We start from the raw sequence: 72,089 nt of genomic DNA, 5'->3' as shown, positions 1-72,089 counted from the left end.
AAGGTGACCTATTTGGAATGTAATTCGGGGGTCTTCACAAACCCTAACTTCCTCAGATCATGTCTCCGAGAATATAGCAAGACAATATCTTAAATTCAGACCGCAGGTTCAGTGCAATTTATTCTCAAATGGGTTTTTTGTTTTAGCTTTTGAAACGTCGCAGAACAAAAGGTATAGCGAAAATGCCACAATGACCTGTTTGGAGCAGCGAAACCCTAGAATCCAAAGCTCTCAAACCAAATGTTATGAAACCAACTCACAAAAGGACAGAAAAGATAGATCAACGCCTTATAAATAGGCCTCTTCGAGGAGGAAATCTCCTTTACATTACACAAATGAACAATTCTTAGATGATACAAATGACAAGACCTCCTTTTTATTTATAGGAGTCGTAAGGGATCATAATATAATAAGAGCCGACATAACATTAATAATGTAAGGGCACAATAATAACAATAGTGGGCCTCTATGGGGCACAATAATAAGAATATGGGGACTGCATGGGCACAAAAATGTAATAAGGGGGTTGTATTAATAACAATAAGGGTTTACACTAGTAATATAGGGACTTAACAACATCCTTAGTCATCAACAGATTACAGAAATGAAGATTATGAGATTCCTGCCAAATATGTTTATCCTATAGACCAAATAGAGTTTCATAAACAACCAGGAGAAATGCTATACTCAACTATGATCGACAAAGCCATGAGTGTACAAAAACTACAAAATTCTCTAGAGAATATCAAAGCACAGTTAAAACTAGAGAAGGTATCCTTACAAGCTAAAGATAACAGAATTAAATCCATTGAAGATTTGGTTATTGAAGTGGGATATGATCCAAATAATGTCAAAGGTGCAGAAGAACTCATTAAGAAAAAGAATGCAAACATTGCTGCATTGAAGAAGCAACTAAAATTTCCTCCTATTGAACATCCACAGACCAAGGAAGTTCTAGAGAATCAAAACCAAAAATATGAGATGATGAACCTCATTCTTCAGTTAACTGCTCAATTAACAGAAATGGAAAATGAGATGGATAAGTTATTGAAGGAGAAAAATGCCATCATGGAAGCAGTTACTGTCGCTACTATTCCTACAGTTACTACAACAACTCCTTCTACTTTAGTAGCTTTAGCAACCACAACAGTTCTAGTAGCTACAACACTTCCCTCTACATCAACAACTACATCAGTTACAAAATCATCTACAATAGCATCTCATCCTAGTGATGAAGAAGGTAAATTAATAAAAGTTATGCAGGATATGTCCATCCAAACAAATGAAATAGTAGACTTAAAGATCAAATAAAAATTCTAGACTATGAAAAGAATTTGGCACAAATCATGCATAAAAATGAAACACGGAAGTCAAATAGATTGACTGAGAAAATACAAAAGTTAGAGAAAGAATTGACATTGAAAGAACCACTTTCCTAAGCAAAGCAGCAGTTGTGGGCCAATATCATTAACTCTGTTAATGATATTTGGCCATCCATCTAAGTCGTCTTTGAGCAAAAGGATTTAATCAAGGAAGCAACTGAAGCTATTCAAAAAGTTATGGAAGAACTTGGCAAGAAGCCAGAGTAGGCCAATGAAATCATTAAGTTTCTTAATTCCAAGAACAAACAGGAATTGGAAGAGATTGGCTTAAGTGACAGGACTGAAACAATTCTAGAAGTGAAAAAGGTAATTTCTAAGACGAACTTGATGGTACAACTTGAACAAAAGTGTCAAAACATGGAGGTGATTAATGACAGGTTGATGAGGCATGAAGACTATGATAAGAAAATCAGAGAAGTGGAAAAGAAACAAGCGAACAATTCATCCATGAAAGGGATTCCAACAGGAAAAGTGCTCTATCAGACTTTTGAGAATCTCTTTTAACTCCAGCATGAGGTAAAATATATCTTTATCAAAAAAAACTACTTTTGCAAAATACACAGAGGCTGATGAAATCTTCAAAAGAATGGTAAAGATTAAATTACCAGATGCAGAGTCTTGGTAAAAGTTGAATGATTTGCTATGAAAATGAAAGGTAAAACAGTGAAAACAGAGTAGTCAAAGAGTAGTCAAGGTAAAACAGTAAAGAGTAACAGATTGGTTAAGTTAAAGAGTATCAGATGAAAGATGGAGTTTAAAAGTCAAAAACAGAGTTTAAAGATAAAGTTAGCATAGAGCAACATCAAAAGAGAGAAAGCAACAAAGATCAAAACAACAAACATCAAAATCAATAGAATTAGGGACAACTAGCCTTTAGTCTCCTAGGTGTCTCTATCTTCTTGCATGAAGATATTTCTTTTTCCTTGAATAATTCCTAAATCAGTTTAGGATATTTTGTAATAGTTTTTTGTATAAATACTTCATAATTTGAAGTATTGTGGGGTGGATTGTTGAACCTTTCTATGTTTGTATTGTTCTGAAACCTAAGGGTTTATTGTAACAATTTCAATTCAGAAGACTGGATTGAGTAATAAAAGCATTGCATTATAGGATTCATGTGTTGGGCCACTTCAGTGAAGTATCTTTAATTTGTTAAATTGTTATTTTCTTAAGTATTTCACATACTTACATGTTTTCCAAATTTGGATGTAATAATTGGAATATTATTACAGAATTTTTTTAAGTACACTCTGTCTTGAACAGTTATTCATTTTGATGTTTTCTTCTGATATCTAGAGTAGGGAATTCTTCATTGCTCCCTATTTTCAATTAACCTCTTTCGTTTCCCTCATTATCTGGTTTGAGGAATCCTTAACTACTCCTTGAACCCGATTAAAAACCACTTCACCATCCAGCCTAAAAAGATTCGAAATTACTCAGCTACCTTGCGTTGTGGACACTATCTTTAGAACTTGATTCAATCCTGTTTTCTTGACATTTTGAGTCCATATCCCAATGGTAAAAAGACATTCATCTATCCATCTAAATTAGTGATTCCACCACAAAATCAAATCAAAACCAAATCAATCTTACATAACTAGCCTAAAATCAATTAACTCAACAAAGTTAAATCATTAAGAGAGAGCCCTCTCTATGCGTTAGGAAGGCTAGATCTTGATCTCAAAAGTAGGTTTGTGGTTACCTCTATTATTTCTTTAAACACAACATAGCAACCGTAGAGGAAATTTTGGAGTGATAACATAGTGGCAACCATACTAGGGAATCATTCCTCAATTTAATAAACCTTAAAGGAAATCCTAAATCTCATCTTTTCACCTTAAGGCCATTTTAGGGTTGTCAAAAAGTTTAATTAAAAAATAAAAATAAAAATTATGGTTTCTAAAAGAACATACTATACCAGGGCACATCCAGATCCAAACTCTGCTATAATTGTTGATAATCCAGACATAATCTTAAGAAAAAACAATAAAATAGAAAGTCAAGAAAGCATCAGTGAGCTAATCAAAGCAAATTCACTTCTTAAAGAGTTATCAAACTCAGAGGATTTTCAATTTGATTTGTCATTTGAGCATTCTTTGTTTCATACCAAATCTGAAAATTCAGTCCATGATACTGTAATAGACCCTACTTTTATTCAATTTATTGAATCAAAGAACAATACTATACATCCTCATTTAGATCAGCATGTTCTAGACACTTTTGACAAAGTTGATGCTTTAACCTCAAATTTGATAAGGCACATAGGCGAAGCCTATTTTCAACAGTCAGTTGAATTAGCTGCCCTAATTGATGTTACTCCTAAGCATTTTACCATTCCTTCAGAGTTTGTAAATTCATCTTTATTTAGTACCACCTCATCTATTATTTCCACTACACTTCATTCCACAGAATCATTCATCCCCAAGCTTCCTCTTCAACCCAGAGTTTTATTTCCATCTCCAAATACTTCAAGTTCATCTTCTAGCACTTCTGCTACATTTTCTAGCACTTCAAGCTCATCTGCAAGCACTTCAAGTTCATCTTCAAGCACTACCACTTTACCTCCTAGCCAAGCTAGAATCTTAGCCATGGCTACCAGATATGCTCCTTTGACCTTACCAGCTCAAGTACATGCCATGCCCCAAGACTACCAGAGTAAAATCTTTCAGTTTGATGGTACTGGTCAATATACTGCACAACAACATGTAAATAAAATGAATGATTATTTTGAATTACATGAAATTGATGAATAAGATGTACATATGAGATTATTTGCATAAACACTAGCGGGAGATGTCAAGAAACGGTTTAAAGCTTTACCAGCTGGTCATATTGTTGAAAGAAAGAAAAATCCTTTACAAATATTGTCTGAATATGAAAACATTAGAAGAGCTCCTAATGAATCTGTTTAGGACTATTGTACTAGGTTTAATAGTATTTATAATGCAATCCCTACAAATATCAAACCTCCACCAGACTTGGCACTAATCAAATTTCTTGATGGTTTTGACACTGATATGTCGTACCAATTGAGAGAAAGAAACCCTCCAACTTTAGAATAGATGCAGAGTGATGCAGTTAGTGTAGAAGCTAGCTTGTTGGCTAAAAGAGGTAGAATGAGGAATGATAGGAGAGTTACCATTAAGGAAGAACCATCCACTTTAGATGTTAAGATAGATAGTTTGGCTAAGAGATTAGAAAAGCTAATGGATAGATTAGAGAATATGGAAAGAAAACCACAGTGGGAAAATCAACAAGGACCTCAAATTAGAAACCCTAACTTTAGGAAAAATCCTAATACTGGAAAATAAAAAGAAGGTACACCCGATCAACAAATTAGGCCACCTTTCCAGGAAAATTATGCTGAAGGTTCACAACAGCTTGAAGAATACCAGGACACCCAGATAAACTTGATGGGAGTAAACAATGAAGATGCCATTTTTCTTACCCAGGAAGAACAGGAATTGTACATGTTACAACAATTACAATTAGAATCTGGAGAGTCCTTTGACTACAAACAAGGCTATGAATCTGCTATCTATGAAGTTCACAAACAATATAGCCTTAGAAGAAAAAAGAACACAGAAGTTCCTACTAAGAAATCAGTCCAAACCCAAACTAAGAAAATAGTAGAAGCTCTTGTGACCAAAGTTCTACAAATTCTACCTAGAGGAACTCAGGAGGCTTCCAGCCTAAAAATTATAAACATAACTTCAACTGAAACTCAAAATTCAACTGCTACTCAAACTATTCCAAAAAAGAAAATTGAAAGCAAAACTATTGATACACAAACTGAATTACCAAGTGTTGGTAAAGAAGACAAAAACACACAAACCCAAATTGCTAAAGATGAAATCATTCAACTAGGCAAAACTCAAATGCCATTCAATATCAAAATTGAGATAGCCAAATTGAAAATACCAGTTCCTTTAACAGAGCTGGTGAAAAATGAATCATACAAAGCACAAATTACTGAAACACTTGACATAGGTGAAGGCGAAGATGTTGTAAACCTTAATGATGATCAACCTGAGTTATTATTTGGTCCATAAGTGAATGGAAAACATCAACAAGGGGGTATTCCTCCATTCTACATTAGCTTAAACATTCATGATAAAATCCTACATAATGTTATGTTAGATTCAGGAGCATCTCATAACCTAATGCTTAAAGCAGTCATGGAAAGATTAAACTTAGACATCACTAGACCCTACAAGGACATTTTTTCCTTTGATTCTAGTCAAGTCAAATGCCTAGGCTTGATAAAATATCTGTGTGTAACTCTAGTCCAATGCCCAACAAAAAGTATTGTTATGGACATAGTAGTTGCTGATATTCCACCTAAATATGGTATGTTGTTATCTTGCTCATGGGGAGCAAAATTACAAGGATCTTTGCAATTAGACATGTCATATGCTACCATTTATGTATTTGGACAGCAAAGAAAGCTTTACAGAGAAACCTTGATGAAATACATGGTAAATAGTTAACAAAGATCACAAAATTATCCTATTTATTCCATGCATTCTGATATGGACTCATTTATCTTGTATAATTCAGACAATGGCAAAGATGAAATCACAACTTTCGAAGAAAAACGTAATGAACCTGATAGCGATAATATATTTCATGAAGCTAGGTGGCACATAGATTTTGATGGTTCCGTGAACATATTAGGAACAGGTGTAGGAGTTTTGATTCGTAACATGGAAAATAATCATTCTGAAGGCCATGCCTTTAGATTAAACTTCAAATGCACTAACAACATGGCAGAGTATGAAGCTTTAATCTTAGGATTGCAAATTGTAAGAAACCATGGAGCCAAGAGAGTTTCTATCATGGGAGACTTGGAATTGATCATAAAGAAAATTAAAGGAGAGTATTATGTGAATAATCCTAGACTTAGCCAATACAGAGAAACTGTTATAGATCTGATTAAAGAACTTCTTGAAATTGATTTTGCTGCTATTCCTAGGAAACGGAACATGCAAGATCACAATTTGGCTACTTTTTCTAGCACTTGTAGCTTACCTTTTCAGCCCAATCACCAATACACTACAGAGGTAAGACACATGCCTGTTATACTCGATAATCTGAAATATTAGCAGATTTTTTCACAACATTCTCAAATCTATAATTTTATGAATTGAGGGAGAATTCCAAAACTGTAACATAGATATCAGTTGTACAATAGATGACATCATAAATAGTGAGATAGATATAATTGTTGTAGATGTAAATACACCCACTAAATTCACTAACGCGGAAATAGATAACTTAGAAAAAGTAGAAATATAAGAAATAGTTAATGATGATTCTGATATTTTAAACCTTAAAAATAACTTTTTTCCTAAGGGATTAGCCTCATTAGAAGATTTGTTTGATTTAAATGATGTAGCTAGAAAACCAATAATGGAGCCTTTAAGATCAGACATAGAAGAATGTAATATAGGAACAAAAGAAAAACCTAAGCTTAATAAGGAGTCTAAGACAGGAGCTAGGGTATGAAGGCTCTTCTTCCTGCACTTACATAGGGAAAGAAAGGCTCCGTAGCTGAGCACATGGAGGCATAAGAAGAGTCCGCAACTAAGTGTGCAGACCCCTACAACTGTGTGCGCAAGGTAGTTTGAGTCTGTAACCTTGAAGTGAAGATCAATAAAGCCAGTTTTTCCAAAGAATTCCTGAGTATTCTGTTTATCTCTGTTAATTCTATATACTGTTGATAAATGGTCTTTTTATGAAATATTGATTGAATGTTACATGATTCTCTTGAATAAGTCTTAATTATGTATACAGTGCATGTTTAAATACTTTCGCGAAGACTCTGGTAATTTCTCTTATGTTTACTAATGACTTAAGTAAATCTGCGCGAACACTAATTTAGAACTTCTCTCTGAATTGACTGTTAGAAGTCCACAAGGACTTATTGTAGAACTTTGTGAAGGTCTAAAGGTTGCCTTAACAGAGTTGCAACAACAAGCCCTAAGAGTTTATCTATCTGCGCGAAGGCAAATTTGAGGCACTGGAAGACATCACACTAATCTCTGGATGCAGAAACTTGGTTCTTGCATCCCCCCATACTGCTTTAGGTGAGACTGCGGCCTACGCTACGTGAGTTGTTTCTGAAAGGGCCAGTAGTGTAAAGTTTTGTTGGTTGGCGCAACTAACTCTAAACCTAGGTTAGGACCCCCTCAGACAGCAGTGGGGTTGGATTTTTTTTTTTAATTCAATGGACCTTGAAGCTACTACAAGTTTTTCAAAGGATTCTCCTAAACAAATGACACCACCTGTATCTCCAACCTCTCATCTTGATTGCATCACCACTATTATTTTGGAGCCTTTAAGAGAGCCTGGAAATAATAAAGAATGCTTGTTGACTCCATCAGAACCATTAGGGAACCATCCCCTTCTGAAGAGGTATAGTCTCCTCAGGAAAATATGGAGAAAAAATACAATGGAGATTCTCCCAAGGAACCCCAAGATGGAAGAAACCTTGTTGAGTCCATAAATGAGGATATAATTGAGCCTGTTGAGGAACTGGTGACTGAAAAACCAACAACCATTGTTGTTGTTCCCTCTCCTCCAACTTAGCTAGAAATTTTACACAAAGGATTAATAGTGGATTAAGAAACAAATGAGAAGACAAGAATAGTAAAGAGATGGAGTGGTTAAAGAAAGAAAATAAGAAATTACAGAGAAAGGTCCAACAACTCAAAATATGGTTGCAAAATAGTAAATTTAGAGGCAGTCTGAGAAAAGGAAAGAAATAAAGCAGGAAGTTCAAGAAAATGGGACCCAAACTGAGATTGAAAATCTTGTTGTTTCTTCTATTGTAGGGACTCAGACTGAGTTAGAAAAGTCTACTATTGAAGTTGGAACTCATATAGATATGCCAAATTCTACTACAAGAGGAATATAGACTGAACCTGTCCCTCCATATACTCCTCTAATTGTGGAGGCTACAATCTAAGTCTTGAATAGGAATATGGAAGAACAAAGAGAAACCATAATACGATATCAAAGGGAGGTAGTTCTCCAGAAAGAAAATCACGAGTTATTGAAAAAATTTAAGGCATTAACAGTCACAGAAGATGAAACATATAACAAGTTGTGAGCAACAAAGGGGAAGATTAAAACTTTGGAAAAAAGTCTTGAAAAGTTGTAGAAAAAATAAAAGAGGTATGTTCTTTATACTCAGATGCCTTGGCATGTAGGTCCGCAGATAGGAACTATGCTTTATTTTTGTTGGATCAATACTTATTTCTCAAGGTCAAGGTTATCTGGTTTGGGCAACCTTATGAATTTAGTAATGTTTCTGAGTTTATTAACTCCTTTCATAAACAAGATGATAACACATGGTATTTCCTCTGTGAGCTATACATGCATAATTTATTTCTGGAAGATCAAAGAGATGAGAACCCTACCCATTTCATAAGGAATGTACAATTTCAAGCTTTCATATCCTTTTCTAAAAAATAGATTAAATGGGAAAAATCTTATAGCGTATTACAAAGACGAGACATTTGCCTCGACCTCTAGGTCAGAGGAGAACCACAAAGTCCTTTACGCACGCTCATCCGCCACAAGAGATTCATGGAGTAGTCTCGGGTTGTAAAATGTTTAGCACCCATTCATAATTATGTGTTGAAGTCAGGGTTAGAATATTTATTAGATATTAAGTTTGAGGCTCTGCAAGGAGCCAAACAGAGGTGGAAGGCCTCAACCATGGAAATAAAAAGAATAGAGCCCTTCAATCATCAAAATTTTGAAGCTGCAATGGATAAAGCAGAGGATTACACCCACATGGTATTATAAGAGGGCCCTAAATGGATAAGATGTAGATACAGGTACCCAATAATTTGGTGTCCTCAAAATTATTATAAGGTCGAGTATGAATTAACTGAAGAAAATAATTATGTCACTCTCCAGGAAGTTTGAACCAGGAATGGTTTCCGACATTATGGAGAAGATTCTCACCTAGCTTACTCTTTAACTACTCTCCATGTTAATCATTTGTTTGCATGAGGTCATGAAAACATGTAAGAAAGGGGGAGATGTTTGGCTCCATAATTGACACATTTTCTTACTCTGTTTCCTTATCCTTTCATTAGTTTTTTTAGTCTTTTATGTATATAATATGGTAATTTGTGTGTTGTGAACTTTAGAAAGGAGTTAATAAATAGTTTCATCATTTTATTCTCTAAACAAATTGATTTAATGATGAAAATATGAGTTATGCTTACAATTTAGAATGATAACTGATGGGGATTCCGATAAGCAGATGATGTTCCCTGGATAGCTGGACAAGAGCAAGTTACACAGAGCTTCTAGGGTTAGTTGTGACCTGGATAAGCAATATTAACAATCATCATGGAAAGACAAGTTGTTAATGATATTTTTTCCATCTATTTCGAGGGAACTTAAGAGATTGTGCATCTAGAATTGAGCATACTAAGAATCTTTAGATTCTCAAGATCGCTCCTTTATTTTTAATTATAGACTTGGTTGTAATTATAAAAGGGAGGAATAATGCCTTGGTGAAAAATATTTTTACTGTTATTTCCATGCTTATGGTCTGAGTTTTTACAAAAATTGTAATATTGTTGTTGATTAATATAATGGAGACTTACATGGTTTAGCTTTAATTCTTGCACTGATTTCGATCTAAGGCAGTTGAATTCCAGTGATTGTGGGCCCAATCCTGGAGTGACCACTGCTCTTTTTGTATTATTAAATTTACATTTCAGCGTTTTCATTTATGTTCTGCAATTATTTAATTTCCTTCCAGAATTGATCATTGATTACTGAATCGTTCATTACAACGATAGTTGCTACAATAGTCTTTGTAGATATCGTTAGAATTAGATTTTTGATAAATTGATTTTCTGAAGCGTTATTCATTCTGTCACTTCTTATGATTAATACAAAAATTTTGAGAGCGAGGTGTGATATTTCCTTCAACATATTTCTTTCTAGTCAAGTGTGTTGTTTCTCTCCTTTAGCTGTAGTTTCCTAGGAAACAACTTGTGCTTAACATAATTGTTTTTAGAAGGTTTAATGTTTCGATTACCTTAGATAAGCTCTTGATTGTTTGAATTCATGAAGTTGTGCATAAATTTGTTCTTTTAATAAATCCTATTTGTTTCTTGTGTTTTCGTGCATTTACCTTTCAATAGGACTAGGCAGACTAGGTTACATAAACATTATTCTTTACACATATAGTGTGGACAACCTTGAAATAACTAGACGAGTTTCGGGTTGAAAAAATAATGTTTAAAGGTTTGTTGGTCTTTTTTAAAGAACAAATAAATAACCCAATAGAAAGATAGTGCCATAAGTTGTGCAAACCAAGTGGGAGGTGTTAATGGTATATATAGGCTCGAGTTAGAGACGAAAATTTTACTAATAAAGTGTTGCTTATAGAATTAGGTTGATTATAGTGTGAATTGTATTAGAATTTGGTGAAATGAGAACAATAAGAAAGGATATCATCCTGTGGATTCATATCTCTCATTACAATATATAAATAAACTTGATCCCTCTATTAGCAACCATGTTGAGTCTCAATAATTCTTTGTCTGCTCTCAAGCTCCTTCTAGGAAATCCAAATTGTTTTTTGTTGCTTATTATGGCCCCTCACTCCTCACACTAGGGAAAATCCCATGTTCAAAGGACCAAAGTAGAGAGTGTTGTCACTATTATTGCTACCATCGTTTAATAGTTGACTCCATTCGTCATTTAGAATTCAATTAACAACATGGAAGAAGATGTGAAATTTGAAAGGGCCTATAGAGAGGATAGGATGTTGGTCAACTCAGAAAGGATTTTGTCCTTGGTTTGGGCACTAACTACACACAAGATACCAAATTCGACTAAATTGTTGTACTTTTCCATCATATGAAAACCTTTTTAGTTCATGTTTTTCTTGCTAAGGATTTGGGTATAATTCATGTAGAGCTTGGAGACATTGGAGAAGAAAAATTATCATTTTATCACTTTCTATTACTTGTTATTGAGGCCAAATAGAGGTGTACTCCAAACTTAGCTACTAGGATGCTCAAACGACTCCCCTATTATGTTGTATCATGCTAAGGGTGCAGTGGATGGATGTTGTAACAAACCCAATCCCCTTGGTCACCTTAAGGAAATGGAGGTTAAAGTTTTTCTTTCTTTAATCACTTCAAACCTCATTTCTTGGGTCTCCATTATTTGTGCTCATCAAGAGCTTCTTAATGATATGCAATTTGTACCATTTTAAGAGTGGGACACTAAGATATGGCTCTTAGAAGATTTTCACACTAGCGCTACATCAACATGTTTATATATATGGAACATGGAAGATGAATTGGAAACCAGTGCCACATGTCACCTCAAGGGTGTGGCTTGCTAGCACTAGGGCCACCTAGCCATGTCATTCCTTACCTTCTTCATGAATTACTTTATTTTTATTTATTTAGGCCCTTTTACCTTTCTTCCCTTAACATTTATTATTTTATTACTTCATGTCCACTTAAAATAATCAACACAAATTCCAAAGTAAATAAATGGTAACTTATTATCAACTTCTTGGCTTTCTTCATCGTGAATTTGATTATTTGTTGTTGTCTACCCATTGTATGTTTTGGAGTTTTCTAGGCATATTTTCCAATCAAATTTTCTTAGAATCCTGCAAGGATTGATTTGAATCACAAGTTTGAGTTGTAAACTCTCCACAATATGAGTGTTCCAAGGGTTTTTCAAGATGTTGAATCCATAGATGTAGTCAAAAACTCATTTTAAATAACAAAATATCATGATTTAATCAAAAACATTTTGTGGGATTCCATCCAAAAACTCCAAAAAAGTATAATAGTTAGACACTCGCTTTTTATTTACTATTTATGTCCAAAACAATATATTTGGACCACCTTTCCCAAACAAATATTATTTTAATATTTCTTTCATTCCCACTTCCAAACTATATAATATTTTAATATCTACCTTATGCTAGTGGAAATATTTTTTTCACAACACTTTTCACTGCCATTACTTACACTTCGACAATTTTCCAGTGATACCGAATTTGCATCAACATTTTTGCATTGTGCAAAACACATAGTCCATAATTAGTCTATTTTCTAACTATGCAATTTGAGGGTGTAGGTTTTGAATAACTTTCCCACAAAGATGCACTCCGTCATGGATCATCCAACAAAGACTTACTTTTACATGGATCATTCTACAAAGACATACTTAGTATAATTTCTTAGGTGGAGAAGACTTATCAGAGTGTTAAAACAATAATATGAATATATTTATGTTAATGAAGTAAGTAATTCTTATTGCCATGAAAGGATAAGGTAGGAGCTTATCTCATAAGCATAAATTCCACAAAAACTCTTACATGACAAAACAATAAATTTATATCTAAACATAATGCCTTATTTCACGCAATGGATAACTCTTGCCCACCAAAAATATAGGAGAAAGAATAAGATTTCTATCAAATGAGGGAGAATGTCTCAACAAATACCTATTAAAATATTTCTGTGCGAAATACATCAAATTTCATCAACTCTTCCAATTAGTCAATTGATGAGAAATTAAGGCTAATACTTTACTTTACATTTTATATTCATCTAAGTAACTTTACTTCTATCTAGGTGAAATAGAATACACATTACACCACAAAGAATTCTAGAGACATTTAAGCATCATGTTACATCTAGTGCCTTCATACATGACAATTTCGAGATTCAAGAATCCAAAAACAGGCTTTTGCACTTTGTGACAACTAAAAGCTCTTTAAGTTTTCCAACTTAAACATGTATTATGTTCCATGGTTGTACCAACAACTACTTACTATACATTAATTTTATAACAGATTCACGGGCTTCATGAGTTCATTGATTAATTCTTTAATTAGTTATTCAGATGTTCTATCAAGACTTTTCCAATCGAATCTTCAATATGACACATTGATATTTCTCGGATTTCTCCTGTTTTAAGAATAAATTACATTCAAATATTTATATTCAATTTCCTTCCAAATTCAATATTCAACTATTCACCTAAGATCAAATTCGAACTCAGCACTAGTTATAAAACACTAAATAACAATATCATTTCATTAATAGAAAAAAGTTTATACACTTATTTGAACAAAAGTAGCTTGTTGAAAACTAAAGAAGTTAGGGCCACTATCTATACAACTGTAGGCACAACTACACTACAAATTTCTTTCCACTAGCCACTGTTATCACCCCAAGAAACTCTCCTAGGTTGTATCTCAGAGATGCTTGGGAACATTACAAACTCAACAAAAATGTTGGAAATGGGTGGATGAATGGAAGGAGTGATGCTTGTTCAAGCCAGATAACCACTTCTACTATGCTTAACTCCAGACATGGGTGAATACCCCCAGACTACAAGGCTTTAGACCACCAATTACTCACAGTTTAAGGAATAGGTGAACATGGAGAATACTGACCACACCAGCAGATGCACAAGACCATGTGATGGCTGGCTGCAACCAGTAAAGAGGTTTGCAAATCTATTTCTTAATACACAGACAGGATGACAGCTCTCTGGCATTAAGATAACAGAAACCTGCATAACATATTCAATGATACATACTAGATTCCAACACAGAGGTGGGATGACAGCCCCTCAAATGCTAAATATCAAGAGCACAATGAAAAAATGCATAACAGGCACAGCCTAGAACAGAGCAGAAATGGAAAGTGAGCAATTAACATTAGCTAAAATAAAGACCAGACGCTGCAAGTATCAAAGTAGTTACAATCTCCAGAAGTTCAACCTTACATCAAAACAACAACCATCAACCCTGATCACATCTGTTTTCTGGGTAGATATGAAGTTTCTTTACAAAAATGCTCTGCTATTCTATGCGTGGATGGGTCATAATGGACCACCAACTGCTTTTTACTCTCTGATGGAGTCTCTGTTACAATTTGTTGCCTTCAGTGAACAAAAATGATCTTCTCAGATGCTCTGCTATCCTCTCAGGTATTTGGAGTGTCGTATGGGATGAGATCCCATAACTATTAAATGCATTTTTCTGATCACACTTTGTACTTTTACTTCTTGGCCATCCTTCCTTGTTAAATGCAGTTGTTGCGGAATAACTGCTCAAGGTACTAGTAAATGATCGCCTTCATCCTTTGGTAGCACAGAACAATCAAGGGTGGCATACAGCATGGCGGGTGGAAGATATGATTAGAGGAATAGGATTGGCCCTCGGATGAAACAGATGGAGTCACGGCGGATATGACTCAGCGGGGGAAATCGAGAGGAGACGGGAGCGAAGCAATCGCGAGCCGTTGGATCTCGGGCGGGTAGATCCAACGGCTACCGGGCGAAAAAGGTGCATGGGGAGTTAACGCGTGGGGAAAGTGGTTTCGGCGGTGGGCGGTATTTATCGCACCGCTTTCGGAGGTGAGCGGTAACTATACGCAGGCTAGCGATACAAGTCACCGGGCGACACGTGGCGGATGTGACGGGATTAAAACCACCTTGCTCGCGAGTTAACGGGTGGTTGGGTTATGGCAGTGGGGAAAGCGGATACCGTCCGATCACGGCGGGAACGATCAGACGGTGGAAGAAATAAATGCGCAGATGGTTCGTTGAATGAGGCGAGGACCGTTAGATCGCGATGCACAATCAACGGCTGCGATCAAAAGGTGGCTATGACTACGGAGGCGCAGGGTCATGTGGTGACGGGGCTATGGAGCTTCAGGCTTAGCTCTTCGGGGCTTAATGAAACAAGGCTCATGTCGAATTTTGGGAGGAAAAGCAAAGGTGGTGGGGTTAAGGGAGAGTAAGGGGAATGAAAGAGAAAGAAGGAAAATGACTGCTGTAGGCTCTTTCTTGAGCAAAATCACATGGCCAAGCTGGTATTTGGGCCTCCAGATTTTGAAGAATGTAGCAGAGCTAACACTGGCTCCTTCTGGGGATGAGATCCTCCCTGTGAGGTCTCAAGAACTTGCAGATCAATGCCTTTCCTGCGAAAAACAAATTAGCAGAACTTCCTAGTGTTCCATTGGGCATGGAGTCTGACTGAAACTACACTAAAACTGATAAAAAAGAATATTTACAACTTTAAGGCCCAAAGACCTTAAATAACATAAATTTTCAGAAAACGCCCATTAACTGGGCCATCAAAAACTGCTTCTCCTCCCATGCTTTTCAGCATGAAGGTATTGTTCCCTTGAATCTGAGAAATGATAAAAGGCCCTGTCCAGAAAGCATCAAACTTCCCATGGTTTCCTTTCTTTTCTTTCAGCGCATCCCACTTCAGAACCAAGTCCCCAACCTGAAAATTATCTGATTTTGACTTCTTGTCAAAAGCTTCCTTGATCTTTTTCTGATGTGCTGTGGCCTTTTCAAACAGTTGTTCTCTGGTTTGATGTACCTCTGCTAAATCAGTGATCCTTTTTGCCATGTCTTCTTCATCGTTCTGTTCTTCCTGCAGGAACTTTTCCACCGGGAGAATTAACTGAATTGGGAACACGGCCTCAGTGCCATATACCAGCCTAAATGGAGAATTACCTGTGGATCTCTTAACGGTCACTCTGTCAGCCCACAGTGCATACTTGAGCTTAGAATCCCAATTCTTTTTGTTGTCTTCCAGTAGCTTTTTAATTATCCTAATCAGGCTTTTGTTAGAGGATTCTGATAAACCATTGCCTTGAGGATAATATGAGGTGGAATGAACCAGTTTAATGCCCATTGAATCGCACATATCCACCAATTCTTTCGCCCTGAAGGCTGCTGCATTATCTGTGACTAATTTATGTGGACAACCAAATCGGGTAGAGATATGCTCTATCAAAAACTTCATGACCACATTATGATCAGCCTTTCTGGAAGGGATTGCTTCAATCCACTTAGTAAAATAATCAGTGGCTACTAATATCCATCTATGTTGGCCACTAGAATGTGGATTGATTTCTCCAATGAAATCCAAGCCCCACTGTTGAAAAGGTCCTTTTGCATATATTGGTTTTAAGGGCAGGGACTTCAACTGATGTTTCCATTCAAATCTTTGGCACCTTTCATAAGATTTAACAAATGAAAAGACATTAGAAAATAAGGTGGGCCAATAGTACCCAGCTCTGAGGATCTTGTGGGCTGTAGTTTTCCAATAATGGTGTCCTCCACACATGCTGGAATGAAACTGCTGCATAACTTCCATTGATTGTTCTTTGTCCAGACACCTCAAAAACATTCATGCTAGGTCTGTTCAATAGAGCAGATTATTATTAATGCAATATTTAGCTGCCCTAAGCTTAATAGTTCTAGCTTGACTTGTGCTTGAGCCTGGAGGGATTTCTAGCTTCAGCAAGAAATTAGCTATTATAGAGTACCAATCACAAGAGGCTAGATTTTCTGCCACTGACTGCTTTCTCTCTGGTTTAGCTGCCTCCTCTTCTTTTGTTTGACCCTTTTCTGCATCTGTGCTTATGAGATTTATGTCCAATGTTCTGCAATTTTCTTCAGCTAACAATCTGGCAAGACCCTGACCTCTGACAAGTTTGGTGGGCTTCAGTTCTATATTAAATTCAATCATCTTTGCAATCCATTTAGCCCTTCTTCCATCAGCATCAGGTTGTGTTAAGACATCTTTTATTGCAGCAGAGGGTACTATGAAATTATCTTGGAATGCAGAATGTAAACTCTGAAAGCTTTCAAAGATTTGATAAGAGCATATGCTTGTTTTTCAATAATATCATATCTCAGCTCAGCATCCCTTAAGGTTTTGCTGAAGAATGCCACTGGATGCTCTGAGCCTTCTTCATCTTCTTGCAATAAAACTGCTGCAAGGGTGTCATTAGAGGCAAAAGAAAATATATGGAACTCCTTGCTGTAATCTGGACTGATTAAAGTGGGAGCCTCCATAATAGCTTGTTTAATGGACTCAAAGGATTTTCTTGCTACATCAGTCCATTTGATTTCTGACCCCTTCTTCAACATGGAGGTAATATGCTTCACTAATTCTGCAAAATTTGGTATAAACCTCCTCACAAAATTAATCTTGCCCAGAAAGGACTGGATGTCCTTCTTTGATCTTGGGACAGACAAGGTCTGTATTGCACTTACTCTTTCTGGGTCAATTTTTACACCCGCAGCTGAAACAATGTGTCCTAACAACTTGCCTTCTTCTAAAGCAAACTGCGATTTTTTAGGATTGACTGAAATCCCAAACCTTCTGCACTTCAGGAACACTTTCCTCAAATGTTGCAAATGGTCTTGATGGCTGCTGGAGTATACTGTTATATCATCAAGGTAGATAAGGACAAATTTATCCTTCTCTCCCACAAATGCTATGTCCATAGCTCTCTGAAAGGTGGCTCCAGCGTTCATCAACCCAAAAGGCATCTTGGAATACATAAAAGTGCTCCAAGGAGTGGTAAATGCAGTCTTTTCTTGATCATCTGGATGCACAACAACCTGATTAAATCCAAAAAATCCATCTAGGAAAGACATCACTTTGGCTCCTGAGACCTTTTTGCAGCAAATGCTCCATCTTGGGTAGAGGATAATTGTCTTTCCTGGTGCATTTGTTTAAGTTTCTGAAATCAACACAAAGTCTGATTTCTCTACTTTTCTTCCTCACCACGACCAAATTGGCTACCCATTTTGAATATCTGAGAGGAACTATGATCTTGGCAGCCAGTAACTTCTTGATTTCTTTTTCAATGAGAGGAAGGAGCATAGGGTTTATTGGTCTCAGCTTCTGCTTGAAAGGGATAGTGTCTTTCTCTAAAGGGATTTTATGCTGAATGATCTTTTTGTCATATGTTTTCAGGTCACTATATTCCCAAGCAAAAACATCAGCAAATTTCTTCATTAAATTGCAGTATTCAACACTTTGGCCAGCGGACAGATGAGTGGACAGATTTATGTATCTAGGCTGACCTGGACTCCCTATATCATGCTTACAGACTGCAAATTGATCTTCTTTTTGGGCAGCCTTATAAGGCACATCATTTTGGTCAAACAGTCTTTCTAGAGGAATTAGACCCTTAGGAATATGATTGTTGGGAAGCTGGACAATACTATCTTTGCCGATTTTATTTCTAAGCTGGAATTGGGGGCTTTCTTGCAAGGCTTCATTCTCTTGGTCAATTTGCATTTCAGAAAATTCATCAATGACTTGCAAGAACCTATTCACTTCATCATCATCCTCAAAAACTTTCCAATGGTAGACATTATCACGCAAGGATGGTCTATATTCCATTTGGACTTCATAAACTAGTCAGGAAGGCATGGGAGGTATGAACATGCTAGCAGACACAGCAAGAGAATCAGCAAGCTAATTTTTGGCTCTAGGGATATATGAAATACAAAAATTATCAAAAGAATTTTTGAGTCTCCATACCTCATCTCTGTATGCTTTTAGCCTTGGGTGCTTTGCTTGAAATGTTCTGTTTACTTGCTGAATGATCAAATTAGCATCTTCGAACACTTTTATGCTTCTGATTCAGCTATCTTTAGCTGCGTTAAGCCCCAATATCAGAGCTTCATATTCTGCTATATTGTTGGTGACTTGAAAAGCCATCTTAAAGGGCAGATGTGTGCTTTTTTGTTCTGGAGATATCAGCACCACCCCTGCTCCTGCAGTCTCCCTGAAACATGCCCCATCAAAGAACATCTCCCAGACCTGACTTCCTTGCTCTTCCTCGGCCTGGGCTGTTGGTTTCTTAAGCTGCATCGAGGCCTTCTAGGATTCTTCAATTTGGAGAATACATGCTCCAAAACCAGTGTCCACAACATAAATAGGATGATTAGAAGGATTCTTCTCATCACTGATAATGTATGCCAGTTGTGCTTCTCTGTACAATCTCCTGCTTTCTCCTCCAAAAACTGGGACAGTGGCATAAGATAGATCATTTTGTAAGGTCCCACCTAGTCTCTTAATCCATCCTCTTGACAACAACATGCAAAATTTGGGAGGGACATCTGCTACCACAATATCCATCATCATACTCTTCATGGGCAGTTGAGTTAGGGTAATGGCTAAATCTTTAATCAACCCCAGACATTTCACCTTTCTTGAATCAAATGGGAATAAATAATGATATGGTATGGTGATGTCAAGGCCTAACTCTTCCATGACAGCTTTAGGCATCAGATTGTGGCTGGCCCCTGTATCTAGCGGGCAGTTGTGGAGGATCTTGTCATGAATATTCAAGGAGACATAAAATGATGGAGAATTATCATTAACAGGTTTAGTCATTGGACTGAGCACAACAACAGGCCTATCATCTTGCAAATTGACAGAGTCAGTGGAGGTTTGCGTGGATCTCAGCTCAAGAGCTTCAAGGATAGGTTTTCTAAACACTTCACTCTTTACCAACTCTACCAGAGGCACATATATTTTTAACTTCTGAACTTCTGATTCAAAGCTGAAGGAGGGAGGTAACTTGTCAGATCCTCTTACCTCTTGAACTGGAGCTTTGAGGATGACTGGATTAGTTGCTAGTCTTCTTTGTTTGATATTCTGTGACTCTGTTTAGACAACAGCTCTTTGGGCAGGATTCTCCTTGACATTATTTGCATTTGACCTCAGATTATATCTTTGCTGCTCCTCAATTTGTAGAACAGCCTCCCTGTCCCACCTTTGACTGTCTTGTTCCTACAGAAAACATTCTTCATATCCAGCCAATGTCAAAAAGGCAGCACTACCTTTATCCTCCATACAATGAATTTCATCCTCTTCTTCAATCTGTTCCTCCTCCATGACTACATTTTGGAAAGGAGCTTTAATTCTTTGATCCTCGTTAGTTTCTTTACCCTTCTGAATGATTTTCATTTGCTCATTTGCTCTCCTGAATGGATTTGGGTTTCTTGAAGCAAATGTATTTGGGAGCCTTGCCTTCCCAGAGTTCTGCTCAACCTCCAGCTTAGATATTTTAGCAGCCAATGACTCGATAATTCTAGTCATTTTATCAAATTTGGGATCGGAAGATGAGGCAGAGGAAGAAGAAGCCTCACCTCTCTGCCTCCTTCTGTCAGCATGACTTCTGCATTTATCTGCAGCCATAATATTAGATTCTACTTCTAGGGCTGCATCCTGCATGTCAGCCAGAGTAGCGCATCTTCTTTCTCTCAACAGCAAACAGAAATCAGAGTCAAAGGCACTGGCATAAGCAAGTTTGGCAGAGGTGGGGGTAGGCTTTACTTCAGCTGGTATCTTACTATACATACGATTGAATCTTTTATTAAAATCAGGCAATGATTCCCCATTTTCCCTCTTCAGGTTACCAAACTCAATATGGTAATACAACAAGTCCTTTTTATCTCCCCAGTGCTTCAAAAATGCTTCATCTAAGGCTTCAATGTTAGCAATAGATCCAAGGGGCAATTATCTGAACCACTTTCTAGCCTCTCCATCAAGGCTCTGTACAAAAACTCTCATCCACACATCATTTTCACTAATATCTAAGTTATTAGGATAACTATAAAAGGACTCAAGGTGTTCTTCAGCTGTTACTATAAACTTAGGCATGTATTTGTGATATTCTCCCGCAGGCATGGGATTCAAAGGAACAAGAAAGACCAAAGGTCCATATCTAGCAACGACAATTCTTTCTATCTTTGTAGGTGCATGTTATCCTGCCATGACTGGGGTATGTGGAAGGATACTGGCAAATTGAGTAGTATGAAACAATGAAATGGATGACAGAGACAAAGGGACGTTATGGACTGTATGGGACACTTTCTTTGGACTAAGATCCAAAGGGGAACTAAATGAGCAAGGAGCTTTATAAATCTCTGCGGTTGATTCTTCACTATCAGTACTAGGTTCTAGATCCTCGAACTGTGTATCTTCAACTAAAAACTTCTCATGCAGAGACAAATAAGATTTCTTGGGCTTACCTGATCCTGATGCTCCTTTCTGTGAAGTTTTCTTCTGCTTGCCGATCTTCTCAGGGTCAGGCACTGAGTCAGCTGGTGATTTCTGAGGATTTCTCCACGTATGCCTCACAAACTGAGCCAGAACTTCAATGTGGAGTCGCTAAAGGTTGGTCTTCCTCCAGTGGAGTCGCGAGATAGATGATTACAACCAAAAATGTGCCCAGACTTTGTCTATCATCAAAATCTGGAACTGTGTCGTTTTCCCAAGGAAGCTGAGCTTCAATCTCCTCCCCCCGGCAACGATACCAATTAATGTTATCACCCCAAGAAACTCTCCTAGGTTGTATCTCAAAGATGCTTGGGAACATTACAAACTCAACAAAAATGTTGGAAATGGGTGGATGAATGGAAGGAGTGATGCTTGTTCAAGCCAGATAACCACTACTATGCTTAACTCCAGACATGGTGAATACCCCCAGACTACAAGGCTTTAGACCACCAATTACTCACAGTTTGAGGAATAGGTGAACATGGAGAATACTGACCACACCAGTAGATGCACAGGACCATGTGATGGCCGGCTGCAACCAGTAAAGAGGTCTGCAAATATATTTCTTAATACACAGACAGGATGACAGCTCTCTGGCATTAAGATAACAGAAACCTGCATAACATATTCAATGATACATACTAGATTCCAACACAGAGGTGGGATGACAGCCCCTCAAATGCTAAATATCAAGAGCACAATGAAAAAATGCATAACAAGGACAGCCTCGAATAGAGCAGAAATGGAAAGTGAGCAATTAACAACAAAAGAAACTTGTATTAGCTTAAAATAAAGACCAGATGCTGCAAGTATCAAAGTAGTTACAGTCTCCAGAAGTTGAACCTTACATCAAAACAACAACCATCAACCCTGATTACATCTGTTTTCTGGGTATATATGGAGTTTCTTTACAAAAATGCTCTGCTATTCTATGCGTGGAGGGGTCATAATGGACCACCAACTGCTTTTTACTCTCTGATGGAGTCTCTATTACAATCTGCTGCATTCAGTGAACAAAAATGATCTTCTCGGATGCTCTGTTGTCCTCTCAGGTAACTGGAGTGTCGTATGGGATGAGATCCCATAACTGTTAAATGCATTTTGCTGATCACACTCTGTACTTTTACTTCTTGGCCATCCTTCCTTGTTAAATGCAGTTGTTGCGGAATAACTGCTCAGGGTACTGGTAAACGATCGCCTTCATCCTTTGGCAGCACAGAATAGTCAAGGGTGGCATACAGCATGGCGGGTGGAAGATCTGATTAGAGGAACAGGATTAGCCGTCGGATGAAACAGATGGATGGCGGATATGACTCAGCTGGAGAAATCAGGAGGAGACGGGAGCGAAGCGATCGCGAGCCGTTGGATCTCGGGCGGGTAGATCCAGTGGCTACTATGCGGAAAAGGTGCATGGGGAGTTAACGCGCGGGGAAAGTGGTTTCGGCGGTGGGCGGTATTTATCGCACCGCTTTCGGAGGTGAGCAGTAACTATACGCGGGCTAGCGATATGAGTGACCAGGCGACAGGAGGCGAATGTGACGAGATTAAAACCACCTTGCTCGTGAGTTAACAGGTGGTTGGGTTATGGCAGTGGGGAAAGCGGATACCGTCCGAGCATAGCAGGAACGATCGGACGGTGGAAGAAATAAACGCGTGGATGGTTCATTGAAAGAGGCAAGGACCGTTAGATCGTGAGGCGGGAATCAACGGGTGCAATCAAAAGGCAGCTATGACTACAGAGGTGCAGGGTCATGTGGTGACGAGGCTATGGAGCTTCAGGCTTAGCTCTTTGGGGCTTAATGAAACGGGGCTCATGTCGAATTTTGGGAGGAAAAGCAGAGGTGGCAGGGTTAAGGGAGAGTAAGGGGAATGAAAGAGAAAGAAGGAAAATGACTACTGCGCGCTCTTTCTTGAGCAAAATCACATGGCCAAGCTGGTATTTGGGCCTCTAGATTTTGAAGAATGTAGCAGAGCTAACAACCACCATCGAGCTAGATTTGATGGCTTAAGAGGAAGGACATGAAGGATACTCTCCTTCATACACAAAGATTCAGTATGTTGTCTTTCAACCACAGAGCCAGGCCTTATTATCTCTCATCATGTGACCACTTTGGGTCTACAAAGCATAAGGGAGCCATTTTTAGTGTTTTTTGTGCATATATTCAACAATATTTCTTAAAATTTTCTTTTGGAATTCTAGCTTAGGCTGATAAATTCATCATTGAATTCCATCACTAATTGGGTAGTCCAGAATTTCACGCAAGTTTGTAATGCTTAGATGATTCTTTGTCACCCCCAAGCAAAGTCACATTTTCAACCCACATGTGTTTCTGGTTTTTATTCAAAAATTCTAATGGTTCACTAGCATACACCTCTCTCTCTCTCTCTCTCGCACACATTTTGCTTACACTTGTCACCACTATCCTCTACCCTGCTCTCCCCCACACACACTCCCAACATGAGAATTTAGGGTTCCTCCTCGAGCTACGTGGTCCCTTAGAAGTCTCCACATTGGGTATGGAGCCCCTACTCCTAGAGTAGCTTAGTAAGTCTTCCATAATTCCTTCCCACAATTGCTAGTAGTTGGGTGGTTAAAATATCAAACCAGAATTTTAGTACATTGAATTCAGGTAAGGTAGGAAACTTCCTAGATCCCCCTTACAGCTGTTCCCTGAAGCATTAAGAGTCATGCTGGGTTGTCTCTTCTTTAGTTTTAGCAATATATTTAATAAAAAATAATAATTACATCAAATTAATTTTGTTAAAATACCCACAGTGACCATTCTAGCATTATTTGTCTTAATTACATATCACAAAACACAGGGTTTAAAAAGGGGTGTTATATATGTGCTCACCCTTAACTCCATCTTTTTCAACTATGAGTTTTATTTCCATTTTTATAAGTTCTAGATTTATTATAAGTCTACACTATATTATCATATCTTATCTTAAGACAAACCTAGTTTCCTACAAGGCAAAGTCCTAGTTACTTTTTCCTACAAGGCACTCATCTAATTAGTTTCTTGAACTTGATTTGTTACTCTATGTCTTAAATGCTTTGTATGTCCTAGTTTCCCAACTAACAAGTAAGATTAGTATTTTTCCGAACTCTTTAAATAAGGGGATGTTTTGAACCCATTTCTCAAAACTCAGTGGTTTGGTTTTCTCAAGGTAAATCAACCATGTAGCCTCTATCGTTTTGTTCTAATTATGTATTTTATGTTTCAAAATAAAATAGAAATGAAGCTCTTAAAGAATAATAATAATCATAATAATTTATTTAAGTGCAGTTTGTGTGCCCATGTTACTATGAAGCCATATAGTTACCAATCTAGTAATTTTTGTGAAATTTGCATCATAATAACTTATGTTAAACTTAAATCTATTAGGATTATGATAAATGGTATTATGAATTACTATTCATTCTAGAAGAATATGAAAAGTCTCAACTAAATATGAATAATCATCTAGATTTTAAGAGACCTCTTAAAAGATGAATTTAAATGCCATAATTCATGTACTTACATGTGTATTTATATGAATTATTTTGGGGTGGTTGAGTTTGAATTCTCTTGAGGCATTTATTTGTGAGATTTTTATTTGTGGCTATTAGCTTAGGTATAGGGAAAATTTTAAAGATAAAAACTAATCTTAGAATGTAGAAACTTTTAATATGCAAACTTTAAAATACTTAAAATTATTTTAATAAAAATATTTAAAATTTTAATAATTTTATATAATATTTATAAATAAATGTAGAATTTTAAAAATAAAATAATTTCAATCTCTATTCTAACTATTTCTAAAACATGGTTACTATTCAATTATAGCTTTTTCAAATTTTTTCTCAAATTAATAATAATTTAATAATACAAAATAACATATAACTCTAATGGATTAGGTTTTCAATATTCCCCGTGAAAAGGTGTATTTTCCATTAATTTCTTTGAACCTTAATGTGAAAAGGGTGTATTATTTCTTCTATATTCCCCGTGAAAGGGTGTATTTCCCATTAATTTCTTCGAACCTTAATGTGAAAAAGGTGTATTATTTCCTTTGACTATTCTGTATGCAACCCTTTTTAGTTGGAAAATTTGTAGAGATATCAATTTGATTGACACATGGGAGTGGTTGCCTGTTTGAATAGATGCGTTTCAAGCTGGATTCCATAAGATTCATAGTGGAGAACACGCTTTCGAGTTCACCATTTTGTCGGGTTCTGCTTTTTACGCGTATTGTGCTTTCTGGGATGGTGCACACGTCTGGGTATATGGATACAGCTCAAGTTTCATTGACACATGGGAGTGGAGAACACGCTTTCCAGTTCACCATTTTGTCGGGTTCTGCGTGCTTTCTGGGATGGTGCACACGTCTGGGTATATGGATACAGCTCAAGTTTCACTGCAAGCATGGAAAAGTAAAATGAAAGAGCGCAGAGCATTATGGGTCCCACACTCAAACGCATAAGGACTCCAGCCTGTGTCTATGATTAGCAATGTGGACCCCACACGCAAAGCAGATAAGGTTGACGCGGTTCATGGCCTTGCAAATCAAATATTTTCCTTATTCTATTACCCTCTGCCTCTTTATGTAATCTCTGCACTCGCCACTTTCTTGCCCTTACAATTTATCCCCACCTCTGCAACTCCTAAAGTCGTCTCCTCCCTCTGCATTAACCATCCAGAGCTTTGCGGCACCCAATTTGGCAATTGCGGCACCCAATTTGGCAATGGCATACCCAACGCCTGCATCCTCGAACACCCAAACCCCCTGTGAAATCGAAGAAATTGAAATGGAAAATCAGAGATCTTCGGATGGTGCTTCCTCCTCTTCCACCGCTGCTGTTGATAAATACGATGTGTTTATCAACCATCGTGGGGAAGTGAAGAAGAACTTTGCCGGCCATCTCTACCGTGCTCTTCTTTCAGGTGGATTGAGACCCTTTTTAGATCAACAGGATTTGCAGGAAGGACTACCTTTTCCTTCTCAATTAGAAGCTGTTATTAGAAACGCCTCCGTCCACGTTGCCGTCTTTTCACCAAAATATGCAGAATCCCATTGGTGTTTACATGAGCTCCTCCTCATGCGACAGTCTGGGGCTCCAATTATCCCTGTTTTTTACCATATCAACCCGGCTGATCTTAGGTGGACAGATCAGAACAAAACTAAAGGTTATGGTCTCAGCTTGCACCAGCTCGAATTGAAGACAACGTTCGACTCTCGAACACAAGAAGAGAAGCTACGATATGATCCCGCCACTATTCACAAGTGGAGAGATGCTCTTTCCTCTGTTGCAGACATAAGTGGGTTTGATCTGGACGACAAGTATGACGGGTAAGACCTCCAAACCCCTCTCTATGTATACACTATATATGATACTTTGCCCTATGCTTTCAATTATTTATTTATTTTCTGTTGGTGTTTTTGTGGGTGAATATCTAGTGACGAGGTGCACATGATAGATAAGATCGTTGAACGTGTGGGTAAAATTATTGGAAAACCAGGGTTGTATGTGGCCAAACATCCCACTGGTTTAAATGACAAAGTCACAGATTTTGAAGCTACAGTTTTGAAGCAACAGCAGGCTGGAAAAATCCAGGTTGCGGGCATAGTCGGCCTTGGTGGAATGGGGAAGACAACGTTGGCTTTAGAACTCTTCAATAGAATGAGTTCCAACTACAATAAGTCCTTTTTTTTAGCAGATGTTAAAGAAAAGGCATTACATTTGGTGCAAAGGGAGCTTCTGAGGGGCCTGACTCAAAGAGAAGTGGATATAAATAACATTCATGAAGGTATAGGGATGTTTAAAAAACATCTCCAATCTGCTCATGTCTTGTTAATTTTAGATGACATAGATCATGATAATCAGCTAGAGGCACTTCTACCGGTTAAAGATGTCTTAGGACCGGATAGCTTTATTTTAATTACATCTCGGTATAAAGATGTGCTGGAAAGGTCAGGAGTGGAAGAATTGTGCATTTATAAGTTAACAGGCCTTCCTAGGCAACACTCGCAACAGCTCTTTTGTTCATACGCCTTTCGTCAAACCAATCCACTCCATGGATTTGAAAATCTTGTAGATCAGTTTCTTCAAGTATGCGGTGGACTGCCTTTAGCTTTGAAAGTGCTTGGGGCACTTCTCTTTGGAAAACCTGAATCATATTGGGATGCTAAACTTAATGAATCAAAAGTTCAAATGAAAGTTTCACCTGATATAAAGAACAGGTTAAAAATTAGCTACGACGCCCTCAGCGAAGAGGAGCAGAAGATATTTTTAGATATCGCGTTTTGGTTCATAGGGGAAAACAAAACAAGTGCCATAGCAGTTTGGGACGCGTCAGGCTGGAACGGATTGGTGGGGCTTACAAATTTAGAGGGCAAATGTCTAGTTGAAGTCGATGATAAAAATGTTATACATATGCACGATCAACTGCGAGACTTGGGAAGACAGATTGCAGAGGAAGAAACGCCGCGCCGTCTTTGGCGTCCCACCGGGGACATTGATGAATGGTTGCACAAATACTCCTCTGTACGTCCTCAATCATTCAAACTTTTTAAATAGTTAACCTTTTTCAATTTCTCCATCGTTTTTCACCTTCAAAATAATTAAATTTAACCATACCAAGCTGTATACAGTTTCTTGATTCTCCATCCGAATGAACAGGTTTTAACCGAAGCACGCGGATTTTGGCTGCTCGCTGAGGGGCATAGAACCAAACGATTGGGGAACCGCGTGATTTTGAAGCTTCGCAATTGTTTTCTTCGTCGTGATGTCATGAATTTTCAACTTGTTGTGACTGAAGGACATCTGCTAGATCGTATTTTGCCGGTGCATTCGCCAAATCTCTCATGGCTTTCTTGGCGTCATTGTCCCTACACTTGTCTACCTTCCTGGATTACAATTAAGAATTTAAGGGTTTTGAAAGTGGAGGGCGCTGTATTGAAAACATTATGGCAAGGCATATCGCAGGTAAATCTAAACTTTTTGTCTATCGATATTGCATAAAAGGGTCTTCAATTATTTCTCACGGTTTTCCCATCTTTCTTACACTCGAAATGCTTGATCTTGCAGGCACCTTTGCAGTTGCAGGAATTGGACCTGTCTTCGTGCACTCAATTGGAGAGGCTACCAAATTCTTTCGGCAGATTGTCGAACCTCCACAGCTTGAACCTGTCTCAGTGCCACAAATTGGAGAGGCTGCCAGATTCTTTCGGCAGCTTGTCGAACCTCCACAGCTTGGACCTGGGTCGGTGCCACAAATTGGAGAGGCTGCCAGATTCTTTCGGCAGCTTGTCGAACCTCCACAGCTTGGACCTGGGTTGGTGTGTCAAATTGGAGAGGCTGCCAGATTCTTTCGGCAGCTTGTCGAACCTCCACAGCTTGGACCTGGGTTGGTGTCTCAAATTGAAGAGGCTGCCAGATTCTTTCGGCAGCTTGTCGAACCTCCACAGCTTGGACCTGGGTCGGTGCGAGAAATTGGAGAGGCTGCCAGATTCTTTCGGCAGCTTGTCGAACCTCCACAGCTTGGACCTGGATCGGTGCCACAAATTGGAGAGGCTGCCAGATTCTTTCGGCAGCTTGTCGAACCTCCACAGCTTGGACCTGTCTTGGTGCGGGAAATTGGAGAGGCTGCCAGATTCTTTCGGCAGCTTGTCGAACCTCCACAGCTTGGACCTGTCTGGGTGCCCCAAATTGGAGAGGCTGCCAGATTCTTTCGGCAGCTTGTCGAACCTCCACAGCTTGGACCTGTCTTTGTGTTACACATTGGAGAGGCTGCCAGATTCTTTCTGCATCTTGTCGAAGCTCCCCAACTTGTCTAAGTGCCACAAATTGGAAGATTTCGGGAGTTATAATCTGAGAAAATTGAAGATTGGAACATTGGAACATTGAAGTTCAGTAGAAGAAGTTCACTTGGAGATTGGAACATTGAAGTTCAGTAGCTTGTCGAACGTCCCGGAGTTAATCTTAAAGGAGTGTTTTTATCTGAGAAGTATAGAAGGCCTTTGTGGTCTTCCAATGCTCCGAGAGTTGCACATTAAAGAGTGTAACGAACTTGAGGAGCTGCCGAGTGTTGAAACAATGGTCTCTTTGGAAGAGTTGGAAGTAAAAGATTGTCTGAAGTTGAAGAGCATACGGGATTTGGCGCAGCTAACAAAACTTAGACGTCTAAAGGTTCGCGGGTGCCCTCAGTTGGGCGAGTTGGAAGGAGTTGAATGTTGTCAATCATTAGGGGATCTTCATGTCGAGGGGTGTCCCAAATTAGGTGTGCCAGCAATGCTTCAGATGTCGGTTGGAGGAAGCAAATGGAAGTTGAAATGAAAGTGTTAAATTCGCAATTTAAAAGCAGAGAGACTAAAACAGAAGCATGCATGATTGTAATATAAATGGTCTTTTCAGCGGTAAAGAAATGGGTCCATGTTAGTGTAAAAGTATTATACAGTGAAGAAGTTTTTAATATATATTTTTTTAATTTTATATTTAAAAAGCAATGTAGTAAATGTTTTTAAATGATTATATTTTTATTAAATATGGCAATTATTTATATGTTTTTTAATTTTAAATATTAAGATTATAACATTAATCATATTTTTTCTAATTAAAATATTTTTTTAATAAAATTAATTAAAATAATACATTTTAAATTAAATTGATTTCTGTAGAGTTTTTTAAAAAAACTTGTTTTCTCATATTTAAAATTTTTACAAATAAATATGAAATTAATGTAATTTAAATAATAATAATAATTATTATATATAATTATAATTATAAATACTTATTTAGTTTATTAGTATTTTTTTTTTAATTTAAAATTAAACATCCTTTTATATTATATTCCGTAAAAAAATAAACAAATATTAATATTGATAAAAATGCTTATTAGAGAAAAAAAGTTAACAAATATAAATAAAAATTACACATATTCTTAAATATTTTTTAATAAATAAATATAATTATACATTTATTTATTTTTAATTTAAAAGTTTTACATTATATTCCCCAAAAAAATTAGAAATATTTATGAAAAAGGCCTAAAATTACAAATATTTATGAAAAAGGCTTATGAAAAACTAAACATATATTTTAATTAGTGATGATGATGATGGTGGTTAACATCTACTGAGACCAAACTTTGGTCTATCGGACCTAAAGAAACAAATTATTTAGTTTGATTTAAGATTTTATTTCTATGCTCAAAAAGCTTGGAGAGAAGCCTCCCAAGCTCACTATAATTTTGACATTGTAAAAGGCTAGGAAGGTCAGTATTGCGACAAAGATTATGAAACTAAGATCTAATGTGGTTGTACGCGGGGCACTCTAAGAGGAAGTGGTTTTCATCCTCAATGTTCCTATTATCACAGAGATGACAGATTCTTTCCGTCCATGGTGTTTTAGGAACTGTCCAACGACCTGTTTCACTATGGAGCTCATGAGAGTTCGTTCTAAACTTTTCTAAATTAATTTTCTTCTTTGAGCTAGCTAAAACAGAGAGATACTTTTGATTTTCTAGGGTGGGGTTGATGACCTTCTTATAATAACTCAATTTTCTTTTAACCGCTAAATCTTTCTCACACCACATTTTTTCTTTGAACTTAGAAGCAACAATATTTTTAATGTTATTAATGTTTTGCAGTGCATCATTCTCGTTGATCTCCCAATGGTTCATCCAGGCCCTCATGTCTTTATACCACCCCCGTTTGAGCCTTAGATGGTTTTGGCTGGAATTTAAAGCTAGCTTGGGAAGTCTATGATCTCCTATGTTATTGAGCTTGTGCTTGTACAACAGAAGCCTAGTCATAGCTAGGTTTTCGATAGGGGAAAGACCTACTTCTATAAGGAGAATAGGGTATGGTGTATTGCTTTTAATTTTCAGGTTATACGGTATGAAGCACTTTTGGATTTGTTCAATTTTCTCAAGGATTCTCTAGAGATGCTGCAACCCCAAACCTCACATCCATATAAGATAACAGGAATGACTAAAGTTTCAAAGAGGAACTTCTTTTTATCCCACATTATGAGGTTTGTCGTTTTACAATTATTTTCAAGACCAAAGTAAGCTTTCCACCCCCATTAATCCTTTTCTCAATGCTATAGTTCCAGTTGAGCTTGTGATGAATATCAACTCCTAGGTACTTGTAAGAATATACTTCCTCCAAGTTATTATTGTCATACATAAAATTAGCATAGGTGTCCTTCTTGGATTTGATAATCATAACTTTTGTTTTGTCAGTGTTAATAGTCATACCCATGGTAGAGCATAAATCCTTAAGAAGCCTAAGCTTCTTATCAAGATCAGATGGACACCTTGCGAGGAGAACAATATCGTCAGCATAGAGAAGAAGGATGATGACTAGCCCAGCTAAGATCGTGCCAGCACATCGTACTTCCTCTATATAACCTTCGAGCTTGTTAATGTAAATGCCAAATAGGGTAGGGGAGAGGGGGCAACCTTGTTTAACTCCTATATTACACTTAATATCTTTCGACCACCCCTCATTGCTTTTTAGCTTGGCAATTACATTCTCGTATAATCTAATAGTGGTAGCTCTCAACTCGAAAGGAACCTTTAGCTCTTCTAATCTATTCCAAAGGTTGTTTCCAGGAACCATATCGAAAGTCTTTCTAAAGTCCACAAAGAAACAAAAGAGATTGGATTTATCATTACGACATTCCTCCACAATGATTCTAAGCGTAACGAGGTGGTCTATTGTTGAGTGATGCCTTCTAAAACGCACTTGGCCTTTAGCCCGCTTATCTTCACTTTCAAGCCATATGCTCAACTTCTTTTCCAAAATACTACCATATAACTTAGCTAAGACAGGGCTGATCATAATTGTCTAATAATTAGAGGGGGTTATTTGTATCCCCATTTTTAAAAATAGGGATAATGAGGCTCTCAGTCCATAACTTAGGGAACCCTTGCTTGATTGCTTGATTGAAAAGCTTGTGGATGTGGGGGATGAGGACAGGGCCTCCAATTTTTAAGATTTATGCCTGGTAACCTTCAATGTCCTTAGCTTTCCCATTAGCCAGGCGTTTAACCCCAAAATCAATGTCTTCTAGAGAGAAGACTTCTTTCGTTGTGGGCAGGGTTTCAAAGTTATTCATGATATTTGGAGATTCATAGAGCTTTTTAAGATAGGAATTCCAATCGTGTAAAGCAATTTTATTATTATCTTTAGATTTCCTAGTCAAGATCTGCCTCCAAAATTTCTTAGGAGCTACCTTAGAGAGGTGTAAGAGATTCTCTTGTCTTTTACGAATGTACTGCCTCATTTTTCTTTTAGTTAGGGCTTTGTATATTTTTATCTGGTCCATTTTAAGTGATTCATCAACAACTTCCTTAATAGCTCTCCTCGCATTTTTACAGTCTTTGTCATACCATGGGTTGGTTTTGCTATTTCTTTTATTATTTGAAACTTCAATTGAGAACTTATTAATAGAATATGAGAGGGTTGTAGTAAAATTATGGTAGAGGTCTTCTATGTTGCCTATGCTAGATAAAGGAAGCAAATTAGTTTTTAATTCTTTTAGAAAGAGATCATTTTTATTTCTATCAAATATTAAATTCTTTTGGCTATAAGTATTATTTTCTATGGGATCCCTATGCATGACAAAGTTGAGAGTTATAAGTAAAGGCCTATGATTAGAGTCAGGCTCGTGGTCATTTAAGATGTCAAGATTTATTATTTCGTTGTATAAAGGGAGATCGGAAATAACATAGTCTACCATGCTGCTACCAAGCCCATGGATGCAGGTCATCTGGCTAGAATTGGGCCACTTCTTTAGACCGTTGCAAATTATGAGATCCTGAGCACTACAAAGCTTGACTAGCTCCGACTAGTATAAGCATATGTTTTCCTTATTTGCAACAAAAATGTATTATAAATTTGGATAATTTATTAACTTAATTATATCAAGTAATAAATATTTTTTAATATATATATCTACTTTTTTTTTTAATTTAAATATCTTTTACATTATATTCCCCAAAAAATTATAAATATTTATAAAAAAAACTTTTGAAAAAAATAAACATATATGTTGTTGTTTGCAACAAAAATGTATTATAAATTTGGATAATTTATTAATTTAATTATATCAATTAAAGAGTATATTAACACAAGAAAGAAAGCCAATTTAGCTATCTCAAAGGTTTATATAGGCATTGAATTAATTTTATTATTAATATGTTTTTAAATGTTATATATCAATTCGATATTAAACATTAAGAAATTATTAATTCTTTAGAAATCAACTATTAATAAAATATGCTCTCTCTCTCTCTCTCAATATGCATATTGAAATATTTTATTTATAACCCACTTTAAATTTTTCTCCATATTAAGTAGTGAAGAAATTGCATATTCTTTTTTGTTATTACTATTATTTAATTTTTTAATGTAAATATTATTTTATTATTTTTAAATGTAACATTAAGAGACATCTCCCCTGTACTAGGATGTAGAGTGTCTCTCGACCCAATTAGAGATGAGAGAGAGGAAAGGTATCTTCTAGGGGTTGGTCTCTTGATTGGTTACTATATGTTTTTCATTTAGCATTGAGATATTATAAACAATTTTGTGTATGATGTCTTGTTGTAGAATATTGCGTTAGTTAGCATTTCTTTTACCATCTAGTAAACATAAGTAGTCTGGTATAGTTGTGTTTCTAAACTCTTCAAAAAGAATGGGCCTTGAAACCACACTTCTATTTCCTTTTAAATATATTTTCCAATCATCTAATGTTTTTCCTCAACTCTTTGATCCAATTATACCGATGGAGCTTTTGTAAACTCGAGGACCTTGGAATAGAATAACTCTTTTGTTGCTAAGATTTCCCTTCAACTTACGATGTATAATTTGAATGCCACTAAGCATAATTCTTCTCAAGGGAGATCATGAGCCTCTTGTTTTGGCCTGCTTTGCCTATGTAATTCCACTTTGTCATTATGCCTTCATGTAGACATTAGTGTCAAAGGAATTTGACTCGAAAGACCAAGATGGAGTAGGTTATCCCCTCTATAATTTGACTTAGAAGACTAAGTTGGAGTAGGATATCCATTAGTGTCAAAGGAATTTGACTCGAAAGACCAAGATGGAGTAGGTTATCACCTCTATAATTTGACTTAGAAGACTAAGTTGGAGTAGGATATCCCTTCTATTATCCAGAGTAGAAAAATGGTCGCTATCACCTCTCCATAAGAGCCTCAAATCCAACTCCTTACCCACGCTCCCCAACCAAGAACCATTTGGTGCTTGATTTGGTCGGCTATGAATCACACCTCTCATGTTTAGTGGCTTGAGACCACCAAACACCTAGAGAACCTAGATTAGGTTGAGAAATTTACCATGATTCAAAGTATGCTTAAAGAATATTGAATGTAAATCATCTTCCAGATTCATCTCACATTAGGTTTTTGTTATGATCGACGTTTCGAACCAGCAACGGTGGTTCATCATCAGGATGATGAACCACCGTTGCTAGTTCGAAACATTGATCATAACAAAAACCTAATGTGAGAAGAATCTGGAAGATGATTTACACAAGTATGAAGATCGCAGAAACCTGAAATATGGAATATCGAATGGTCAATATTAGTTTTGTACCCTGGAACCTTTATTGAATATCATTCATAGGAAATGATTAATTCTCTTGGTACCTCTCTATACCACCACCTTTGTTGTTTTTCCCCATTACTGGAACCTAGGTTAGGGTCTTAGAATCACTAACACTACAAATCCAAATACAACAACAAACTACTTTTCACAACAGAATATAAACAAGAGTAAATCAACACGTGCACAAATATAAACAACCTTTTTACAATTTTCAACAACCCTACTTTGTTATATTAACAAACTGTAATATAACTATCTAGGGCCCCTATACCAGGGATAATGACCCTCATACATCCACTAGTACAAGAATACAGGAACAAGATACACTAATGGTCTAGATGATGTAATGCACAATCCTAGCTCCTCTTGTCTTATCCTGAACACAACTACGGGTCCTTTTGCTCCCAATTTGTAGCACTACCTCTATTAATGGTTGTTGGCTTGTTGGGGCCTCACCCAGGTTCAGAGTTAATTTAGCCAAACAAATCCCGTTACTACTGGCCCTTTCGGCAATAGTCTACGGAGCGTGGACTGAGGTCTCACCCGAAGTAGTATGGGAGGGTGCTAGAACCAGGTTTCCGCACCCTAGAGATGTCTGATGAGTTCGACTGGTCCGCGGTTTGACCCTGTGTGCAGGTTGCTTCGCACGCTTTCCCGTTCCTCGCAGCTTGATATCCTACGCGCAACCCTACTCAGGGGCTGAGTGTCACGTTCTGCGTTATTACCCAAGACCTTACTTGTATTCCAATGTTAGTTAATTATCTTTGCCTACTTGAGGGCTTTAAGTTATACTTAACAACATAAACCATTCATACAGGTGCACGTAGTAAATAAATAGTATATTTGCAAATTATATCAATCATGCATTAACCCAAGAACAGATACACAGAATTATAACAAAATTTCTCTTTATTGATTCCTTCCATGGTTACAGACTCGACTCGCCCTACGCACTCAGCTGCATGAGTCCGCGCACTAAGCTGCGAACTACTAGGTCTCTGCGCACTCAGCTGTAGAGCATTCTCCTACTCTATGACCCAAAGACACACTTCAACCTGCGACCCAGTCACTTAGACTTTCTCATGCTTCTCTTCTATTCCCTATTCTCTATTTTTTCCTTCTTACACTTAGAGCCTTTCTCTATTTATACAATCCCATGGTCCGTGGACCATGGGTAGGTCTATCCAGTCGACATTACATTACAAAACTAGGGTGGACAACCCTGTGACTCTATCATACTTTCGTGCCCCGTGCCCGCAATTTGCGGAGCTTTACAACAAGATTCGGTCAAAACTTGGGCTTTAAGCCCCAAAACATGCCTTGGGGGGATTCCATGCCCAACAGGCCCTCAACACAAACATCATGACTTGCCCTTGAGTCACTCTATCGACGCGACAATCTTTGTGCGGAGTCCCTCCAACTGTTCTCGAACTGCGCGGAGGTCAGTAGCGCACTGAGCTACTGCTTGCTAGATCTGTTACATACGCTGTTCTGAGACCTCTGTATCAGAAGTGATTCTCTGCATCTATGCCAGTATCCCCTGCATTTGTTTATAGTCCCACGCCTTTGTCCAGATCCTTGGAGCGCGAAGACTGTGCGCCTACTGGCTAGTCAGATAGTCGGACCACCCATGTAGGGCTTCAAGCGACTGCCATTCACTTTGCCTGGGAAAGGTTCTCTATTTAGTTTGACTAGTTAGATCGCACCTCCATCTGTGACCTCCTTAACAATGTATGGTCCCAGCCAATGCATTCTGAACTTTCCCAAGAATTTATCAAACTTACTGTCATACAATAGTACTAAATCATTTACCTTGAAGGTGCACAATTTAATATGGCTATCGTGTTAGGCCTTCTCACGCTGCTTTTGCACCTGTTGATGAAAGCCAGCCAGGAACCATTCCTCCTCAAGTTCTTCCAACTGTGCAAGCCTTTCTTCCAGGGCTTCGCGGTGCATCATACCTGTGAGCACTGCTATGCACAGACTAGGTACAATATACTCCATTGGCATGAAAGCTTCCACGCCATAAACTAACTAGAAAGGTGTTTGTCCCGTTAGTTTCTTACACATTGTCCTATAAGCCCATAGTACTATAGGTAAGCACAGGTCCCAATCGATTCACTGCGCGTTGCAAACTTTGGTTAGCGCAGTCTCTAGTATTTTGTTGAATGCTTCTACTATCCCATTGTCTTGTGGGTGATATGGTGTGCTTTTCTGATGATACACCTGGAACTCTTTCGTGAGCGCGTTGATGGTTTCATTCAGGAAATGTGTACCACGATCACTCAATAAGATTTTCGGATAGCCAAATCGAGTCAACACATGTTCAAACAAAAACTTTGTAGCTGTAGCGGTCATGCAGTATTTGACTGGCTGCGCTTCCGCCCAACGAGTCAGGTATTCTGTTGCGGTGATGATGTATCACGCACCCATTTTTCCCTGAGGTTTGATAGGTCCTACAAAGTTGATTGCCTACTTTTCAAAGGGCTGCAATGTCATTTGTGGATTCAAAGGCATCTCATCCCTCTGCGATGGTTTATTGGTCCTTTGACATATGTCGCAGGCCTTACAATGTGCTTTTGAATCCTGATGAAGGGTTGGCCACCACAACCCTACATAGAGAATCTTTTGTGCGGTCGCTCATCCTACATAGTGTCCTCCTACAACGCCCCCATGTGCTTCTGTGAGGATTTGACTTCGTTCAAATTCAGGTACGTACCTTCGCAGTATCTCATCATTTCCCATTTTGTATAGGTGACCCGCGATGACAGAAAAATGTGTTGCGCACACCACCAATTACTTCTTCTTTTGGACGGAGTATTCCTTCAACGCAGTTCCTGTTGTCAGAAAGTGGATTATATCTTCAAAGTGTCTGTTCGCGACGCGCACAACAAAGAGTTGTGCATCAGGTAATCCTTCCTCCAAACTAGTAGGTTCCTCGCCCGTCTCAATACGTGACAAGTGATCTAGTCTTGCGTTCAAGCGTCCAGGTTTTACCACGACCTCAAAGTCATATTCTTGGAACAATAAGAGCCACCTACATATGCGCCCCCCAACACAGGCTTATTGACCAAGTATTTTAGCATGGAATGGTTTGTATACATCTTGAAATGTCCTCCTAGGAAATAGTGCCAGTATTTTTGGAGCACGTACACCATAGCCAATCCCTCGTGCTCAGTTGTGGAATAGTTCTTTTCTGCTTTGGACAACCTGTGACTTGCAAACATGATAGGGTGATCCAAGCCCTCTCTACCCTCTTGTGTGAGCACCACTCCCAGCACTATACATGATGCATCAACATGGACATGAAACTCCACATCCCATTTTGGGAAGACCAGGATTGGAGCGGAGGCCAATTTCTCTTTTAGGACATCCAGGCTCTTCATGCAATCATCATTCCAGCAGAACGTGACATCTTTTTTCAATAGTTTATCCATTGGCGCAGTGATCTGGGCATATCTTTTGATGAACTTCCTATAGTACCCTGTATGTCCCAAGGTAGCGCACAACTGTTTAACACTTCGTGGTCTTCCAAATTCAGAATTACTGCAATATTTGTGGGATCTACCATTAGTCCCTATTTGCAGACCACATGTCCCAGTAAGTTCCCAAAGGGAACGAGGAACGTACAGTTCTTAAGGTTCAGCGCAATTTGGTGTCGTCGGCAAGTATCCAACATCAAGCGTAAGCTCACTACGTGGTGCTTAACCAATCCAAATACAATCCAAGCATCTAGATAGACCTCCAGGAATTTGTGGATATATTCTTTGAAGGCGGCTACAACTATGCGCGAAAAGATGGCTGGCGCATTCTTTAACCCAAACGGCATGACAGTGTATTGAAAGCAGCCCCACTCCATCGTGAAGGTGGTCTTGCTCCTGTCTTCTGGCACAATTTTGATCTGGTGGTACCCTGAGAACCCATCGGTGAAGGAATATGCTTCTTGTCCATCGAAATTTTCCAATACTTCATCTGTGAACAGGACCGGGAATGGGTCGTGTACACAGGCGTCATTCAACTTCCTGAGGTCCACGCATATTCTTATCTCACCCTTTTGCTTTTTCTCCTGTACTACCATAGGGCTTACCCAGTCGGATTCTTCCACCGGCTCAATAATTCCAGCTGCGAGCATTTTGTCTAGTTCTACACGAACCTTTTCCTTGTACTTCAGATTCAAGCAGTAAGGCCTCTACTTAACCGGCTTCACGTTGGGTTTGAGGGTGATCTTCATCATCCATAAATCACCAACAATCCCCTTTAAGTCCGTAATCTTGGTCAGGAATAAGTCTTGGTACTCGCGAGTAACTCAGTGACCTTATCCACCATGGCATCATCCCAATAGTCGTCAAGCGTTGCATACTTCGGTTCGGCCTCTGTCCCAATGTTTACCTGCGTCATTTTTACTGGCGCGGTGATGTCAAGATCTTCAATCAATGGTCCTTGAATCTCACGATAGCCTTCAGTTTCTGGAATGTTAACTTTTCGTGGATCTTCATCGTCTTCCTCGATGTTTACGTTGTAACACTCCAGCGCACAGCTCAGCTAGGTCGCCCATTCCGGCTGAAGCACTTCCATTGGCTCCTGAGGTATTTTGAAGATAACTTCTTTTACTGCTTGTAGTGCATCATCAATAGAATCCTACCAGTGATCCTCAAACGTGAAGGTTAACAGGAATCCTTCATGCAGGATATTCCATTCGCTCGTGCCATGGCAGAGCTCCATTTCTATATACCAATTCATGGGTATAATATCCAGGGTATGACAGAATAGGTGCAGCCACTCAGGTTGTGGCTCTTCCCTATAGACCTTGGTCCATTTTGCGAGGTGTGCATGTGGATCATCTCGTCCATCATACTTGTCTGTTAACTGCATCTGAGGCTTCCCAAACCGCATGCATATCATCCTTCTGCATTTGCGCTAGTCCTCAAAACTTCTTTGGTGCGTACCCCACCATCTTGCGAGCATAGCACACAGTACCCATTTCAAAGCATCGAAACGCTATTGTTCTGGTACTTCTCTTTCAAATTTGTTCAGGAAATCATCCACCTCGGTCAACCTATCATACGTAGGCAGATCTCTTACCTTTGTTGCCACGCAACGCAACGACCTTGTCATCATGTAATAGTTGAGCGTGGTTACCTCGTGTAACTGGTTCTGCCATCATTCTATCTCTTTGTCAGAATCTGATGTGCAGGAGCTTTTAGGCTCCCATGATATTCGACCATTGGCGATTGGATTTACCCAATCTTGCTCCCGTGCGGTTATCTTGTAGATGCAGTCTAGATTGTCGTCACTATAAATGCGAGCTGCCTCTCGAGCATTCCAAAGTCCATAGGGCAGCTGAAGCACCTGGAAAGGATCGTCATTCATTCTTCCTTCCTTGCTAAATTGTCAGAAGAATTCGGTCATCTGAACTCCTTGAGGGCCTTGGTGTTACACATGCCTTCATTGAAATCATTACCAAACTCTTTTGGTAAATTGAGGAACCTCCATCACATGTATTTGTGCTTTCAATTGGAGAGGTTGCTAGATTCCTTAGGCAGCTTGACGAACCTCCACAACTTGGACCTGCAAGATTGCCATAAATTGGAGAGGTTGCCAGATTCCTTCCATAGCTTGTCAAACCTCCATAGCTTGGACCTGAGTGGGTGCAGAAAATTGGAGACGCTGCCAGATTCCTTCGGCAGCTTGAGGAACCTCTACCACATAGACCTGCATGGACCTACATGGGTGTGAGCAATTGGAGAGGCTGCCAGATTCCTTCGGCAGCTTAAGGAACCTCTACCACATAGACCTGCATGGGTGCGAGCAATTAGGGAGGTTTCTAGATTCCTTCGGCAACTTCAGGAACCTTTATCACATAGACCTACATGAGTGCTATCAATTGGAGAGGCTGTCGGATTCCTGCGGCAGCTTGTCGAACCTCCACAGCTTGGACCTCGGTTGGTGCAAGAAATTGGAGAGGCTGCCAGATTCTTTTGGCAGCTTGATGAACCTCCACATCTTGGACCTGAGTGGGTGCTATCAATTGGAGATGCTGCTAGATTCCTTCGGCAGCTTGACGAACCTCCAGTATGAAGCTGTTAGTGTGCATGAAATTGGAGAAGCTATCAGTGTGCATGAAATTGGAGAGACTACCAGATTCCTTCGGTAGCTTGACGAACCTTCACAGTATGGACCTATCTAGATGCACCAAATTGGAGAGCCTACTAGATTCCTTCGGCAATTTGTCGAACCTCCACCAAGTGGACCTGCATGGGTGCAAGAAATTGGAGAGGTTGCCACATTCCTTTGGCAGATTGATGAACCTCCATAGCATAAAGCTGCATGCATGCTATCAATTGGAGAGGCTGCCAGATTCCTTCGGCAGTTTGACGAACCTCTAGAGCATGGACCTGTCGGTATGCGAGAAATTGGAGAGGTTTCCAGATTCCTTCGGCAGGTTGACGAAACTCCACAGGTTGGACTTGAGGTGGTGTGAGAAATTGGAGAGGCTACCAAATTCCTTTGGCAGCTTGACAAACCTCCACAACTTGGACCTGAACTCGTGCGAGAAAATGGAGAGGCTGCCATATTCCTTCGACAGCTTGAGGAACCTCCACGTCTTGAACCTGCTTGGCTGCAAGGAATTGGAGATGCTGCCAGATTCCTTAGGCAGCTTGACGAACCTCCACCACATCAATTTGTGTGACTGCGAGAAATTCGAGAAGCTGCCAGATTCTTTTGGGAGTTTAAGTAGCCTTAAATATTTTGATGCTTCCTCTTGTTCTAATTTAAGAATCTCAAGCAAAACATTTGGAAATATAATAACACTCGAGCATATGGATCTTTCCAGCTGTAAAACAGTTGAAGTATGGCCCTCGCAATTGGGGCACCAAAGGTCCCTAAAAGTACTGAAGTTGAGGGGCACAAATTTGAAGAAAGAATTGCCAAGTGTGATTGAACTCCCCAGTGATTTAGAAGTGTTGTGGATAGGAAACCCTTTGCTGGACACGACGATGCCTTCGCTGGGTGACTTAAGGAAGTTGAAGGAATTGTGTGTCGAGTATGGCAGGGAGTTGAAGTGTTTGTTGGCTTCGCTTGAACTGTCGAGTCAGTTGAGTTGGTTGAAAGTGGTTGGTTGCCCCATAATCCACACATCAGAGCTATTCCATGATAACGTTTTATACCCCAACCTTGAGAAATTGATCTTAGAGGAGTGTATTCATCTGGTGGAGATTGGAACATTACCCAAGACACTCACAGAGGTGTACTTGTTCAGGTGTGATAATTTGAGAAGTATAGAAGGCCTTTGTGGTCTTCCAAGGCTTCGAGAGGTATCCATAAAATCTAGTTACGAACTTCAGGTGCCGCCGAGTGTAGCAGAGACGCTGAAGCAGAACCGTGTGACACTAACAGTGTGGTAGTAAGAGAAATTAAAATTTTCAATTTGCAATTTAAGTAAAATGGAGTAAAATATTATAGAGTGAATATGCTTTTCCTATATTTTTTAAATTTATATTTAAAAGATATTTTCATTTAAAAAACTTACGATTATATTTTCATTAAATATGAAAATTAGTTATATATCTTTTTATTTTAAATATTAAGATTATAACATCAACAGATTCCAAATGAGATAAGTATTTTTTCCCATTAAAGTAATTTGTTTACTGAAATTAATTGAAATAGTATTTTTTTAAATTGAATGGATGTGTTTAGTTTTTCAAAAACTTGTTTTTTAATCTTTGTAAAATTCACTGAAATTAATGTAAATTAAATAGAAATAAAAATAATATATAATATATAATTTTTAATTATAAATAATTGTAAATATATATTTAATTTTGTCAAATATTATCATTTTATTTTTATTTTTTTATTTATTTTTATATTATATACTTAAAAAAAATTACAAATATTAATATAAAAGTTAAAATATTTTGTAATAATTATAAATTTACATAAACATATACTTAATTTTGATAAATATTATTTTTGTGTTTTTGCTATATTTAATTCATTTTTATTATATCTTAATCTTTTTTTACAAATCTATGAAAAATGTTTACCCAAAAATAAAATTCATCGTTTAATTGACATAAATATATATAAACATATATGTTTGTGGTTTGTAAGCATGTTTGTTGTTTGGAACAATGTTTGTGGTTCCTAACAAAAATGTATTATGGGTTTGAATTGTATTAATAATAATTATATTGAATGTTAACATACTAAAAACCATATTAACATAAGAAAGAAAATTTATAGTTAAATTAGCATCTATATTAACACAAGAAGGAAAATTCATGGCTAAATTAGAGATGCTAGAGAAGACTTGTCTTTCAATTTGGGTTGTATAATTTGAATGCGTTAGAAAATTATATATTACGGAGCAATGGAACACATAAAATATTGGAGAAATATAAACACAGAAAACGCACAAAACAAGAGAGACACAGATATACGTGGTTCACCCAGTTTGGGCTACGTCCACCCCGAACAGCCAGTCCTTCCTTTCTATTATCCAGCAAAATGAAGAGACACAACCTACAACATATCCGCTGTAATATCCTCTGTTTTCTCTCACAGTCTCACCTCTCTATTTCTCGCTCACTGAATACACATCTATTTCACAGCCTCAAATACAATACCCTCATACAAAGAGAGGGGTTGCCTTCTATGGCAAAAAACCCTAAATTAACATAAGTTCTACCGTCAGATCATCCGCCTAATGAACGGCCTAGATTGACTAGAAATTACTATACTTTTACAAGGCAATTTTACATTTGTTTTTAGGTTCGGGGCAGCGCCCCCGAACCCCCGTCGGGGGACCGCTGGTCCCCGGACCCCCCAGCCGGGGGGGGATCAGCCCCCCCGGACCCCCGCGGGGGGGAAAAGTCCCCCCCGCACCCGCCCGCGTGGAGGGGTGTACAAGACTTCCTGGGGTATACATCCAGCTGAAACAAAGACCTTTGAACAATCATGCTCCACACACAACAATATCCCACTTAGAGAAAGATTGTAGCAACTCCACTGCTACTTCATTTGCTGGACAATGGCTCCTCTTTGGACCTGGCTGTTTTTCATCTTCATCGTCATCCTTGAAGACCAATTGAAACTGAGCATGTTCTCAGTTTCTCCCTGGTTACAACTTTTATTAGCATATCTGCAGGATTCTTGCTAGTGTGTATCTTTTCCAGCTTCAACTCTCCATCTTCCAACACTGATCGTATGAAATGATACTTGAGCTGTATGTGTTTAGTCTTGGAATGAAATGCTGAGTTCTTTGTAAGATGAATGGCACTTTGACTATCACTGTATAACGTGCCCATATCATGCTCCTTACCCAATTCACCCATAAACCTTTGTAACCAAATCATTTCTTTACTAGCCTCTGTAGCAGCAACATATTCTGCTTCTGTTGTTGAAAGTGCAACAACACTTTGGATTTTTGAAACCCAACTGACAGTTGTTCCTCCAACAGTAAATACATATCCTGTAGTGCTCCTCCTGTTATCTCTGTCACCTGCCATATCTGCATCAACATATCCTTGTAGGGAGATGTTTGAATCACCAAAGCATAATGCTTGATTTGTGGTACCTTTCAAATATCTGAGAATCCATTTCACTGCCATCCAATGTTCCTTTCCTGGATTGTTCATGTACCTGCTTACAACTCCCACTGCATGTGCAATATCAGGCCTTGTGCAGACCATTGCATACATTAAGCTTCCAACTGCTGATGCATATGGAACTTTATACATATAATCCATGTCTTCTTGGGTCTTTGGGCACATTTCCTTGCTAAGTTTGAAATGGCTAGCAAAAGGTGTACTAACTGGTTTTGCATTGTGCATGTTAAATCTTTTCAACACCTTTTGTATGTACTCATTCTGAGACAATGTTAATTTACGATTTTTCCTGTCTCTAGTTATTCTCATACCAAGGATTTGTTTTGCAGCTCCCAAATCCTTCATTGTAAATGAATTTGCCAATTTTCTTTTGAGCACATTTATTTCCTGCATGTTAGATCCTGCAACAAGCATGTCATCTACATACAATAACAATATAATATAGCTGCCATCATTTTTCTTTTTCAAATAAACACAATGATCAGAGTGACATCTAGTATAACCTTGTTCAGACATAAACTTGTCAAATTTTAGATACCACTGCTTTGGAGCCTGTTTTAAGCCATACAAGCTCTTCTTCAACCTACACACTAGTTTCTCCTTCCCTTTCACCTCATATCCTTGTGGCTGCTGCATATATATCTCTTCCTCCAAATCCCCATGGAGAAAGGCTGTCTTTACATCTAACTGCTCAAGATGCAAATCTTCAGCTGCTACAAGACTTAAAATGGTTCTGATTGAAGTCATTTTAACAACAGGAGAAAATATTTCATCAAAATCAATACCTTTCTTCTATGCAAGCCCCTTCACCACAAGTCTAGCTTTATACCTCTGTTTTCCTCCATCTTCTTCCTTTAGCCTGTAAACCCATTTATTCTTCAATGTAGTTTTTCCTACAGGCAACCTGACTAAATCCCAAGTCTGGTTATGCATTAAGGAGTCCATCTCTTCTTCCATGGCTACCTCCCACTTCTTCCTGCTTTCAACCTGCATTGCTTCTTCATAACATTCGGGTTCACCAGAATCAGTCAACAATAAATAATATAATGAAGGAGAGTATCGTTCAGGGGGTCTACTTATCCTGGTAGATCTTCTAACACCACTTTCAGGTGTTTGGGGTGCCTGTTGTTGTGGTGGTTGCTGTTGTTGTGGTTGTTGATTATTATTATTTTCAGGCACCTTTCCTTTTTTAGCGATTTCATCAAGAACTGCGTATTCCTTGTTTTCCTTTTCCTGTTTCTTTTCCTGCAACTGATTCTTATACAAGACCTTTTCATTGAATATTACATCTCTGCTCCTAATGATTTTGTGATTTTCGTAATCATATAAGCGATAACCAAAATCATTAACACCATATCCAATAAAGGTACATTTCTTTGACTTTGCCTCAAGCTTTGTTCTATTTTCTTTATGAATATGGACAAAGGCCTCACAACCAAAAGGCTTTAAAATAGAGTAGTTTACCTTTTTACCTGTCCATGCTTCCTCTGGAACACCACCATCCAAGGAACTTGAAGGCCCTCTGTTTATTAGATAAACAACAGTATCTACAACATCTGCCCAAAACTGTAAAGGCAATCCTGCATGCAATCTCATACACCTTGCACGCTCCATGATTGTTCTGTTCATCCTTTCTAACACACCATTTTCTTGTGGTGTTCTTGGAACTGTCTTCTCTCTGCGAATTCCATGCTCTGAACAGTACCTATCAAACTCTTTGCTGCAATATTCACCTCCATTGTCTGATCTAAGACACTTCAATTTCTTTCCTGTCTCAATCTCAACCAAAGCTTTCCATTTCTTGAAAGTATCAAATACATCAGATTTATTCTTAATACAATAAATCCAAGTTTTTCTAGTTGCATCATCAATAAAAGTAACATAATAACGAGAGCCACCGAGAGATGATACCTGAGCAGGTCCCCATACATCTGTATGCACAAGCTCTAATTTTTCATTCTTCTTTTCTTTCCCAACTCTGAGAAATCTGACTCTCTTCTGTTTTCCATAAATGCAATTCTCACAGAAGTCCAAATCAACATTCTTCAAACCCGGCAACAAATTCCTTGAGTGAAGAATCTTCATCCCCTTTTCACTCATGTGTCCGAGCCTATGATGCCATAATGCTGCATCTGCTCCTTTGGAAGTTAAAGCATTAACAGAGTTAGAAATACCATTTCATAAATACGATGTACCAACCTTTTCGCCTTTTGCTATTACTAGGGCTCCTTTGGTGACCTTCCAAGCTTTATCTGTTAAAGTTGTCACACAACCTTCACCGCCTAACTGCCCTGTTGAAATGAGATTTTTCTTTAGATATGGAACATGCCTTACCTCCTTTAATAGCCATTGGTTTCCATTCTGCTGTTTTACAAGAACCTTACCCATTCCAACGATTTTACATGGTTTATCATCACCCAGATGAACTTGTCCAAAATCTCCTTGAACACAGTCATGAAAGTATTTCTTATCAGGTGTGGCATGGAATGAAGCCCCTGAATCTACCACCCAGGAATCAGTAATATTTTCGAAAGAAAGAATCAAAGCATCTTGTAACACCTCACCTGTCACATTTGCTTCATGATTGTTTTCTTGCTGTGCATCTCCTTCTTTTCCCTTCCGAGATCTACAGTCTTTCTTTAGGTGTCCTTTCTTTCCACATTTCCAGCACACTATCCCCGATCTGGACTTGGATCTGCCTTTCCTTGATTTACTGTGATATCCTGAGCTCTTTCCTCTTTCCATTTTTCTTCCTCTAGACTCTGCACTCAAATCATTTCCCGATGTCTCACCGGAGCTTTTCCGTCGCATTTCCTCGCTAAGGATAGCACCGACAACATCATCAAACTTTAAAGTACTAGATCCAGAAACGGAGTTACTAATGGCCATTACCAAACCATTCCAACTTTCTGGTAATGAGCACAAGAATAACAGAGCTCTAACTTCATCATTCAAGTTTACCCCTACAGAACTTAACTGACTTGTAACTGTATTAAAATCATTTAAATGGTTTGCAACAGATCCACCTTCCGACATATTCATATTAAATAACCGTTTCATAAGAAATACCTTGTTTGAGGCCGAGGATTTTTCATATAGTTTCGACAACGTCTGCATCAAATCCTCTGTCGTGGTTTCCTTCGAAATGTTGAAGGCGACTGACGCAGCAAGGCACAACCGTATTGTTCCGAGTGCCTTTCTATCGAGAAGGTTCCATTCTTCGTCTTTCATACCCGTCGGCATCTTTGTTTTTCCGCCCAATGGTAGGTATAGATCTTTCTGATACATATAATCTTCCATCTACATCTTCCACAGCGAGAAGTTTTGGCCGTTAAATTTCTCGACCCTAAACTTACCATCTTCCGCCATTGCTCCCACTCGAACAAGGAACCCTTCTTTCCTGCGAGTTTATCAGCCAAATAGACCTTCGGCTCTGATACCAGTTGTTAGAAAATTATATATTACGGAGCAATGGAACACATAAAATATTGCAGAAATATAAACATAGAAAACGCATAAAACAAGAGAGACATAGATATACGTGGTTTACCCAGTTTGGGCTACGTCCACCCCGAACAGCTAGTCCTTCCTTTCTATTATCCAGCAAAATGAAGAGACACAACCTACAACAAATCCGCTGTAATATCCTCTGTTTTCTCTCACAGTCTCACCTCTCTGTTTCTCGCTCACTGAATACACATCTATTTCATAGCCTCAAATACAATACCCTCATACAAAGAGAGGGGTTGCCTTCTAGGGCAAAAAACCCTAAACTAAACATAAGTTCTACTGTCAGATCATCCGCCTAATGAATGGCCCAGATTGACTAGAAATTACTATACTTTTACAAGGCAATTTTACATTTGTTTTTAGCTTCGGGGGCAGCGCCCCCGAGCCCCCGCCGGGGGACCGCTGGCCCCCGGACCCCCCAGCCAGGGGGGATCGGCCCCCCCGGACCCCCGCGGGGGGACAAGTCCCCCCCGCACCCCCCCGCGTGGAGGGGTGTACAAGACTTCCTGGGGTATACATCCGGCTGAAACAAAGATCTTTGAACAATCATGCTCCACACACAACAGAATGTGCTCGAGCATAATTCTTCCTTTGTCTTGAGGATCACATGGTTTGAAACATCGACCAAATCTCAATGATGTGATTATTCTGAAAGACAATCTCATTAGCATAAGTCTTCTTTGGGGAGGTCATGAGCCTCTTGCTTACCTACTTTGCTTGTATATTTCATTTTTTCATTATGTCTTTGTGCAAACATTGGTGTCAAAGGAATTGGACTTGGAAGGCTAATCTGGAGTAGGTTATCCCCTTTCTATTTGACTTATGTAGGGACCTTCCCTATGACGTAATTTTTTTAAGGCAACAAGTTCTAGATATAGGAACCATCTGATATTTAACGAAATATGAAGTGATACAGTTTAAGATACGGCATTGAAAAATAAGCAATTAGACAATCCATTTGATACTAGTCAATCGTTAACCACATCCTTTATGAAGTTGCATATTAATTAAAAGTACATCAATATTGAAAACACCTAAATTTGAGATACTTGATTGGTCCAATATTTTATTTCTTTCTAATCCCCCTTTACCCCAAGATTTACTCTTGATTTAGTTTACTTGGTTTTAAAATGACACTTACTTCATTATGCAAATTGGTATGATTACCTTATCTTAATTATATCTCAATGATTTTTTTTATGCCAAGGGTGCCAATTCAGTCATGCCCTTTAAGAACTTCCCTTTGAAGTTCCAAGGGTGTCGCAACAATCAGTTCTTTTTTGATGCCAAGGGTTCCAAGTTGGTCGTTCCCTTCAAGAACTTCCCTTTGAAGTTCCAAGGGTTCCATGACGCTTGGCCTTCAAACATCCAATGACAACGAGGGGAAGAACTAGGTGCGACGACAGAGACTTCTATCTTCTCCTATGTTTCTATCTATAGTGAGACTAATGGTGTTGGGGATTGAAGAATTCACTTCGATGTGCACCCCCTGTAAAATCCCCATGAGCGACCCAATATGGTGCCTACCCCCATGACATCTTGATCTTCAAGGCGAAGGTACCCCAATACTTCTAGCCCAAGTCACAACGAGAGTGCTAGCATGTGGAATCAGTCACATTATCCCACCCCTCCCATAAGGGTCCATCTATCTATATAGACATGTCACCCATTGATCCGAACTTATGCATAAACAAAACAAAATACAAATATAAACATCAACACGGAGATGCAACAAAAATAGATCTTCATTTCATTAATATCAAAGAACTAAAAGATGATTACATATAGAATGGAAATAAACTAGCTCGGGCGATGGTAGCTTATCTCTGAGATGAGATGTAGCGGCTACATGCCTATGAACTATGTTACAATCAGGCTCAAGGGTATTTTTATTATTGAATAACAAAGATAAACACTGAACAATGAAAACCCTAACCCTAGGAGATGGAACAACAAGAGTTTGTTGGCATTATGACTAATGCGTTGTCATTGATGACAACCTACTTGATGAACATGTCAACAGGATGTGTCTACATGCGACAAAGAGTTTGGTCAAAGGCATAGCATTATTAATCTAGGTTGTCATTGATGTTAATATGGCATTGACTGATATGTCAATATTACTGAGATGGCTAATGATAGTTAAAACTCTTATTTGACAAGGATATCATGAATGAAGATGTCAAGCCACTAAGAAGAAGTTTCGTCCTAGATGCCTATTGTTCATAATGGGTCATTGCACTATCATGATGACATATATGGTGACATTACATTTGATTACATGGAAAATGAAGGAATTGGAGATCACTTGATGGCATGATGATTAAAGACATAACAAGTGGAGACCTCACTTAAAAACACTTGGTGACAAAGAAGAAGCTCGTATTGTCCCAATCATTTCTGCACTAAATAACAATCAGTCACATTTAAAATTATTTTTCACCTCCTTAGAGGTAGAATCTCATTATGAGACCTACACCATATTTTAGAGCATAATTTTGTCTTTCCAATGAGCTATTACACAACCCGAAACTCCAAGTGGTTTGAAAGTTATGAATTTTTGAAGTTATTTTATTAAATCTGGACATGGAGCTGACCTGAGCAACCTACACAAGTCGGCCTCCAAATAGAGGATGTGACTGTTCATTTCAAGGATGGAAAGGGTATATAAAGAGAGGCTCGGACCTCTATTTTTCTCAAGTAATTTCAGTGAAAACACAAAGAAAAAGGACCAAACAACTAGGAGGTTGAGGAGGATGTTTTAAGATCACAATTTGGGCATTTTCAGTGATTAAAATATTCTTAAAGAGTTTAGACTTAAGGATAGAAGAACAGAACTTGTGACAACCACCTTTGGAGGATTATTTGTAATAAATATATCTTTATCTTAGGACCTCTTTCACCTTTTGGAGAAGCACAGATCATTGTTTGACAATCTTGTGTGGCTCGGATAGACATTCTTTCAAGAACAGTCTCAAGAACAGTCTCCTATGGATAGATTGTAGAGTCTTGTGCCTTGGTTTTTTATGGAAGAAGACTTTGGGACAGAAAATAGTCCTGCCATAATTCAGACAACAGACTTTGGATACCTTTCAAGGCCTCGGACAATTACTTGGGAAGAAGCTCGGTCAATCTGTCTTTATCTCAGATTTGTGGAAGACACTCATAACATAATTTCGTTGGATATTGATAGGCTGCTACAACAATAAGGATTAAGTTTGAGTTCATAGTTTGAAGCAGAATTGGACCCTGGACAGTGAAAAAAGAATAGCTTCAAGCTCGGATTTTCTCAGTGTATAGTGATAGACTGTGATCCTGAGGGGTAGACTTGCTAAAGGTTTGGGCAGATCTCAGATTGGCATTTAAAAGGTTCAATATTGAAGAAACTCTTTTGAAGATTGGACAATGAATAGAGCTTGGAACAAAGAAAAAAGAAGAATTTGGTCAAGGACATACAAGTAAGTGCATCACTAATCAAAACTAGTGAAGGGTTTTGGAGACTTTGATTGAATTATTTATGCAATGACCTTGAAGAAGATTGAAGATATTTTGAGAAGCCTTAAGAGATCTTGGAGATAACATTGAAGACCATGATGCATCATTGATGTCATCATGAGGTGACTTGGAGAATTTGCTTGGGTATGATGAAGAGAAGTGGTGACACCTTCTATATTACTAGGTTGTAATTGATGATGTAGCATGAAGACTACAGTGAATCTGAAGATTGACAGGGCTTGGTAAACAAGACCTTGGGATCCGTGAAGTACAACCAGACATATCTTGACAAAGTGAAGCTATAGGGTTGGAGCCCTTGGGCTTGGTCCCTCAGAATTGACAAGGTTGGTGCTTGGCAAATATAATATTGGTGTCCTTGGAGTTAGTGCTCATAAACTCAAGGTTGGTGCCTTGGTTAAGATAGGGTCAAAGCCTTAGAGGTTGAAGCCTCACTAAAATCCAATTTGGTGCTTGGAAATAGGTTGGATTTAGATTGGTGTCTTCATCTAGGGTTGGAGCCCTATATATATTGTACTTGATTCATTGTAAAGATTATATTAATAAAACAATTTATTCTTATTATTCATTTTGTGTTCTAAATATAAGTGATCTAATTTGTAAAAGTAACAGTTGAAAATAAATATTGATTCACCCCCCCTCTCAGTATTTCCAACAAGCAATTCAGAGACAAAGGAATGATAAAGATAAACTTTGAAGAAGTATATGCGGGTTGTGTGAAGCAAAGCCGCTTACACACACAGGTATGAAGAACAAAAGGCACGTACAGTTTCTGAACCAAGGTATTCTAAATACCAAGGGTCTTTACCATGGTATTGACCCATGGTATTAAGCCCAGCAAGGAATATTTGAGCTCGTCAAAGAATACCATCGGCATTAGTGTGGTTTTGACCTATGGTATTGGATAAGGGCTAAGCTATATAAGGAGATGAAGCTCAAAGTGTTTGGGTGTGCAAGTGATGAATATTTCATGAATAGTTAGATCTGAATCAAGTGTGCATGTAATGGGCTAGTAATGTATTGTTTTATCTCAAACTAAGTATGCACCCGAGAATTTGATGATGGATCAGATCCAATAGATCTAAAATGACTACATTGATAATGCATTGATTTGATTTGTAACATTTATGTCTCACACATGTTTTATTATGTATGTCGAGAGATGGGTTTTGTTGTGAAGGTCTAATGTGCAGCGAAGCTATAAGTCAATATTTGCATATTTGTACGCAGTTTTGACAGCCTGAAAAGTGCATACATACACAGTTTAATACTGGTAAGTCGCGCATCGATTCATATCTATATGCGGGTTTGATTCCTGAAGAGCACGTATACATGCAAAAGTGTTTTGTGGAAAGCGTGTATATAAGCTAGGGTTTTGTTGAATAAGATGTTTGATCAGTCTAATTAGTCTTGATGTGTTTCTATTGTCTGTCAATGAAGTCTTACTTGATGATCTGGGCTTAATAGTGATGTCTGAAGATGAATTGATTGAGGATTGGTGTGTTGAAGAGTGATGATGCAACTCGTTGAAGATCAGTGATGGTTCTGTGATTATTTCATAATGATTCAGTGGTTCTCTGTGTGACTCAACGTTTGTTTCAGAATGGTAGTGACACAGTTTCAGGGTTAAATGTTTCAAGATCTATACATGGGTATGCTTCAAGGAAGTCATGTATACACGCAGTATGGCTTGGTATATTGATAAGTGGTTGTGCATTGAAGTTTTTGATCTGTTGTGGTTTAGTTTTTTCTAGTTGCATTAGTTGATTGAAATCCAGTGATTGTTTCAGTGAATTAATTCAGCATCTGGTTATGTATTTGGCTCAATAATATGTGATGGTTTTAGAATGTGATTGAGTGATTGATTATGTAGTACAAAGATGAAAATTCAGTTTTTAGTGTATTGAGATATGTACACAGGTAATCTTCATGGAAAGTGCGTACATACGTGGGTATGGCTCACAACAATAGTGTATATATTCTAACATATGATTGATCAGTGTTTGCAGTGACAGGATTTGGTCTCAGCGATGAACAATATGTGGTCTGGTACTCTAATGAATGAGTTTACAATGATATAAGTTAGTTTGGTTGTTTGAGAATAAGTTAGTTCAATGATTGGGTTGGTTGATTTAGTTGGTTCATTAATTGAGTGATTTGTTGCAGTGATTAGTTTCAGTTTTGATATTTGGTATTGGGCTTAAATGATGGTAGTGGGTCTAGTTTGAAAATTTGATGAAATGTGGCCTACAAGTTGTGATGTTTTGAATCAGGTGGATCCAGTGTGAAAATTTATGAAATGTGATCGATGGTGGTGCTGAGGATTAGAGCCTTGAGTGAGGGAGTCGAAGCTTCATTCTAGTGGTAGCTAATAAAATAGATGAGGGGCTAGGAGCTCCCTTCCAGTGGGTGCTGGTAAACGATATCAGGGGGTAGGTGCTCCCTTTTAGTGGGTGCCAGAGAATGAGAGAAGGTTGTAGCCTTCTGCAGGTGGGTGTTTGCATGCTGGTATGAGTCTGCGCCAGTACAAGATTGTAAGAAGTTTTTCTTTATAATAAAAAGAATACTGAGATGACAACATCAGTAGTTTTCCCCACATTAGGTTTCCACCTAAAATCCTAGTGTTAATTTGTGTTTCTTATGTGTGATGGTTTATTTTTTTAATACTACACATGGTTATTGTTTAATTAATGCTAAATAATGTACTGATACATTGATTCAAGTTAAACAGATGATGAATTAACTACAAAGTAGTTTACTGGATATATGCTAGTTATCTACATAACAGTCGCATATATACTCAGGTTTCTTATAATAAAGTCTTGTACATAAATATGAGTAAGAAAAGAAAAAGTTTTAGTGAGTTTTTAAAATATTGATTCACCCCTCCTCTCAGTATTTTTCCCAACAATTGGTATCGAAGCCGGTCCTTTGGAGGAAGGTTGATGGCTTGAAGCAAGATTCATCAAGATGAAAAATCAAGAGGGGACAACATCTATCAGGCCGCCATTGTTCAATGAAACCAATCTTGTTTTCTAGAAGGTAAGAACAAGAGATTACTTATAGTCACTTGGAGCAGATGTATGGGAAATCATTGAAGGAGGCTATCAACATCCATCCTCCATTCCCATAGATGAAGAGGAAAAGAAGAAATATGAGATCAATGCAAACGTTGTCAATTCTCTGTTAGGAAACTTGATAAAATCAGAATTTTTCAAAGTCATGTAGCTGAATATGACAAAGGCTATATGGGACAAGATTATCCAAAGTTATGAAGGTGACACCAAGGTAAAAAGTGCCAAAATTCAAACTCTTAGAATTCAATATGAAACTCTCACAATACACAATGATGAAAGTATCACAAGTTTCTTTCTTAAGGTAGATGAGATCGTGAATTTTTCGAGAAATCTTGGTGAAGCAATAAAAGAATCATCACTGGTTGAGAAAATATTAAGGTCTCTAACTTCTAAATTTGATTCAAAAGTTTCCGCCATAGAATAAATGCAGTGCTTGAAGAATATTATTGTTGTACAACTTCATGGGATTCTAACAGCCTATGAAATGAGAAAGATGGGTCCCTCAGATATCATAGAAGTTGCATTCAAAGCTACTGCAAAAGAAAAATAAAAGGAAGAATTGGGTTATGTATAAGAAGAAGAGGCAAAATTCATAAAGAAACTCCAAATGGGTACTAGAAGATTCAGAGGTAAGCTTCCCTTCAAAATTTTTGCTTGTAGTTCTATTGGTCATTATGCTCCTAAGTGTCCCTATACAAAAAATCATGAGAAAGGGAAAGAAACTGCAAAAATAAATAGGAGAATGTATGAAAACAAGAGAAGTTTTTATACACATGAAGATAGTTATGGTCTTTAAAATGGTGGAGAAGGTGAGTCTGATCAAGAATTTCATTTACTTATGGCATTTGAAGATAGAAGCAGTAATGAGTCTGATGCCCTAGAAGAAAAGGATATTTTTATTGAGAACTTTGAAAATGATATATCAAATGCAGTGACAATTACAGATGTCAGAAAATACTCAAGTTTGGGAGCACCCCACTTTCTATTGATCAAGAATGAATAATATGGTAACAAAGAATTATCAGGTATGGGCTTTTGTTCTAGCTGTGATCCATTTCCTTTTCTATGAAATAATGATAGGGATGATGACAGTAAAACAACCAAACTTGCACTTATGGGTAAAAGTGAGAGTAAGCACTCTAAAGAGAAAACAGATTAAAAAAAGGTGCCTCTAGAAGCAGAAAATCAAGGCAAGTCAGAAACAATGGACAATGCAGATGTGCATATGATGAGAAAATGTAACTATCAATAATGGAAAGAAAATATGAAGTCTAATCTAATGAGTCTTGAGGTTTGGTACCTAGTATGTAATGTCTACACCAAATTCCTCCATCAGATGAGGAAGTGTGAGGGAACAGTAAGGCTTTGAGTGACATCTTTTGTAGCATAACTGATTCAACATTAAATAAGATTATGCATTATACAACTGCAAAGCAAGTGTGGGATAACCTATAAGAAATTCATGAAGAAATCCCAAATGAAGATTCTTCATTAGGGGATCTACCAGGTAATCCTATCCCTAAAAATGTGTCCAAAATGTCAGATGGAGTTCTTGATTCAAAAGAAGTCAGGTTAGAAGAAATTTTTGATCTGAGAACAAAACTTGATCTTTCTTTGAAAAATATTTTTAATCTTAAAGATAAGTTGTAGGAATATGACAACAAGGATCATGCTTGTTATGCAACCAACTCACAAAATAGAAGAAAAGATAGATCAATGACTTCAAAATCAGCTTCTTCAAGGGGGCACCCTCCTTTACATTACACAAATGAATAATTCTTGGATGATACAAATGACAAGACCTCCTTTCTATATATAGGAGTCTAAGGGGTCACAATATAATCAGAGTCGGCATAACAATAATATTCTAAGGGCACAACAATAAAAATAGTGGGCTTCTAAGGGGCACAACAATAAAAATATGGGGACTACATGGGCATAACAATACAATAAGGGGGTTGCACTAATAAAAATAAGGGGCTACACTAGTAGTATAGGGACCTAATATGCCCCTCTCCTTCAAAAAGGTTTTGTCATCAATGCCTGAGTAGTTTTGGATGCTTCTGTATAAAATTCTCATCCTCCCATGTGGAATCTTCAGTAGGTAAGTTCTTCCACTTGATGAGATACTCTAAAATTGATTGATTTTGTAGTTGTCGATTTCTTTTTTTTGTGATTGCTTTAGGTTCCAATATGATTTTTACTTCCTCTTCAAGTTATGGTAATATTTTTTGAACTAGAAGCTTATCACCTATAATCCTCTTTAAGCATGACACATGGAAAATCGGGTACTCTCGTGAAGATACAGGAAGCTCCAATTTGTATGCCATAGTACCAATCTTTTGTAACACCTTGTACAAACCATAATACTTTGGTGATAATTTATTATCCTTCGTAGTTTGCTTGAGGGACATTTGTTTGTATGGTTGTAGTTGTAGAAATACCCAGTCACCTACATTAAAAATTCTTTCGTTGCGATGTTGATATGCCTGTTGTTTCATTCTATTCTGTACCGAAGTGAGGTTATTCTTTAAGAGTTGGAGAACATGTTGTTGATGCTCTACGTGATCTTCCACTACTTGAACCTTATAATTTTCTCTTAAATATGATGTGATTGATGGTGGATGATATCCATAAAGTGCCATAAATGGGGTCATTTTTGCTGCAGTATGGAAGGAAGTGTTATACCACCATTCTGCTAGGGACAACCACTTGACTCATTATGTCTGTTTATCAGATACAAAGAAATGAAGATATCATTCCAAACATTTGTTCACTATCTCAGTTTTCCCATTATATTGGGGATGATAAGATGAGCTATGAGCTAAATGAGTATCTAAACAAGAATATATTTATGTCTAAAAATTTCCAATGAAAATGGGATCTCTATCGCTTACAATAACCTTTTGATTTCCATGTAGCTTTTGAATTGTTTCCATAAATGCAGTGGAAAATGTATTGGCTTTAAATGGATGAGATAATGCAAAAAGGTGTGCATACTTGGTAAGTCTATCAACTACCACCATGATGACATTATTTCCTTCGGACTTGGGTAAATTTGTGATAAAATACATTGAAACCTCCTCCCAACGTTGACTTGGAATGGATAAAGGTTGTAACAGACCCGGGGTCTTAATTGTCTCAACTTTATTTTGTTGGCAAACCAAACATTCCGCCACAAAATTTTGAATATCAGATTTAAAACCATCCCTAAAAAATTCCTTCTTAACCTTGTGGTAAGTTTTTAAAAATCTTGAGTGCCCTCCTAAGGGAGAGGTGTGCAAATTCCAAAAGAATCTTTTGTTTGAGTTGGGAATTCTTACAGAGGTATAAGTGATCTTTATACCATAACGAATAATTTTTCCAGCTAAATGTATCAGATGTACTAGGATCTTGCTGCAACTTTTGAATGTGTTCCGACACTTCTTCGTCATTCTTCCATTCATCTCTTGCTACGTTTATCCAATCTGGTTGGATAATAGAAATGTCACAAAACAATGCTTCCACATCCTCATCATTTCTTGAGAGTGCATCTGCAACAACATTTTGCTTCCCTTTTTTGTAGATGATTTCAAAGTCATAACCTAACATGTTTGTGACCCATTTTTGCTGCTCTTCTAAAGATAATCTTTGTTCTAAAACGTATTTAAGACTATCATGATCTGTTTTCACCTTGAAATGTCTTCCCATTGGGTAAGGTTACCATTTATTAAGTGCATTTAGTATTGCCAACATTTCCTTCTCATAAATAGCTTTGTGTAAATACATTCCTTTGATTAGATGACTTTTGAAAGCAATGGGTCTTCCTTCTTGCATTAAACAACACCAATTCCTTTTCCTGAGGCATCACATTTGACAATAAAGGTTTTATTAAATCTAGCATAGCTAAGACCAGTGCTTGGCACATTGCCTCTTTAAGATGTTCAAAGGCCTTTATTGTTTCTAGAGTCCAAGAAAATGCATCTTTCTTTAGTAATTTTGTTAGAGGCACTGATATTCTCCCATAATTCTTAACAAAATTGTGATAATACCCCGTCAACCCGAGAAATCCTCGTAGATGCTTTATGGATGTGGGGATTTTCCATTCCTTAATGGCTTTAATTTTTCTAGGGTCTACCTTAACACCTTCATGAGATACAATATGACCCAGATATTCCAACCTTTTGTACTCTAAAGAAACTTTTGGAGGCTTTTGCATATAATTGTTTCTCCTCCAATAGTTTGAGCACCCTGTCAATATGTTGAACATGATCCTTCCAAGACTTACTATAGATTAGTATATCATCAAAAAATACTAACACAAATTTTCTAAGGAAGGGTTTGAAAATGGAACTCTTCAAACCTTGAAATGTAGAAGGTGCATTGGTAAGGCCAAAAGGCATCAATAAAAAATTCATAATGATCCTCATGAGTTCTAAATGTTGTTTTCGAAATGTCTTCAATCTTCATTTTGATTTGATGATAACCTGAATGAAGACCCAACTTGGTGAAATAAATTTCTCCATGTAGTTCATTCAATAATTCATCAATGGCAGGAATAGGAAATTTATCTTTAATAGTGAGCTTGTTGAGCTCCCTATAATTCAGACACATGCGCCATGATCGATCCTTATTGTGCACCAATACTACTGGAGCAGAGAAAGAACTTTGACTAGGTTGAATTATACTAGCCTCTAGCATTTCTGCAACCATGTGTTCAATTTCACTCTTTTGGGCATATGAATATCTGTAAGGTCTTATGTTTGGAGGCACATGATCTGGATTTAAACAGGAACGCAATAGATTACAGAGGTAACCATAAATACAAAGATGTGATAACCATAAAAACAGAGATGTAGCGGAAATAATATTTCATTTCATTAATGGAGAATACTGAAATATGCTTACAAATAGAAATAACCCAGCTAGGGCGATGGTAGCTTATCTCTGAGAAGAGATGTGTCGGCTACATGCTTATGAACTATTTCGAACTGTCTTTACAATGAGGCTCGAAGGCCTATTTATTATTGAGAAACAATGGAAAACCCTTCACATTCCAAAACCTAACCCTAGAAGATGAAACGCCAAATTGTGGGCCCCGTTTTGGGGTGAGTTGGACAGCCAACTTCCCGGGGTCGCGAATTGGTCGTATTATCTCCGTTTGACGCACATGATAGCCCGTTGGAAAGATCTCTCCGAGGACTACGACGGAAAAGACGATTTTTATAAGAAAAATCGATGGCAGTGGATTTCCCAAAAAACGTCGTTTAGGGCCTCAAAACGACTCCGGAAGTTTAGGACCCGAAAAACTGCTAAAAATAGTAAACTGTGCTATAATTAAGGAAACTGAAAAACTGAAAGAGACAATTGTGGGGGTCCAAATGGGATAGGTGGGTGGCCACCAACATCCACCTGGATCATTCCTCCCCCCTTAGGAAGCAATGGTCCCCATTGCGTTGAGTTCCTCCCTGAGATGAGGAAGCTTCTGCTGAGCTGGGTCTCTGGTGAGCTGTTCTGCAATCTCTGATGTGTCTAGAAATGGTGGGGAGCATGGTCGGTGACGATCCACATTGAACACTCGGTGCAAGCGAAGGAATGGAGGAATGCTGTGCTTCAAAGCATTGTTGCCCGTAGCCTTGTTACTGGTGTAAGAACCATGTCGGAGTGGTCTGAGTTTCTGATGGGTTCTGGTAAGGCGTTCTTTCTGCAGATGTAACCAAACTTTGTTGCCCACCTGAAACTTGTGTGGTACCCCTGTGGGTGAGGAGAATTTGTTCCTGTGTTCTGTCATGACCATATCCCTTTGCTGCTGCTACTGTGTGGAGGAACCCTTTGCGGGGGTCATGGATGTAGCAACGATCTTCCCCTTACTTTGGGAGCGAATCAGACAAAAAATGAATTTCCTAGTCTGGGAGATGAGCTTGCTTCCTTTCTTGGCAGTGATCAAAGAGGTGGCGGTAGGTGGGGTTACCTCCGGTATCCTGTATAATGAATTATCCAAAGAAATAATGACAGCGCGAGGCCTTGACTCATACACAGCATGTCGCCTCCACAAGTATGGCTGGCCTAATAGTACATCGCAAACATCCAGAGGTGTAACATCACACAATACCTCATCCGTGAAGGGATTGATGCTGTAGGGAAGGCGGCACTGCTGGCGAACTTTGAGATCTCGTCCTTCGTGAAGCCAACCGATACTGTACGGCTGTGGGTGTGGTGTAGTTGGTAGGCCCAACCGCTTCACGACCTCTGCTGAAATGAGGTTCTTTTGGCTGCCACTGTCGACAATGAATTGCAGCGGTGAACCCTTCACCCACATCTGTGAGTGGAAAAGACGTTCCCCCTCCTCTGGATCTTCGGGCTCATTTTTCTGGATCTTGGCAGTAGCAACAGTGGCGCTGGGATCCGCATCAATGATCTGCTTCCCTTTGTCATTCCCCTTGTCAGGTTCTGACTCAGAGTCGGAACATGCATCTGATTCGGAAGCCTTCAACTCGGCCACTAGCGACTGCTTGGTCCGACACTCACTTGTGTTATGAGTGGGACTCTTGTGGAACTCACACCACTTTCCCGTGTCCTTCTTCGGCTTCGTGGTGGTGTTCTTTTCTTGCGGCTTCGACGAGTTGTCTTGGGTCACCCCGCCTTGGCTTTGTCCTTTGGGCTTCGGATTTGCAGATCCAAAGTCTCGCTTCTTCTGTTTGAACTTTTGCTCGATTTTAACAGCGTATCGGTATGCTGTGCCGAGTGAGGAGATGTTCAAGAACTCCATCTCTTCCTGGATGTATCTATGTAGGCAGCCGCGGTATTTGAGTACCAGATGCAGCTCAGAATCTTTGATACCCAACTGTGTGCGAAGGGTATGGAAAATATTTGTGAACTCTGGCACATCTTGGTCTCGTCCCTGCCGCAGTGTGGTCCATTTGATGTATTTGTCCTCATAGCTTCCGACAGGGTAGTACTGCTCCTTGATGGCATCCCGGAAGTCATTCCAAGTGGGTGCGGCTGAAAACAGTGAGCCTGTACTTTCATCCTTCTACTCGCAGTATGTTTCCCACCAGTCCTTGACGTGGGGGGCTGCTTTGAGAAGAGCGAAAACAATATTTTCCCGACTTGAAAATTCATGAACAGAAAAATACCCATCTAGCAGATTTAACCATTTATCTACGGCATCTGCGTCTATTTGACCCTCGAATATGGGGATTTCAAAATTAACTTGTACCTTAAACGGTGTGGCGTTTCCAGAGTAGCTGTTGGAAGCCGATGCGTCGCCTCTGGGTAGCCGTTGAAGGATCTGCGCAAAGCTATCCATCATCACGTTCCTTTGCCGCTCGAGGGCTTCTTCGAGCAAGATTCTGATAGGATCTCCTGCCCCCTCGTCTTTCTTCTCATCCGCCATGGGAGGTCGTCGAGATTTGTGAGGCTGGTCTTGCAAAGGTTCAACCAATTCAAGCCCTAACTCCTTATATCCCGACCTCGTTGGGGACATGCAAAGAAAAACAGAGAAAAAGCAGACCGCTCTGATACCACTGATCCTGATTTAAACAGGAACGCAATAGATTACAGAGGTAACCATAAATACAGAGATGCGATAACCATAAAAACAGAGATGTAGCGGAAATAATATTTCATTTCATTAATGGAGAATACTGAAATATGCTTACAAATAGAAATAACCCAGCTAGGGCGATGGTAGCTTGTCTCTGAGAAGAGATGTGTCGGCTACATGCCTTTGAACTATTTCGAACTGTCTTTACAATGAGGCTCGAAGGCCTATTTATTATTGAGAAACAATGGAAAACCCTTCACATTCCAAAACCTAACCCTAGAAGATGAAACACCAAATTGTGGGCCCCGTTTTGGGGTGAGTTGGACAACCAACTTCCCGGGGTCGCGAATTGGTCGTATTATCTCTGTTTGACGTGCATGATAGCCCGTTGGAAAGATCTCTCCAAGGACTACGACGAAAAAGACGATTTTATAAGAAAAATCGCTGCCGGTGGATTTCCCAAAAAACGTCGTTTAGGGCCTCAAAACAGCTCCGGAAGTTTAGGACCCGAAAAAACTGCTAAAAATAGTAAACTGTGCTATAATTAAGGAAACTAAAAAACTGAAAGAGACAATTGTGGGGGTCCAAATGGGATAGGTGGGTGGCCACCAACATCCACCTGGATCAGCACACTTCCTGGAATCAAATGAATAGCATGATCATGATCACGAATAGGTGGGATAACTTTGGGAGTGTCAAATATCTTGGAATGATTGTCCAAAACTTTTTGGAGATATGGAGAAATACATGATTTCAATGTGGGAACCTCTAGTGAACATAATTGTGCAATTATGCCCCGTTTTTATTTCTTTAGAAGTTTTGTATTGATGTTAGAGCTTATTATCTTTCTTGGTTGCCCTGCGATACCCCTTAATTCAACTTCCTTACCTTCCCAAAAAAATTTCAAGAAAATTTCTTGAAAATTAAAAGCTATCGTACCCAAAGATTGTAGCCGTTGGACTCCTAGTACAACATCAACACCACCCATTGGAATGGAAAGCATTGAACTATTCAATACATATTCTCCCATGGATAACTTTATATTATGGCACTTTCTAGAGAAATTTATGGTTCCTCCATTTGCAACCATCACTTGACACTCTAGTGCTGGATATAGGAAGAAATTCAATTCCTTGGCTATCTTACAATGAATAAAATTATGGGTACTACCCGGATCAATCAACATTATTACCTTTTTCTTCTTGATATGTCCTTCTATCTTGAGGATTTGAGGAGTGCTAATTCTTGCCATTGCATTACAAGATATGGTCAGATTCATTTCTTCTCTCTCTAGGTTTGGTTCCTAGTGTATATTCTCTTCTTTTGATATTTCTTGTTCCTTTTCTTCCTCCTCTTCACAATCTATGTAAAGTAATTTATTCTCAGCACACTTATGACCTTTAGTGTATTTGCTATCACAGATGTAACAAAGCCCTTTTTCTCTTTTTTCTTCCAATTGTTGTGGTGTCAACCTTTTAGATTGTGGAAGGCTAGGGGCAACAACACTTACATCTTTATAGTTGTGAGTGGTAGGCTTCCTCGTTGCCATACTTTTTCTTTCAATTTTTCTTGCCAACCTGAATGCCTTCTCCAATGAATCAGATTCCAAAAGGTGAACCTCATGTTGGATGTTATCCTTTAAAGTCCCTATGAACACATAAATCCTATGCTCCTCTGGAATATATTTTACCCTTATATTCAATTTTTGGAATTCCGCAATGTGCTCCACCCTTGAACCCTTTTGTTTGATATTTATCAATTTGCTAAAGAAGATGTTTCTTTTTGTATTCTCATAATGTGCTATCATTTCCTCCATAAAAGTTGACCAAGTGACAATTTGTTTATGAGAGAAAAGACATCGATACCATACAAACTGATTGGGTTCCAAATATAAAGTTGTAATGTGTACCTTTTGTGTGTTTTGCACATTATGGAGATCGAAATATTGCTCCATCTGTAGTATCCATGTTACAGGATCCTTGCCATCAAACTTACTCATATCGATCTTTGGAACATGGTGAATCTTCAATCGAATGTTAGATTCTATGAAATCATCATTAACATTACTTTTGTTCTCATAATGAATTTCCTCTACTACCTTTTCACCATTAGGAAGCATTTTGTGTAGCAACTTTACCAAAACTCCTTTCAAACCTTCCATGTCTTTCTTCAAATCTTCAATGTTTTCTTTTAGTTTTGCTTCTAAACCATCCATATTAGCTTCCATTCCTTTCTTTAAACCATCTATCTTAGTTTCTGTTACTTTTTGTGAGAGTGAAATTTGCTGCACTTGGTCTCGTAATTTTGATATATCATGTTGCATTTCTTCCTCTTCTTCACGAGTCATGGTAGAGATTTCAAGTTGCTTACTAGGTGTTTCAATTTTCTTTCTTTGGGCCATCCATTAATGATAATTATGCTTCAGTGTTCCCTTTGAATCACTTCAAACTAATTTTTGAAACCAAACTTATGCAAAATATATATATATATATATATATATATATATATATATATATATATATATATATATATATAAACCTACACACCTTTTTCTCTTTGTAGGAGCTCGATATTAAATTTGATGTATGTTTGTAATTTCGGATTTCCAAGGTTTGAAATTTTGTCCTATAGTATCCCTATGAGTCCTCTTTCTAACCCCACCAGTCTGATAAATATTGGATTCTTCAAGAAATATTTTTTCCAAATCTCCCACGATGACTTGATTATAGACAAGTTTAGTAGAGCGAACTTGTATGACCTTCCACGTGTCCCTTTTTTGACCATCAAACCTGAAAAAATAAACAGAAAACTAAGGTCAGTCCTATTTCTGTAACTTTTTACTAAATTTCAATCTGATGCTCAGAGAGAAAGTTATGACAATTTTCCCAAGGTCACTTGTTTGGGATGTAATTCGGGAGCCTGCAAAAACCCTAACTTCCTTGGATCATATCTCCTCAAATATAGCGGGAAAATATCTGAAATTCGGATGCGAGGTTCATTAAAATTTTGTCTCAAATGGGTTTTAATTTTAGCTTTTGTAACATCATAGACAAAACGTTATAGCGAACATGCCACGATGACCTGTTTGGAGCAGCGAAACCCTAGAATACAAAGCTCTGATACGAAATGTTATGCAACCAACTCACAAAATAGAAGAAAAGATAGATCAACGACTTCAAAATCAGCCTTTTTGAGGGAGTACCCTCCATTACATTACACAAATGAATAATTATTGTATGATACAAATGACAAGACCTCCTTTCTATATATAGGATTCTAAGGGTCACAATATAATCAGAGCCGACATAACAATAATATTCTAAGGGCAATAATAACAATATGGGGACTAAATGGGCACAAAAATACAATAAGGGGGTTGCACTAATAACAAGAAGGGGCTACACTAGTATTATAGGGACCTAACAATGCTACTATGGTATCTAAACAATATCATGAAGGTCTTGAAGCTAAGATCATCTCTCTAAGAGAAAATATTGAAAAATCAGATAAGCAGAATGAAGAACTACTTCAAGCATTTGAAGAAAAAGAAAGTGGGCTGAAAGATGAGATTCTTAAATTAAATGAGCAAGTGGAAGAAGGAAGAAGGGTTGAAGAAGGTATGAACAAGTAGTATCTAGAAAATGAAAAGTAATATCAAAGAATGGAGGTTGAGGTAAACATCCTAAAAGGAAAATTAGAAGAAAAAGATAAACATTTGTGATTTCAAGATAGTGCTAAGATTTTGGATAATATTCTTAGTAGTCAAAGGTCTCCCTCTATCAAATTTGGCATTGGTTTTCATGAAACGGTTGAAGGAGAATATCGTTCACAAGTTGAGGCAAGGAATTTAAAGGGTAACAATATAAAACATAAAATGCTCAACAAAGAGATAAGAAGTCAACCTAATAAAAAAACAAGGAAAGTGAATCTTCAAAGAAAATCATTTAATCCTATTGTTAATCAATTCTCTCCTCTTATCAATAATGTTGAATGTTTTATATGTCATAATTATGAACATGTTGCAGCAATTGCATAAGTAGATTGTTTCAACCACAAGCAAATAACCGCTTCATAGAAAGATCATCAACTTCCAGGCACTCAGGCTTCTTTAAAGGATATTGTTTTTCTTGCAATATATATGGTCACAAAGCTATTGATTGCAACAGAAGGAATATGAAATAGAAATATTATGATTCCTTTGCTCACATAAGATGTTATTCTTGTAAAAATTATGAGCATGTATCAAGAGAATGCAGGAAAAAATCTATGGATCATCTCAGACAACATGGCAAGAAACCAGATAAGAATATTGATGTCGTAAGACCTTAAAAAGATGGATCAACCAACATTTTTCATAATAAGCCAAAATAAGAAGAACATATAAGGTGTGGTCTTCCTCTCTGCTCATTTGAAGAAGAAGATAAATGGTACATAGACAATGGATGCTCTCATCACATGATTGAAGATAAGAGTAAGATGGAGTCTTTCAAGAAAAACCAATATGGTAATGTTATTCTGGGAAATAATGCTCCAACAAAATTTTTGGGAAAAGGTAGAGCCATAATTAATAAACATAGAGGAGCAACTAATACTTTATTAGTTCCAGGGCTAAAGAAGAATATTCTAAGTGTAGGTCAAATGGAAGATAAAGGAAATATAATTGTGTTTACATCAACCAAGTGTGAGGTTATGGATGAAGAAACTTGAAAAGTCATAGCAAGAGGATATAGAAAACCAAAAAAATATATGTGCTTGAAGAACTAAATTATCATAGATATGAGGAGGATTCAGACTCAAAGTAAAAGAAGACGTTGCCCATTACAATCCATTATTCTTAAACGAATACTTCTCACAGTGACTACAGAAGTGATGTGAGGTACATGACCTCATAAGAATAGAATATGATTATCAGGGCCTCAGGATTAGTGATGTGTAATCTCAGGGGGAGCCAAAGTTGTGAAGTTTCAGTATTTTACTTTCTACACGTGGATCCTTTGAAGAAAAATTGCATATATACGTGAGTTCTGATCTGAACAATCACGTATGTTTTGCTATGATGAAGAAAAAGTGGGACAGACTAAGGAAAAGGCTCTAATATGCTTAAGACAGTTATTAATCAGCTTTCTCATTCTGACTTTGGTTGGTTACAGTCAGTTGATGCTACCTAGAAATGGTATTGGATTATAATGGTTTATTAGTTGATGCAATATGACATGGATTTATTGATTGATGAAGTTTCTTTGATGACCTTACTGATGGATGACTTGATGTGATCAAACCTGAAAGTAAACAGTGGACACAGGTTCAGGGGGAGCATTGGCTATGCTTCTAATAATGAATTGTTGGAATTATGTTTTCTTTAAAACTCCTTGGTACATAATGATGCTTATCAATGGCGATGTTGCTTATGTTACTGAAGTTCTTGAATGATGATGCATGAGTTGCTAATTATGGGTGATGCTCATCAAATGTAGGATGATAGATAACTGTCTACTGACAATACATGTATGATATGTTAGGGATTGTTGTGGAAAGAACATGTAGACCTTGTTATGATTATTTGATTATTTTGATGATGCATATGGTACATATGTTATGTTGCTTATATGTTGATATTCATAAGTTCAAGGAGATAAACAGAGCTTGATTATACAACCTCATTTTTTATTATGATAAGTGTCACTCATTACTTTTATGTTGTTGTCATTATGCCTTCAAAGATACATAAGTTGCATATGGTGCAGTTATGGATGATGATTCCTATAGTGATTAGATCTCACATATGCTGCGTAAGGTATATTTTTTGAGGATTGTTGCTCTTAATGGTATCAAGGAGATGGGTTACTAACAAAGTTTGATAAATGATGGTGAACTCATGGTTTGTTATTGATGACTTTTCTCATTGATGAGAAGCTATATACATACTACTATCTCTATGTCATGGGATATCATTGATGGGTGAATTATAGATAAGAATCTTATGGATGATTACTTAAGTAGCATATTGATGAAGTGGTGTTGGTGTGATAGTTTTTCTTGCATGAAGAAAATGGGCCAAGAGAATGATGTTACTGTGGGTTTCATGAAGACATATGCTAAATGATACTTGGAGACATGGAATATTCTTGGTTGATGCATGAAAAGCTATTCTTTGATGAAAATGGATTGAGGATTTTCCTACTAAAGGAAAGAACAAGTTGGCCTTGATGAGGTCAAGGGGATGAGTTTATAGCAGATCTCTATGGAAAATATTATGCTACATACTTGGTCACAGGTTGATGATATTAAAGCTACATTGTCTTATCTTGCAAATTGAAGATGAAAATGTGCATGTTGTTGTTCATGTTGTTGCTGACAGATGCTTATGGTGTAGATTCTATATGGTGTATGATGGTTTTTGATGACTATCATGGTCTCTTTGAGGTCTCTTTGGTCACGGTTATAAATGTCATATATGTCTCTTTATGTAAAGGTCATGTAAAGATTTATGATGTAATCGTTGTGAAATTCAGTCATGTATGGACTATTGTGGTCAAGTCATGTAATGTTAGGATATTCCGATACATAAGAAATAGTTAAGTATAACTTGGTCTAGTGTAGAGTTAGGTAAAGTGTGTTTCTTTACTATGTACTTTTGTAACTTACAATCCGATGGCCACGATATGTAGTGATCCAATGGTTCATTCTCTCCTCGGTATTACCGACACTTGATACGTGGCTTAACACCCGATTGGTAAATGATCTCTATTTAAAGAGCATGGAGGGTCATTTGTAGTGTAACCATTCATGAGAGAAGCTTATGTAAATTTTCATTCTTTTATTAATAAATTGCCTGAAGTGGTTGCGTTGGCTCAGGCCGTGGATTGTTTACCTCTTTGAGGATTTTAACCACATCAACAATATTGGTGTATTGATCTATGATCTGTTTGTGAATGGTGTCCTTTGGTGTTCTATTTGAGGAAATTACCCTGTAAATTCCTACATGGTATCAAAGCCAAGTTGAGGGCCGCATCCATTGGTGATCCAAATCTGAAGCCGGTAGAACTACATCCAACTATCGTTTCCTAGATCTATTGTTTCTGACTGCTTTTGGGCTGAGAGGACTACTCTATTGTGTTAGGAGCATCTGTTCCAGTGAGAAACCCCTTTCGTTTAACGCGAAAAGGTTTCCGGTAGCCGTAGCTACGTCATTTTTAAGATATGGAGGTATACAATGTTTATTTGCAGTTTCTAGTTATTTTCTCTCTGTTTATTTTGGTTTATTTATCTCTTTGTTTTTTATTACCGGATCTACACCTTTCATTTCTGCGTATGCTCTTTGCCCCGCGACTCTGTGCGATCTGGGCAAATCAGAAACAAAAAGGAAGTTTTTTTTCTCATGTGTATGCTCTTTTCTGCCACGCCTTAGTGTGATCTTGAAAAATCAGAAACATTGAGGAAAATTGTTAGTTTCCGGGTAAAGCTAACTTCAAACTATAAGGTTTTTTTTTTTTTTTTTGTATGTCTGTTTTGGGTTTTGTGGTTTTTCTTTTGTAGGAAAAAAAAGAGCTTTCTCAAGTAAGCACGCACCCCAAAGCTTCTGTGACTAAAAAAAATAAAAATAAAAAACTAAACCTCCTTCCTCTTTTCCAAAAATTACTAACCTTTTAAACTAGCTCACTTGGTCCAAAGTTATTTTATGAGAATAGAGGTCTTGAGTTCAAGTTTTTCTTTTTGTTGAGTTATTTTTTCAAAAAACACATGTAACTTATGTTTTAAAGTTACTTTATGTAAAAGTGTTCTCACCCATTATAAAAAGTGAGTCACTTATAATTCTAAAGTCTCTTTATCTTTTATTTAAGTTACAATTTAGTGGGTAGCTCATAAAGTACCATTGTAAAAGTGACTTTCACTTATTTATAAAAGTGAGTCATATAATTTTTTTTTAAAAGTGAGCTAATTAGATTAAGTTTGGAAAGGGGCGGGGAGAGGGGGGGGGGGGATTTTTTTAAAATATAACATTATCATTCATTTCCGCACATTCCCACACTTCATTAGCATCTTCAACAACTTTTCTTCAAAAAGCCATAACTTCTTCATTTGGAAGCAGTTTTCAGAGCCGTTTTTTTTAATCAGCCTAATTTTTCGAGATCTTTCCATTGGAACACTTAGTTTCAGCATCTATAGCTTCAGTTTCTATTAAAATGGAAATTCCATGCAAAGTTATTCTTGATAGCACCAACTACTTCCAATGGTGGTCCTACATTGTGGATTTACTTAGAAGTAAAGGTCTTTACAGAATAGCCTTAGGACAAGAAACCAAACCAAAAGATGAAGATAAGCCAGCAAAATGGGAAAATATGCAAGATCAAGCACGTGGGTTGATAGGGACGTCTATTTCTCCAAACCTTAGATTCCATATCGCAGAACTTGATTCTTTTGGGAGTTTAAGTAGCCTTAAATATTTTGATCCCTCCTCTTGTTCTAATTTAAGAATCTCAAGCAAAACATTTGGAAATATAATAACACTCGAGCATATAGATCTTTTCGTCTGTAAAACAGTTGAAGTATGGCCCTCGCAACTGGGGCACCAAATGTCCCTAAAAGTACTGAAGTTGAGGGGCACAAATTTCAAGAAAGAATTGCCAAGTGTTATTGAACTCCCCAGTGATTTAGAAGTTTTGTGGATAGGAAACCCTTTGTTGGACACGGCGATGCCTTTGCAGGGTTACTTAAGGAAGTTGAAGGAATTGCGTGTTGAGTATGACAGGGAGTTGAAGTGTTTGCCGGTTTCACTTGAATTGTCGAGTCAGTTCAGTTGGTTGAAAGTGGACAGGGAGTTGAAGTGTTTGCCGGTTTCACTTGAATTGTCGAGTCAGTTCAGTTGGTTGAAAGTGGTTGGTTGCCTCATAATCCACACATCAGAGCTATTAATCTTAGAGGAGTGTATTCATCTAATGGAGATTGGAACATTACCCAAGACACTCACAGAGGTGTACTTGTTCAGGTGTGATAATTTGAGAAGTATAGAAGGCCTTCGTGGTCTTCCAAGGCTTCGAGAGGTATCCATAAAATCTAGTTACGAACTTCAGGTGCCACCAAGTGTAGCAGAGACGCTGAAGCAGAACCATGTGACACCAACAGTGTGATAGTAAGAGCATGTGATAGTAAGAGCATATACAACTTGAGTGAGCCTAATGGTTAAGAACATGTGTTTCCTCCTAAGAGGTCACATGTTCAAAACCAAAGGGGGGTAGAGAATGTATGCCTTCGTAGACTTAGTAGTCAAATCGCAGCGCGGAGGTGGGTCCCTTGTCCCACAAACAAGGAGGTCTCATACACCAATTTGGTGTCTAGCTTGGCTGTGACCTTAAAAATGGATATTATTATTATTATTATTAAGAGAAATTAAAATTTTCAATTTGCAATTTAAGTAAAATGGAGTAAAATATTATACAGTGAATATGCTTTTCATATATCTTTTAAATTATATTTAAAAGATATTTTCATAAAAACAACTTACGATTGTATTTTCATTAAATATGAAAATTAGTTATATATCTTTTTATTTTAAATATTAAGATTATAACATCAACAGATTGCAAATGAGATAAGTATTTTTTCCCATTAAAGTAATTTGTTTACTGAAATTAATTGAAATAGTATTTTTTTTAAGTTGAATGGATTTGTTTAGTTTTTTAAAAACTTGTTTTTTAATATTTGTAAAATTTACTGAAATTAATGTAAATTAAATAGATATAAAAATAATATATAATATATCATTTTTAATTATAAATAATTATAAATATATATTTAATTTTGTCAAATATTATCATTTTATTTTTATTTATTTATTTATTTTTATATTATATTCTTAAAAACAAATTACAAATATTAATATAAAAGTTAAAATATTTTATAATAATTATAAATTTATATAAACATATACTTAATTTT

At 37.7% G+C, this 72,089-nt stretch overlaps 1 protein-coding gene and 1 pseudogene across 1 annotated transcript; both read left to right on the top strand.

Moving 5' to 3' along the window:
* Positions 1–25,889: 25,889 nt before the first annotated feature.
* On the top strand, positions 25,890–29,728 carry LOC149200185 (disease resistance protein Roq1-like). The gene is made up of 4 exons (XM_089402629.1): positions 25,890–26,628; positions 26,737–27,823; positions 27,959–28,264; positions 28,367–29,728. Exons 1-4 carry the CDS (start codon positions 26,024–26,026, stop codon positions 29,183–29,185), a joined length of 2,817 nt encoding a protein of 938 aa, XP_089258755.1. The 5' UTR covers positions 25,890–26,023; the 3' UTR covers positions 29,186–29,728.
* A 10,902-nt stretch (positions 29,729–40,630) lies between these two features.
* On the top strand, positions 40,631–42,320 carry LOC149200184 (uncharacterized; annotated as a pseudogene).
* Positions 42,321–72,089: the final 29,769 nt, after the last annotated feature.

This window comes from Pinus tabuliformis, chromosome 2_1, assembly GCF_031772625.1.
Source record: "Pinus tabuliformis cultivar Carrire ecotype Pingquan chromosome 2_1, CPIR1, whole genome shotgun sequence".
Classification (NCBI taxonomy): Eukaryota; Viridiplantae; Streptophyta; class Pinopsida; order Pinales; family Pinaceae; genus Pinus; species Pinus tabuliformis.
Note: the sequence above shows the minus strand (reverse complement) of the source record. Positions and strands in the feature narration are given on the sequence as shown.

Excerpts from the sequence above, each read along its gene's own strand:
- LOC149200185 (XM_089402629.1), top strand. The coding sequence starts at position 26,024 with ATGGCATACCCAACGCCTGCATCCTCGAACACCCAAACCCCCTGTGAA. Across the intron at positions 26,629-26,736 it reads CTGGACGACAAGTATGACGG|TGACGAGGTGCACATGATAG; the intron begins GTAAGACCTCCA and ends GTGAATATCTAG. Across the intron at positions 27,824-27,958 it reads GGTTGCACAAATACTCCTCT|GTTTTAACCGAAGCACGCGG; the intron begins GTACGTCCTCAA and ends CCGAATGAACAG.